This window comes from Capra hircus, chromosome 16, assembly GCF_001704415.2.
Source record: "Capra hircus breed San Clemente chromosome 16, ASM170441v1, whole genome shotgun sequence".
Taxonomy (NCBI): Eukaryota; Metazoa; Chordata; class Mammalia; order Artiodactyla; family Bovidae; genus Capra; species Capra hircus.
The window spans coordinates 40,412,842-40,481,914 of record NC_030823.1 but is presented as its reverse complement, the minus strand read 5'-3'; the positions used below and the strand labels follow the sequence as shown (position 1 = coordinate 40,481,914).

General features: G+C 51.5%; 2 protein-coding genes across 3 annotated transcripts; both read left to right on the top strand.

The window, feature by feature from the left end:
- Positions 19,112-31,276, top strand: DRAXIN (dorsal inhibitory axon guidance protein). Its single transcript, XM_005690675.3, has 6 exons — positions 19,112-19,557; positions 22,105-22,292; positions 23,943-24,054; positions 25,156-25,245; positions 26,735-26,824; positions 31,109-31,276. The coding sequence occupies exons 1-6, from the start codon at positions 19,137-19,139 to the stop codon at positions 31,219-31,221; spliced, it is 1,014 nt and encodes a 337-aa protein (XP_005690732.1). The 5' UTR covers positions 19,112-19,136; the 3' UTR covers positions 31,222-31,276.
- Positions 47,459-67,335, top strand: AGTRAP (angiotensin II receptor associated protein). Of its 2 annotated transcripts, none has more exons than XM_018060340.1 (5): positions 47,459-47,589; positions 60,384-60,418; positions 63,050-63,155; positions 64,003-64,177; positions 65,495-67,335. In XM_018060340.1, the coding sequence occupies exons 1-5, from the start codon at positions 47,563-47,565 to the stop codon at positions 65,596-65,598; spliced, it is 447 nt and encodes a 148-aa protein (XP_017915829.1). In that variant the 5' UTR covers positions 47,459-47,562; the 3' UTR covers positions 65,599-67,335. The 2 variants fall into 2 exon arrangements, with proteins under 2 accessions (XP_017915829.1, XP_017915828.1); XM_018060339.1 differs by having other exon boundaries at positions 64,003-64,198.

The window sequence follows — 69,073 nt, the reverse complement described above, 5'->3', positions numbered from 1 at the left end:
GCATGGGACCCTGAGAGAGTTCTGTGAGAAGTCATCTGTCACTTCTGTCCACGTGGCATCTGATTTTTCGTATCTTAATCACATCAGCATGATGGATGGTCATGGGACCTAGATTACATTATGGAGTTAATGTATTACATTTTTGAATACCCATTTGCTGGGAGTCTGTTTTTCAAAGTTATTTCCATATTCTTCACCATAACGACAAGATGTAGGAGGGCACCTGGGAAGGAAGGGTAGATATTTAGGAGGAGAAAGAGCTTATTTGCCAACTGCAGCAGGTTCCTGAGGGTCTTCAATGGGAACAGAAAGAAACTCACTCCCTAGAGACATTTAAATTGAAACTGAGAGAAGATGAGATGTAAGAATTTTGCCAAGACTGCACAGACAAAGGAAGATTCCTGGGGTTCACTGAACAACATACAATGAACGAACAGGGTATAACAACAAGCAATGAAGTGTCCAGACCCCTAAGATGTTTCCTCTCATTCCCACCAGGATGATCACAGGACATATCATCCATCCCATCCCTGCCTAAGGTTCCCAGGACACCAGACACAGGAAGGCGGGAGGGGCCACAAGACAGTCAGCCAAGTTTAGCCTGGTGACAATCCCACTGTCACCAGTGGACAGTGCTGACAGTGGGATTCACCGCAATGTTCAGGAACCCAGCCAGCTGGGACGCCCCCTGAGCAGAGGCCCAGCCTCATTCATTCTCTGGGTTCAGCACCTCCCCAGTGCCTGGCCAGATCCAGGTTCTAAATGAACGTGTGTCCAGTGAGCGAATTAGAAGAATCTGAAGGAATGAAATGATGGTGGATAGTGACTTACTGGCACTTGCCTGACATGAGTCCTTATTGAGTCCAGATGAAGAGCAAAGGCCTCTGATTTCAGTGGATGGGCTCTAGGTGGTGGTATGCAGAGAAGAGCTGCTTTCACAAACAAGCAAGAGCTGCAGAATGCATTCCCTACAGTGCCCCTCACACCCTGCTGCAAGAGGCTGCTGCTTCTGTCCCTACCACTGCCCCTTAACCAGATGAATCTCGATGTCTTCATCTGTAAAATGGGATCGTGGTAGCACCAATTCCATAGAGTTGAGCAAGGAATACATGTGATAATGTTTGTAAAGACACAAAGTGTACAACGTCTGGCACATAAATACCCAATTAATGGCTGTGATGACAATGATATTAAGGTTGACACACACACACCACCTAAGCCCCTAGAGCAAACACTCTGGACCAGCCATCACGCCTTTCAAAACCCCATCCAAAGCATCCATAGCTGTGACCCTCTTGCTATTTCCATTTCCCCAGGCAGCAGGCAACCCCCCAAATGCCCTGAAGGGGGACGCGCATCTTCATGGCCCAAGATGTCTAAAGATAAGGAGCTACAGCTGAAATCAGCGCCTCTCCCTACTCATCTGGCCTTCTGGTGTGAGGCCGGACTATGCAGCTGCCCCAGATCCTGGGGTCCACTGCTGACCTCAGACTCAGGTCAAAGCCCTGGCCTTAGCCCAGTAGCACTGGACGGCTTCCAATACATCACCAACCAGGGCAGCCCTCATGCCATTTCCTCCCCAAGGTTCTGCTGACTTTCTAGTGTCATTGATCCCCTTGTTGGTCACGGGACCTTACAGATAATTTCTTCTTGAACTTTGAAACTTTATTCACAGAAGTGCACAGAGACACTAACTGTTATTCACATTTTAGGGGTTGCTGGGCCCTCTGAAGTCATCCTGGACCACAGGGTAAGAGATCTTGATCCAGCTCAACTGCAACTTTTTAAAAATAACTGCTTTACTGAGATATAATTAAATAAATAATAAATATAATTCAATAAAGAATCCTTTTTAAAGCATGCAGTTTGGTGGGTTTTAATATAGTCACAAAATTGTGCATCCATTGCCAATATCCAATTCTAGAACATTTTCTTTGCTCCAAATAGAAAAACCCACACACATATTGGCAGCCACTTTCCTACTCCCGCCTTCTCCCAACTCCTGGCAACCAACCCCTAGTCTACTTTCTGTCTCTATGGATTTGCCTATTCTGAACATTTCATGTAAATCACACAATACACAGCCTTTTATGTCTGGTCTGTTTCACACAGCATACTGTATTCAAGGTTCATCCAGACTGTGGCATGTATTGGTATTTCATTCCTTTCTGTGGTCAAATAATATTCTACCACATGAATATACCACATTTTGTTTATTCACTCATCAGGCTATGGGTATTTGAGTTGTTTCCACTTTGGCCATTCAAACATGGAGAAACTGAGGCCCAGAGTCACAAAACCTGGATGGGACAGGATTCCAGACTTCTCCTAACATCTACCTTTCCCCACAGCATCACTCTGGGAGGGCCCAGAGAACAGAATCCAAAAGACCACCCTACCAATGAATATCCATCACAACAGCATGGGAACCAGAGGAGCCAATAATTCACTTCTGGTTCAGTTAATGCTGAGCCACAGCTTCATCCTGGACAGGGGGAATCATGCCCACTGTCCTCCTCCCAGGCCCAAGCTACCACTGCCTCTTTTCTGCGGCAGTTTCCAGCTGGTCTCCCTGCTTTTGTCCTTGCCAAATGCAGTCTATTCTTAACTTTGGGAATCAGAGCCAATTAGTTAAAACCTAAATCAAATCATGCAGGGTTTCCTTGGTGGCTCAGCGGTAAAGAATCCGCCTACCAATGCAGATTGAATTCGGGTTCAATCCCAGGGTCAGGAAGATTCCTCTGGAGAAGGAAATGGCAACCCGCTCCAGTATTCTTGCCTGGGAAATCCCATGGACAGAGGAGTCTGGCAGGCTATACAGTCCATGGGGTCACAAAAGAGTAGAATATGACTTACCAACTAAACAACAAGTCAGATCATGTCTCTGCTCAGTTCATAACCCAGTCCATACTGGAGCCCAACAGGCTGATAATATTCCTATTACAATAACAACAGTCGATAATTTTTCTAGATCATATCCTGTGGGGCCAGGACCTTAGGAACATTATCTCCTTACACAGCCACTGCACTTAATCCTTGATTCTTGAGAGTTAGGGCTAACGGTGAGCTCAGAGAGGTTAGGCCACTTGAAGGAGAGGGGGAATGGCATCAGAAAAGGAGCCCAGGCATCTACCTGACTATAGAGTGGAGCTCTTAAACCTCTGAGCCATAATTTGCCACCCTCCGGAGAAAGAAGACGGTCGAAATAGAGGCCGCAGGGACAGCTCTGGGGGCCAGGCAAGACTGATGGTTCGCGCAAACCCGGCCCGCCCCACCGCTCTTTGATCTTTGCTGTGCTGGTGGCGCCACTGACCCCGCCGTGAGTTATGGGGGCCGCGGGACCCATACATAGCATTCCTGGACTCCCAGGGTCAGCACTCTGTGAGTGATGAATGAGCCGGCCCCGAGCGCTGGCTTTGTCCTGCCTGGACCGGGTTTTGGAGCGTCAGACCTATTTTGGACCGGGCGTGGCAAGAGGCGCAGTGTGTGTGTGTGTGTGTGTGTGTGTGTGTGTGTGTGTGTGTGTGTGTGTGGTAGTGGGACTGTCTTTTTGTGTGTGAGGTAGGGGGACTGTCTTTTTCCCCCTTCCCTCGCACTGTTTGTGTGTGTGTGTGTGTGTGTGTGTGTGTGTGTGTGAGGTAGGGGTACTGTCTTTTTCCCCTTCCCTCCCAGGGTGTGAGAGTGGGAAGGGGGCTCTAGTCCAGCCGTCAGTGCGCCCGAGTCTCATCTGATAACGCTTTTAAGACCCCCTAGAATCCCACATGGAAGAGCGACCCCTCCCAGAACCTCGCCCCCAACTCCGTTCACTTTCCGAGGCTGCAAAGGCCCGGCGGTGCCTGGTTCCGCCTTCCTCGTACCGGGCGTTTCTTCCGTCCCATTTGACAGCCTAGGCGGAATAATCCTTTTGGAGAACCGCCGGCCCCTGCTCGGCCAGACTCGCCTCAACTAAGCGCTCAGCCCCAATTCATTGTTGGGGTCCGCCAGGGACCCCCTGCCGGGGCCCTTTGTCGCCCGCTCCCGGACGGGCCGCTCCAGAGGCGCCACCGCTGCCCGCGCCCCGCCCGTCCCACGCGCCCCGGGCCGCGCCGAGGCGGCTCTTACGCACCGGGAGGAGTGGGCCCGCCTCTCCCGGTGCCCGCAAGGCCGCCCGGCTGCGCCCGCCTTTGTCTACCTTCTTTGTCTGCCCCGCGCCCTCGCGGCGGCGGCGGCGGCTAGGGCTCTGGGGAGCCGGACCGGAACGCCGAGCGCAGCTGGCAAGGGCGCGCTGGCCGGGAGCGTGCTGGGCCCGGCTCGGCCCAGGGCTGCCCCTCGGCTGGGGGCAGCAGAGCCCTCTCCCCGCCACCCCTCCCTCTCCCCTCCCCGTGTTCCCGCCCCCTTCCCTCCCGCCCGCCCCCCTCCCCCTTCCCTCCAGCCCGGCTCAGCCTCGGCACATCCTCCTGCCGCCCGCGCACCTCTCCTCGAGGTCCTGGCTTCGCGGCTCTGCCCTCTGCTGCGCTCGGCTTCCGCGGGCGCTCGGCCGCGAGCCCCTCGGCCCCCGCCCCGCGGGTCAGACAGGTAAGGCATGGCCTTGGCCCGCCCCCGGCCCCGCCCTCCCGCCTCACCTAGTTGCGCGCCCGGACAAAGGTGGGCTACCTGGAGCGCTCAGGAGCCAGGCGCGCTGGGGACTGAGGCTGGAAGTGAGGATGCTGCTTTCTTCCCTGTCCTCCCGACCCTCGGACACGTCGGTCGGTGGGTCCGCCGCCTCCTCTCCTCGACGCGTCTCCCCTCAGCTCCTGGCTCTGCTCCTGAGCTCCTCGTCTGCCCACCTTCCTCCGGTCACCGACTTTTCCACGTTGTGACACTGCCTCGCGTGAGCCCTCGCCTCGCTCTCCCGGACTCATTTTTCGCCCACTCTCCTCCTCCGCACTAGCCTTCTCGCTGTGGGATCCGGTCTCTCTTTGTCTCTCTGTCTCTGAGTCTCCGGGTGGTCTCTCGGCTAAGGATCCCAGTCTGACGTTGTTTGAAGAAGCTCGAAAGACTCCCCGAGCCCCGGGCAGAGCTGGCAGGAGTGTCCTCGGCTTTTAGCAAGGCTACCTACGGGGCTGGAGTGTGCGCAGGGAGAGGGAGGCTCTAGGTGCGCCCCGGCCCGGGCCCTCCCATCCCGACCCGGGTCAATTCCACGCCCTAGTGATCCCGACGGCGCTGGGCTAGGTCTTCTGGCCCCGGTTCAGGCCCTCTCCCTGCCCACTGCCTGCTTTTCTCCAACCGCGCACCGGGGGCTCAGGCGCCTTGAGGGAACCAGGTTTGAGACGTGAGGCCTCTCGGGTTCCCGCGAAGTCCTCCCTTGCTCCACCGGGTGCTCCCTCGGCCCTCGCCTCGGTCTGCTCTCTCTTGCTCAGAGCACTCTTCCATGCTGCCCACCTCCCAGCCTGGTGGCATGGAAGAAGTGCCCTAGTGTTGGTTCAGTACCCCTCCGAAGTCAGGCAGACGGAGCCCGAGGGACAGATCCTGGACAAAGGAACGTACTTCTCTGAGCCTCAGTGTCCCCTTGATAACTCGGGGATAATAGCACCGACCTACAGGGATGTGTGTGGAAACGGTGAAAAACCATATGGAATGTCAGCGCAGCACGCACTCGGTGGCCATGGGTGATTCTACAGTCTCTGGGTGGGTGGGGACGAGGCTCCACAGAAAGGGGGAAACGGATCCAAAATTCAAGGCTTAGAGACCCTGAAAAGAAACCTGACTATGGCCCCTCCACTATCACAATCACCTCCCCCTACACACTCTTCCAGGCACTCTTCTCTCTTTCTCTCCCTCCTCTTCTCTCCTTGTCCTAAAATCAGAGCTTAAAAATCAGAATAAAAAGGGCCTCTGCTTTCAAAATGAGATCAGTGTGGCTATTGATGTTGCCAACAGCTGGTCATTGATTGAGAGACATCCGTGTGCCTCATTGCCAATTCCGAATCTCCATCTTGCACCCATTTCTTTTTTATTGTTTTTTAAAAATATGTATTTATTTGGCTGCACCGGGTTGTAGTTGCCGCATGTGGGATCGAGTTCCCTGATGAGGGATGGAACCTGAACCCCCTGCATTGGGAGTGCAGAGTCTTAGCCACTGGACCACCAGGGAAGTCCCTCTATTTCTTTTTCAGTGTCTCTCACTTACAAGACCACTTCCTTTCTGCGGGGTGGGGGGGTGGGTGGGGAGGATTGTCTTTTGGATGCTGAACCTGCTGGGGAATCACTCAAACCCTCTGACCATCTGTGTCATCATGACAGGTGGCACACGACTCCAGGAGTCAGGCAGTGATGTGGACTTAGTGGCATAATGCGGGCAACTTTATAACATCTCCTGACTGGCAGGTTCTAGATTCTCCTAGCTGAGTTTTTCAGCCCCAGCCAGGACTGGCAACCAGAGCCTTTCTCTTTAGAGAGGGAAGAATGGGACTGAGAACACACACACCCACACATATACCATCCAGACTCCTGTTCACCCATCCTTCCTGCCACTTTCACTGCCTTCCTCTATCCCTAACCCCCTCAATGGCTCCTTGTTTCCACTAAATTAACGACCTTGCCTGCCTCCCACCACGCCCCCATCAGCATCAGAGTTTTCGGCCATGATAGAAGGCTGACCGTCTCCATGCCCTGATGGACTCTGAACTCTTCCCTCTATCTGAAATGTCTCCCCTTGCAGGCCAAGGTCAGATGGCCCGGCCTGTGGGAAGCCCTCCTGCTCCCCCTTTGCCTCCCTGTCTCTCCTGGGCTGCACTTCCCTGGACGGCATGGGTCTTGTTCCACTTATGGTCCCAGTGCCTGAGACACAGCAGGTGCTCTGTCCATATTTGTTCTGATGAATGGAATCCTTGGCTAAGGGGACAGGGATGAAAATTGCAAACTGCAGGTTATCCCTGGGTTCCACTGGGTCCTGCTGGCCAGGCCAGGGGCAGAGTGGGCTCTAGAGCAAAGGACCAGAGCTGGGGCAGTTGGAGAGGGAGCAATTCTCCTGGAAAGTCCCTGAGGCACCAGGGCCTCTGCATGTCTCCAGAAGTTGAGGATGACTTTTGTGCCTGATTGTAGCAGAGGTAATAGACCAGACAGGGAAGCAGCTGCCTGAATTCAGCAGACTAGCTTAGCAGCTCTGTGGCCTGCACCGTCACTTGTTTCAGCCAGAAACGTGACAGAGCAGAGATTTTGCATCCTGGCCTCCCTGATTCCGCATTCTGAGGTGAGCAAGAGCTGGGCATGTTCCTGGGGTGGGGAGGAGTCATCGGGCATCACTCCACTCGCTCCTTCAGGTGAGATTCCCTTCTCTTGCTGCTCCATGCCCTCTGCTTGTCCAACCCCAGCTCTTCCTCTCAAGGGGGCCAGTGGAGCACACGTCTTCCCAGGAAAGACCCTGCCCCCACGCCAGGTCCCAGCTTTGGCAGCCACCCACCCCCCAACTACAACACCATGGCCTGGCATTGACTGTCTGAGACACTTCCCTGAGTGGGTATGGGGGCACAAGTACTAGAATCCAGAGCAGCTGGGATGATATAATTGCAGAACCTCAAGTTTTTAGGAGCCCCCTCTGTGCCAGCCACTGGGGTAAGGCCCCATTTTGTCATATCTAAAAGTCAGAGCTTCAGCACTGGTATTAGTTACTGAGTAAGCAGGAGACATCAAGGTCAAAATGTGGCCTTTGAAGTCAGGTGGCCACAAGTTCAAATCCCCACTCTCCCATTCACTCTACTGTGTAACCTTGAGCAAATCCTTCAAATCTTTGTCCTGATGTTGATCCACTGTTACTGTCATTATTACCTGAAAAATATTGTCCACTTCAAGGGGCTAAATTAGATAATACACATAAAGCCCTAGGTCTTAAGAATAGTCGATGCCCTGTAAATAATACCCAAACACACACTGACTTTTCAGATGTGGGACTGAAGCCCAGAAAGGTTAGTTGGCTTGCCCAGGGTCACACAGCTATTAAATGCTGGAGCCAGGATGCACAGCCAGGCTTGCCTGACTCCAGCTGTCTTCCTACCCGACACTGGCCTCTTCCAGAACTGACAGCAGGCATTCTATCACTTGATGATTAAGTGATGGGTCCAACAAAATTGTCTGGGAACCAAGATAATGACATTTGGGGGATGAGGGCACCAAGGGGATGGCTTAGGAGAGGAGGAAGAGGGCTGGCCAGTACCTGTAATGTACCAGGAGATGATAGGACTCCACCCAACTTCCCCCCTCCAAATAATACCCTTACATAGAATTTTTTGAGGTGTGAGGCCTTGGGAGGGTGGGAATTCCCAAGGCTGCTGATGGAAAAAATAAAAGCAGATGGAGCTGCCCCTGTGGAGAAGCCAAACCTCATTTGCCAAGACAATGGTCCCCTCCAGGCGGGCCTGGGCCTGTGCTGACCTGCCCCACCGAAGCCATCAATCACCCCACTGAGGACTGAGGATGGGGCTACCTGTGTCCACCCCCCGCACATGCAGGCGCAGATGCATGAACACTTCAGGAACCCACCCCCACGCCCCACGCCCGCTCTTCCCCCTCCTCATAATTACAGCAGCTACTGTTTATTGCACCCTTACTGGGTACCACTCACTGTATACCTTTACCTCCCTTCATTCTCAAAACCTCCAGCATTTTACAGGAGAGGAAACTGAGGCTCAGAGGGGTTAAATGATTTGACCAGGGTCACACATTTTCACTCTGTTCAGGGGGCTCTCCCATGGCTCAGATAATGGGTTTGGATTGACATGTGTGTGTTTGAATCAGTAATAATTATGTCTGTGCCTCCCTCTGTCACTGGGCGTGTGGCCTCCCTGCTGGGTCACAGTGGGGACCTCTAGATGGCAAAGAATGTGTTTTTACCCACAGATTAGAAGCTCCGTCCAGCAGAGTTTTCCCCAGGTCCTGGGAATATCCGAGGCCAGAGTTGTGGGTCCCCTTGCAGACTGGGAAATCCCTAAGGGAAGCAGTCAGGTCTCCCCCATTAGACTGGAGGCTTCCTGGGGCAGAGGCTGCTTTTGTTACTCAAACCAGAGCTCCCTGAGGACAGCAGCTGTGTCTCATCAGTCTTAGAGTCCTCCAAGGTGAGACCTAGATCTTCCTTGTTAACCATGAGAGCTCCCCAAGGCAGGGCTTCTGTCCCAGTCAGAGTTTACTGGCAGTTTCCAGAAGCAGGGACCAGGTGTTCAGACTGGAGCATCTTCTCTTGCATGGCACTCAGGCCCTGCACCCAGAGGGGATCAGCAAGTGTTGACTACCTGATGTTACTCTCCATCCTGGTGCTGCATGGTCAAGAAGCAGAATTCTCTGTGTGAAACCGGGTTGGCAGATCTGTGAGGGATGGGTGGGGCTCTGGCTGTTCTGAGGCCTGGGGAGGGGCTGAGAGGCTCCTTCCTGTTGAACAGGTGTCACTTTAAGGGTGCAGAGCCTCAGAGAGGCAGGGTAGATGGGTAGGGACTAGCTCAGGACTGTCAGGGTCAACCTGCCAACAAGCACCCTCCACCTAGGGCAGCTGTTTCAAGTCTCACCCCCAACACCCCCCAGTAAGCTCATCTTTGCTACCTTCCCACCCACCTGCACTGCCGGAGTTCCTTCCATACCTAGAAATGTCCCCTCCCCCAAACACACAGAAGTTCGAATTTCCTAAATAGTCAAATCTCATGCCAGGTTAATAATCCCATTTCACAGACAGAGAAATTATGACTCATGATGAGGTGTGATGGTGGGAGGAATTGTGGGAGGCACTAGAGAGGCAAACTCTGGTCCCAAATTGCCTTAGGAGGAGCCCAGCTGGTGAAATTAAGATCCATCTCCCCCTCCTCCACCCTCACTGAGGACAGAACTATTTTGTGACTATTTATTTATTTGTTTATTTTTGGCTGTGCTGGTTCTTTGTTGCTGCACAAGCTTTTCTCTAGTTGCAGCAAGCAGGGGCTACTCTCCAGCTGAGTTGTGTGGGCTTTTCATTGCTGTGACTTCTCTTCCTACAGAGCATGAACTCTAGGGCAAGTGGGCTTCAGTAGTTGTGGCTCTGGGCATTAGAGCACAGGCTCAATAGCTGTGACACACAGGCTTAGTTGCCCCAAGGCATGTGGGATCTTCCTGGACCAGGGATCGAACCCATGTCTCCTGCACTGGCAGGCAGATTCTTTACCACTGAGCCACCAAGGAAGCCTAACACAACTATTTTGATTGAACAATTACAACTTCTCATTTTCCAGCCCTGGGGGAATCAGCTCCCCTTAAAGAAGATAGGAATCTGCTCCTAGGGAACCAGGACCTCTAAGACCCCCACCCCCAACTGGAATTCCAGATTTGTGGAGCTGACTGCCCAGTGGCCCCACTGTTCTAAGAGCAGAAGGGGGGACTTGAGGATGGCCATCTCCACTGTTCAATTCCAACCATTTCAGGAAGTGTATGACGAAATCATGAGGAGGCGTCAGAGGGAAGAGTCTGGCCGATTAGTCCCAAGTTAGAGCATTCCTTCTAACAAAGTCTGTCCTGAGCACTACTGAGTTGGGGTTCTGGGCTTGCAAACACTGCCCCTGGGGCTCCCAGGTGTGAGAGTGAGGCGAAAGTTCTTCGTGTATAAAAGAGCTGATCTCTGCTCTATGTGTTGTGGAAATGTCCCCTGAAGAGTTTTAAGCTGGAAAGCTAGTGATTGGATTTGTCCTTCTGATCACAAAGCTGAAAATGTTTTGGTGATAAGCCAGGGCCAGGGCAGACAGCAGCACCGGAAGTTGTCTGGGTTATCGGAAACACGGCAGGGAACGTGGCATGGCAGGGAACGCGGCACCCACTTGGAGCCCAGTGTGACCTGAGGCTGCTGCTCTGAAGGACAGAATTCAGCCCCTTAGGGTCAGGATCCCCAGAGGGGAATGGTGAGATGCCCGGAAGGCCACAAAACCCCAGACCCATTTCTCCCATGAGCTGGGAGGGCTCAACACCTGAGCCCAAGAATACTGACTCCCAGACTACCCCAGAGTAAGGCTGGGTTCTCTCAAGGGAACAAGATCCCCATGGAGATGTTTCTTGACTTCTTAAGGGTAGAGGTCTCTTCTAGTCCAGGTTTAGCAGAAGGCAGCTACCTTCCAGTTTCTTTCTTTCTTCTGTTTATTTTATTTAATCTTGGCTGCACTGGGTCTTTGTTGCTGCGTGCAAGCTTTTTCTAGTTGCGGTGAGCTGGGGCTTTTCCCTAGTAGCAATGCTCGGGCTTCTCATTGCAAGGGCTTCTCTTGTTGCAGAGCTTGGGCTCTAGGGTAGGCGGGCTTCAATAGTTGCACCTCGTGGGCTCTGTAGTTGTGGCACACAGGCTTAGTTGCCCTGCGGTGTGTTGGAACTTTGTTCCCCGACCAGGGATCAAACCTGTGTCCCCTGCCTTGGCAGGTGGATTCCTAACTTGACCACCAGGGAAGCCCCGACCTTCCAATCTCTTATGAGTTAAAGAGGGTTAGAATGTTTCTGTGTGGAGCATCATTTTAAGACCTGAGCTGTGGCCAGGGATGTGGCAGGAATTAGAACCCTTCTCTCTCCATTTCCCTGACCCCCCAGCACTGTGCACCCCTTTCTGAGGAGCCCTTGAAAGATAGGTGCCCCAGTCATCCCAGAGACCCCAGTGCTGGTCTCAGGATGTCCATCCCAGCAGCTCGGTGGGTTAGGATCTCACCTGTGCTGGAGGTTAGGCATGATTGGAGAGGTGGCCAGAGCAAGGCAGAGCTCCTCCAAAATCAAGTGAGAGGGAGGGCTGGCCCAGGAGTGAGCTTCTTATCATCACACATAATTGTGTTTTATTTTGTCTCTCTTTCTCTCTCTCTCTCTCTCTTTTTTTTTTTTTTTTGGCAAGGAGCTTGTGGGAGCTTAGTCCCAGCCAAAGATTGGACTCATGCTCTCCAAAATGAAAGTGCAGAGTCCTAACCACTGGACCATCAGGGAAGTCCCACATATTGTCTTTGAACATTCACAGATATATCCTGTGAATTCATGCTGCTTTGACACTTGTCCCTGGCCCCTGGGGGCTCACTCCAGAACCAGGAGAATATGAGATGTCATCCCTCCCCACAGGGGGCTGTCAGTTGGACGGGCAAACAGATGGAGGATCTTATCACCATGGATCATAAGTTCCCAGGCTCCATTGGCAGAGGGCCCTGGAGACCACTTAATCTAACTAATCTACTAATCCAGTAGTCTGCTTCCACTATGCTTCCCATCTGTTTTATTTATTTATTTATTTATTGAGCAGTGCCGATCATTTCCCATGAAATCTTATCCATAATCCCAGATGTTCAGTTGCTGAGTTGTGCCCAACTCTTTGTGACCCCATGGACTGCAGCATGCAAGACTTCCTTGTCCTTCACGATCTCCCAGAGTTTGCTCAAACTCACGTTCACTGAGTCGGTGGTGCCATTCAAGCATCTCTTCCCCTGTTGCCCCCTTCTTCTGCTGCTCTCAATCTTTCCCAGCATCAGAGTCTTTTCTCGTGGGTCGGCTCTTCATATCAGGTATCCAAAGTATTGGAGCTTCAGCATCAGTCCTTCCAATGAATATTCAGGGTTGATTACCTTTAGGATTGACTGGTTTGATCTCTTTGCAGTCCAAAGGACTCTCAAGAGTCTTTTCTAGCACCACAGTTCATAAACATCAATTCTTCTGTGCTCAGCCTTCTTTATGGTCCAGCTCTCACATCCATACACGACTTTTAGAAAACCATAGCTTTGACTATATGGACTTTTGTCAGCAAAGTGATGTCCCTGCTTTTTAACATGCTGTCTAGTTTTGTCATAGCTTTTCTTTGTCTTTTAATTTCATGGCTACAGTCACCATCCAAAGTGATTTTGGAGCACAAGAAAATAAAGTCTGTCACTGTTTCCATTTTTTCCCCATATTTGCCATGAAGTGATGGGACCAGATGCCATGATCTTAGTTTTTTGAATGTTGAGTTTTAAGTCAGATTTTTCCCTCTCCTCTTTTACCTTCAACAAGAGGCTCTTTAATCTCAGTACTAAGACCAAAAAAGGCATGATTTTAAGAGCAATGTGGCACCCCACCACCACCACTAATTTCTTCCCCAAATCAAAATTTTTTTCCATCTCATGAAGATACAACTTCAAGCCCTACTTTCACGACTGTCTTCAGCCTCTCCTCCTTGGAGGTGCTGTGCAACCTCTGTTACGCCCAATGTTCCATACTGCCTACTTCAAAGTAAATCAGTGAGAAAAAGAGAAGCTATCCTCAATGGCATAAAAGAAGACAGTGGATGTCAGTTGCATTTGTCAGTATGAAGTGGAGCCTCTAACTGGCTTTGGTTGTTGGTGCCCAGAAAATCCTGGAGAGTGTAAATAAGTCGTAGCAAATGTCAACAGTTCTTTTAAATTGCTCACATTTCATCCCTGGAACACTCTTCACTGACCCAGGAGAAGCCCAAGTTATGGTGGGGCTGTGCCCGAGTTAAAATTGGGTAGAGAACGCATTAGAGAGTGGCTGTTGCTTCCCAGGTGGTGCTAGTGGTAAAGAACCTGCCTGCCAATGCAGGAGACATAAGAGACGTGGGTTGAATCCCTGGGTTGGGATGATCCCCTAGAAGAGGCATGGCAACCCACTCCAGTATTCTTGCCTGGAGAATCCCATGGTCAGAGGAGCCTGGCAGGCTACAGACCACAGGGTCACAAAGAGATGGACATGATTGAAGTTTACCTACAGTATGGGCTTCCCTAATAGTTCAGTTGGTAAAGAATCTGCCTACAATGCAGGAGATCCTGGTTTGATTCCTGGGTTGGGAAGATGCCCTGGAGAAGGAGTAGGCTACCCACTCCAATATTCTTGAGCTTCCCTTGTGGCTCAGCTGGTAAAGAATCCTGCAATGTGGGAGACCTGGGTTGGGAAGATCCTCTAGAGAAGGTAAAGGGTACCCACTCCAGTATTCTGGCCTAGAAAATTCCATGGACTGTATAGTCCATGGGGTCACAAAGAGTCAGACACGACTGAGCGACTTGCAGCTTGCAAAATAGTTTTAAAACATTTAAAAATTAAGGCTAGAATCAAATGCTTAGAGAATCCCTGAAACATGTCTATGAAATATGGTGGCTCAAATGTATCACTTTCGCACTCAAGATGGAGATCCAGGGTGAAAGGGTGGGGGTTGATAGCTAAGATTTCTCAGTGGGTGGTTGTCTGGCTCACAGCCTGGACGGAGTGTCATAACCCCTCAGCTCCATCAGAGCCTCACTGATATCCCTGGCTTGGGATTCCCATCTAACCCTCTTCAGCCAGCCCTGCTCCCACCTCCCACCCCCATCCTGCCGCCCTCTCCCCTCCAACCCATCAAACATTGGGTGAGCTAATCAGTAAAGGAGGAATTCAGGCCCCACAGTTGTCTGCCAGGCGGGTAGGCAGGAGGCTCCGCCTAGTCTCCTGGCCCCTAAATGCAAGGCTGTTGTGGGGAGAGGGGGTGGGGGCTCAGGAGTCAAAGCAGGCTCCAGACTCCATTAACTGCCTTCATTTGCATGTGACACTGCATCCCTGCGGGCTTCTGGATGGAGACCTGGCTGGCAGTTTAACTCCACACAGTATGGGGACAGGATGAGGGCTTGAAACAAACCCCTTCCTCCTCCTTTGTCAGTTTCCTCTTCTCAGCTGCCAGAGCCTGGCCTGGCTCCTGGGCCCTGACTGCACTCACAGCAATGGCAGGAGATTACATGGGAGAGGCAAGCAACCCCCCACTGAAGCTCAGAGGAGGGGTGAGGGGGTGCAAGGACTGACTGTCCGTGTGTGCTGGGTGCAGACCCTGAGGTGGAGCTTTATCACTCACCAGCGGTGTCACCTTGTGCTTGTGGCTCACTCTCCCAGAGCCCGTGTTTTCTCGTTTTAAAAATATGGAGAACGACCTGCCATATGCAGGGCAGTTGAGAGGATGCAATAAAAAATGGATGAAATAAGCTTGTAAGAGCCTGGCTTCCCAGCCGCTCAGGGAACGGCAGCTCCTATGGTGACAATTGCTCTAGCTTCGTTTCGTTTTTAAGGAGCCACTATTAGATCTCTGTTGTGAGAGAGCTATCTCTGGGTGTGGATGGTCCTTCTGTCCCTCAAGTGCTGCCGAGTGTCCCTAGTCCTAAGTAAACCAGACCCAGGCAAAGAAGAGTAGGTTTTGTGTGCAAACCACAGGCAGAACCATTCAGGGCTGATGGGGACCCCGGGGAGACGGGACACCTGCTGCCGCTTCTCTCCTGGCTGCTTGGTGCCTTGGGAGGCAGCCTCCAAATGGCTTCCCGAGCAGCAGAAATGGATTGGAGCCCTCATCACTGTGGATCCTTGGCACGACTTCTGTAGCAGCCCGCGTTTCCTAAGCGGCTCTTTGCCAGATTGGCATCTTGGCTGCTGCACTGTGCCAAGATTCAAGTACAAATCCTATGGGCTTGGAAAGAGGACTCCATGCTGTCTTCAGGGCAAAGAGGCTCCGGGATCCCCAGCTCTCAGTCCAGCATGCTCTCTCTCTCTCATTCTCTGAGATCATTTCCTGCTGGACCAATCCTGCTGTCACACACACACACACACACTCAGATACACACACACTCAGACACACACACTCAGACACACTCAGACACACACATTCAGACACAAACACTCAGACACACACAGACACAGACACACACACTCAGACTCACACACACACTCAGACACACACATTCACACAAACACACACTCAGACACACACACACACTCAGACACATACACACACACTCAGACACACACACTCAGACACACACACTCAGACACACACATGCACTCAGACACACACATTCACACACCCTCCCTGGGAATTTATGTATGATCTTGGGCTCAGGTATCAGTTTGATTCCATTCTGATCCTTAGCTGTTGTTTAGTCTCTTACCATGTCCAGCTCTTTGAGTCTCCATAGCTCGCCAGGCTTCTCTGTCCATGGGATTTCCCGGGCAGGAATATTGGAGTGGGTTGCCATTTCCTACTCCAGGGGATCTTCCTGACCTGAGGATCAAACCCGCATCTCCTGCATTGGCAGGTGGGTTCTTTACCACTGAGCCACCAGGGAAGCCCAAAGTTATAAGTGCCTATTATTTGCAGAGCCTTGTAAATGTGACAGAAACAGAGGGAAAAGGGGGACAGAACTTCCTGTCTAGTTGGGGGTCTGATTGGTCCAGCAGGAAATGATCTGGGCAGAGCTGTGTGGCATCCCTGAGGAGGGAACTGTATCTCAGTGGGGAACTAGAGAAGGCTTTCTGTCAGAGGGGACATTTGGGACAAGTCCCAGAGGACAGGAAGGATTTCCATAGAGTAGCATGAGCGAGAGTAGAGAGACAAGAAAGATTCGGGGTGGCGGTGTTCGAGGCCCAGGAAATAATCTCTATTGGCTGTGATGGGAAGGAAATAGAAGGCAGGGCTGCACAATTAGGCTGGGGTCATGTTACACAAGATCTTGAGTGCCAGGGTGAGGAGTCTATGGTTAAATGGGAAGGGAACTGGGAGCCAGGGGAACTGGGAGCCAGGGGACAGTTGTAAGCAAGATCAGAGTAGCTTGGCAGCAGTATGGACTGGGGCCAGGGGCAGGATGGTACTGATAAAAGTCTGAGGAAGGGGATGGCCCGCATGCTGAAATCCTCCCTTTCCTGCTTCAGGTTGGCCCCATACATGATTTGTGGGGTGCAAAGCGGCAGGGAACAAAGATGGCACTGAAGTTGGGGTTCCTGGGTACAGTGAACAGGCCCATGGTCACCAGCAAGGGCTTGGTATCAGGACTTCATTGGGAGAGATGGCAAGTGCAGATAGGGTCGTGATGCAGGGGGTTGTCTAAGGTTGGGGTAGGGCTGGGCTTCAGCTCCTGGCTCTGCGGGGGAGATGCTGTCCTCTGGAACTAGTGCCAGGGCTGGTCACTGAGCTCAGAGGCCAGTTCTGAGTCATTGATTGGCCTCATGTGTGTCCACAAGGACAGCAAGCTGCCCCTACACGACATGGGGCTGCTCACTCCTCACCCCTCTGCCAAGACTCATCTGATCTCTTGCCTGCACTGTTTGGGTAACTCACCTTGCTCCTCTCTACCCTCAAGATGGAGGGATTCTACTCCCTCCCCAATGTCCCAAAGGTTCCCTGTCGATGGAGGCGCTCTGTGGGTTTCTCCCAGGCTGTCCATGTGATGTCCTCGCAGGACAGAAGTGGGGGCTGGGTGGTGGACAGCATCCAACACAGACTCCACCTCCTTCAGTCACAGGGAGAGGAAGGTGGAGTCTGGTAAATGCAGCCTGGCATCTGCCTGAGGCTTGGAAATAGGGTTTGAAGGGTCCCCCAGAGCAGAACAATGCTTGACTGACAAGCTCCTCAAAGGGCCCCTCCTCCTCCCACCTGGCTGCCTCTGGAGTGCAGGCCCGCCTGAGCACCGGCCTCCAGGGCTCTCATTATGGAAAGGCTAGGGGTGAGGCTGGTGGGGCAGAGCCTAGGGCGGTGGAGGCCAGGGCTCAAGCCTCCCCGGGGACTAGGACATGCCAGGCGGGAACGAAGGGAAGGAAGGGAGGCCAGTGACCAGGCAAGGTTGGGGAGGAGCTGTTTCTCTCCCTGTGCTTCCCCCCGACTCCTCCCCAAGCAGGTCAGCCTGCCCTCCCCGCCCGCTTCAAGGGCCCCTCACTTGGGGTTAGCTAACGGTGAACCTGGGACAGGATGGCCATGGCAGAGGCTGCAGGAACTAAGGGGGCTGGAGGGAGAGCTGCTGGCCGAGGTTCCCAGGCCACCAACCTTTCCTCAGCTCTGGGCAATTACAAGGCCACAAATCACAAGGAAACGGTTGTGTAAGCACCTTTGCGAGCTTAATGGAATATGCAGGCAACCCGAGGAGGCCGTAAAAATTCAATCAGCCCAGTTAACCTGGTGCCCAACTCACCTGGGATGTGGTGAGGCTGGTGGGGTCGAGGGGAGACGGGAAGACTGTTGGGGAGGGGAAGGGACATCCCCACTGTCCCCCAGCCACACTTCTCCTGAGCCTTAGCTCCAAGTTCTTCTGGAACATTCGGGAATTTTGACTCTTCCCCCAGTGCAAAAAGGGGAGCAGTGAGGTCCCATGAGATGCCCCCACTTCCAGTGCAGAAGAACAGGCTGTCCCCAGGGGAGGTCAGAGGTAGTTCACCCCACCCTGCAGGGTCAGAGTCCAGCCTCCAAAGCGCCTCCTGGCCCCCCGGCTCAGGGAAGGACAGTTCCGGCCCTGTCAGAACCTGCCTGGAACTTGGAGGAAGAGAGAAGGCAAGGCTGGGCTGTCTGGGAACAGTACATGGGGGCTCAGGGCACAGGCTTAGCAATGACTAAATGTCACTTACTCCATGTGACTCACCCTCTCTGAGCCTTAATTTCCACTTCAGAAAATAATAGGCGCCACTTCAGAGAGTCGACAAAAGGACCAAGTGATAGAAATGCACGCCAAGCGCAGAACACGATTCTCTCTTACAGCATGTGCTCAAATGCTTTTATTCATTTGTTTAATTTTAGGCTTTGAGTCAAGTCTCTGGGACTATAAGCCTATTTCTGAGCTTGGAGGGACTCAGCTCATTCCTGGAATCTTAGCCCAAGGCAGAGGTTTGCACAGAAGAAAGGAATCTAGACTGGAACCTAGGTGTTTCTTAAAACTACTGAAACTCAGGGATTCTCAGCTTCAGCACTGTGGTCTTTCTGGGCCAGGACAGTCCTGTGCATTGCAGGGTGTTTAGCAGCATCCCTGGCCTCCACCCAGTAAAGTCGGTAGTGCTGCCTAGTTTGGGCTACCTAAAATGCTTCCAGATATTGCCAAATGTACCCTGGGTGGGGGGAAGGTCAAAGCCCCCTCCATCCCTGTTGAAACAGACTGCACTATAACAGTGTGAGTTAGGGGGGGACGGCCCTGGTGGTCCAGAGGTTAAGACTGCATGCTTCCATTGCAGGGGGCATGGGTTCGATCCCTGGTTGGGAAACTAAGATCCCGTATGCCTTGCGGCATGGCTAACAGGTAAATAAATAAAAATAAATGTAAGTAAGCAACTTATAAAAGAAGAGTGTGAATGAGAGGACTGTGGATGTGGAGGAGGAGGGCTGCAGAGCTGCCCCCTCATGGTCCTACTTTTCTTGCAGGAAGAAGCCCTCAGCTGGGCCCACCACCCACGCTGCCCCCATGCTGCTCCTCACCCTCCTCCTGCTCTTGGAGCTGAGCCTGGCAGGTTCCCTGGGACCCGGAAGCTCTGCTCAGATCCTGCCGGAGAATCACATCGACCTCTCGGGACCAGCACTGTGGATGCCTCAGGCCAGCCACCACCGTCGGCGGGGCCTCGGCAAGAAAGAGCAGGGCCCAGGCACACCTGGCTGGACCCAGGATGGGGCTGTGGTCACTGCCACCAGGCAGGCCTCCAGGCTCCCAAGGGCAGAGGGGCTGCTGCATGGGCCAAGTCCTGCAGGCCTGCTGCAGGACAAAGGTCTGCTCCGGGGGCTGACTCGGCCCTACCCCGAGAAGGAGAGCCGGACTCCAGGGTCAGAGAGGATGAAGAAACGAGGCAGGGAGCACAAGAGACGGAAGGAGAGGTTGAGGCTGCACAGAGGTAGCTGGAGGTCTGCGAGGGGGTGGGGCCCTACAATGGGGGGAGGGGGGCAGTAGGGGAAGGGGATCAGACCCAAATGACCAAGGGGATGGACTTCAGGTGACAGACATGGAGGCTGGAGGTGGTGTCAATGGCAGGAGCTTCCTGGGAGGACAACTGGATGCCCCAAAGAGGGCAGGTAGTGGACCCTCAGAGGAAGAGAGGGGTCTCACTAGATTCAGAGGGATCTGGTGAGAAGAGGTGCTGGGAAAGGCTGGGGTCAGGGTGGAGCAGGGGAGGAAGAGAAGAATATGTGGCCATAGAAGCTCAGTCTTATCCATAGATCATCCTCCTGATTCAGGAAGTTCTACCTTGTGTCTGACCTAAATCCATCCTATTGTAAGTCCTAAGCAGAGATGGGACAATTCGGTGCCCCCCAAGCGCATCACTTAATTAGCGCTGAAACACAGAGCAGAGCCTAAGAGCTTAGACTCTGAAGAGCTTAGACTCTGAATTGCCCCAATTCATATCCTGGCTCCACGACTTCCTGGCACGTCACCTTCCTGTGCCTTGGTTTCTGCAAAGTGAAGGCAAGGCCCCCTGTATCCTCATGGTAGACTCAGAGAAATTTTGCTATCTGGAGTACCTAGAACAGTGTCTGCCATTTGGCAGGGGCCGCAGCAGTGGTTGTTTCTATTCAATAGTTAATTCTCAACTTTCTCTCAGATGCTGAATCCATCCATGTCCTCTGACCTGGACATGGCTTACCCAAGGAGAGCAGTCACATCCTTATTTCTCCTGCCTCTGCCCTGTTTGTTGATGGAGTTTCCTCCCCATCCTTCTTTGTTGTTGTTGCTCAGTCACTCAGTCATGTGACTCTTTGTGACCCCATGGACTGTAGCATGCCAGGCTTCCTGTCCTTCACTATCTCCCAGAGCCTGCTCAAACTCATGTCCATTGAGCTAGTGATGCCATCCAACCATCTCATCCTCTATCATCCCCTTCTCCTCTTGCCCTCAATTTTTCCCAGTATCAGGGTCTTTTCCACTGTGTTGGCTCTTTGCATCAGGTGGCCAAAGAATCGGAGCTTCAGCTTCAGCATCAGTCCTTCCAATGAATATTCAGGGTTGATTTCCTTTAGGATTGACTGGGTTTGATCTCCTTGCTGTCCAAGAGACTCTCAATAGTCTAACCTCCTTACCTTCCTTCATGTTCCTTTCATGTTCCCAAATCCCCTGTGAGCTCCAGACTCCCTGAAACATGTTTCAGCATCTCCACCCAGCTGACCCCTCCCCAGTCTCCCCTGGCGAGAGCCCAGGCAGGCAGCCTCAGCTTCAAGTCTCTTTGTGTGACAAGACTGCCTCTAGGGGCGGGCCAAGAGCTGCAGGCATAGATGGGAGCGGGCTTCTGCAGGAAGTGGGTGATGGAGCCTCCAGCCCCCTTTTCTCCTGCAAACAACTGAGGCTTGTTTCCCTGCCAGGCCCACTGAAACCCCTCAGGTGGACAGAACACAGTCAGAAGAGGGGGCCGAGCTTAGATTCTCAGCCTCCCACCCCTGGGGATCATGTGTCAGGTTGGTGTGAGGGTGGTAACATCCTTGATGCCAAACTGGAAGGCATACACCCTGCATGGACTCAACCCAGCCCAGCTCCAGTCCTGGCTCCAGTGGAGCAACGGGGCCCTCCCACAAGAGTGAGTGAGTGGAGGAGGGGACAGTGGCCATCTAGAGCTCAGGCTGGATTCATCTCAGGAGGGTGGGGTGGCCCCAATGGACCCAACCAACCTTAAAGTCAGCTCTTGTCTGAGAAAAAGAGGCAAGCATAAGCGTGGGCCCTCTAGCTTTTCTTGACGCCTCCTGGCTCCTGTGTGCGTGTATGTGTTAGTCACTCAGTCATGTCCTAGTCTTTGTGACCCCATGGACTGTAGCCCAACAGGCCTCTCTGTCCATGGAATTTTCCAGGCAAGAATCCTGGAATGGATTGCCTTTTTCTTCTCCAGGGAAACCTCCTGACCCAGGGGTTGAACCCAGGTCTCCCGCATTGCAGGCAGACTCTACCGACTGAATCACCAGGGAAGCTGGTTCCTGACCACCCCTCAACCCTCCACACTTTCCCCCTCACACTCATCCTACCCCATGCCCGTGTAACTTGGAAGGCGGCATCAGTGGTTAAAAGTATTGATTCTGCATTAGATGGACCTGGATTTAAATTCAGATTTCAATACTTACTGGCTGTGCACCCTCAGACAAGTCACCTAACCTCCTTGTGCTTTACATCCCTGGCTGCACTCCATCAAGCTGAACTTGGAGTTGCTGGAATGTTGTTTTAGAGGGAGAATCCCCAGCAACACTGCAAGTTCATCCTAGACATTCCCCCTTATCATGCCCCCAGCCTCCTGTTTCCAGCCCCCTCCCCAGGAGGGTGGGCAGCAGTGATGCTGGTTGAGCCAATAACTTGTTCTATGATTCCTGCTGCCCCCTAGCTTGCAGCAAAAACTGCGGGTCCTGCTGTGGGCTGATAGGGGGTGATGAGCAGATAAAGTCGCTGTGTTCCCTGCTCCTTGTCTCAGGCCGAGCTTTGGTCAGAGGCCCCAGCTCCCTGATGAAGAAGGTGGAGCTCTCAGAAGACCAGTCCCCGGATGCTTCGATGGAGGAATCCTCCACCAGCCTGGCCCCCACCATACTTTATCTCACCACCTTTGAGGCACCTGCCACTGAAGAGTCCCTGATCCTTCCCGTCACATCCCTGTGGCCCCAGGTAAGGGGCTGGAAGGGTCCTTGGGGTGACCTCATGCAAACCCCTCCTAGTACCTTTAGGGAGACTGAGGCACAGGGGCGGGAGGGAGTTGGTCCAGGCCCATGAGGCTGGATGGAAGCTAGTTCTCCTGATGCCCATCCAGCCCAGCTGTGGCCAGCCAGCCCACTGTCCAGGGAGTGCTGCCACTGTCCAGGCAGTGGTCCAGGGGCTCATTCTATGGAATTGACAAGGAATCAAGTGCCAGCTCAGCACACTGGTCTCTGAACCTAGAAAAGTCAGGCTTTGGGGGAAGAATTTTGTACACCTCGCAAAGGACAGAGAACAACAATGTCTAAAACCATGTCCCCAAAATCCAGAATTAACAAGCTTTAGTTAACACTTTGATGCATCTGCTTCAGACCTTTAAAAAGAGAGGGAGCAAGCAAGCAAATGTGGCAAAAACACCAACCATTGGTGAGTCTATGGTAGTTTAGTCGCTAAGTCGTATCTGACTCTTTGCCACCTCACAGACTGTAGCCCACCAGACTCCTATGTCCATGGGATTTTCCAGGCAAGACTACTGGAGTGGGTTGCCATTTCTTTCTCCAAGGGATCATCTTAACCCAGGGATCGAACCTAGGTCTCCTGGATTGCAGGTGAATTCTTTACCAACTCAGCCACCAGGGAAAACCCCTTGGTGAGTCTAGACAAAGGGTATTTATTCTTGCAATTAACATGAAGTGCGTCATTGCACCTCTTCAGTGGCTTTGAACATTTTTTCAAAATAAAATCATTAAACATGACCAATAAAATAATTCATGTAGAAGAAGTAAAACTTTTTTAGCAGGAGATCTTCCTTATTCTCTTTTTGGGTCTTGCACTCCCTTGAGATCCTGATAAGCCATCTCCAACAAATCCCACGGTTATCCATGCCATCGAAGGGCTCCCGAAGCCCATCTGTTGAGAATCCAGCCCTATGGCATGCTTGCATGCTCAATCACTTCAATCATGTCCCACTTTTTGTGACCCTATGGGCTGTAGCCTGCCAGGCTCCTCTGTCCATGGTGTTCTCCAGGCAAGAATACTGGAGTGGGTTGCCATGCCCTCCTCCAGGGGATCTTCCTGACCCAAGGATCGAACCCAGGTCTCCTGTGGCTCTTGCCTGGCAGGCAGATTCTTTACCGCTGAGCCGTTAATGCCCATGTTCACAGATCCAGCCCGGAAACCACAAAGGGTGCGTCCGGGGGGTCTAGAGTAGAACTGAGCTATGGGCGTGGCCTCAACAGTGCCATGCCATGGCAAGTGCCATGCCATGCTATGCCATGACATCTGTAGGGGAGAGAAGGGACAGGGGAGCGAGCAGCTGGGTTTCCTCCTGAGCGGACACGCTGCCTCCCGAGCCCCCTCCGCACAGAGCCTGGGGACTGCAGCCGCTGCCTGTAGGTGCTGTCCTGCCTGGGGGCGGCTGCTCCGGGAAGACACTGCTCAGGTAGCTGCTGGAGCCCGAGGCCTGGTGGCCATCTCGAATTCCCCAGGCTGAGATTGCCGGCTGTTCAACACGCCATGAGCTGGCCCAGGAGCCCCTCCTTTGCCCTCTGATCCTGGGGCTCCACATTTCTTCTTCCACCTTTTGGGATCTTCAGGCTCCCTCTTCTCCACCCTCCTCTGCAGGCTCACCCCAGGCCTGATGGGGAGGTGATGCCCACACTGGACATGGCCTTGTTCGACTGGACTGACTATGAAGACTTAAAGCCTGAGGTCTGGCCATCCACAAAGAAGAAAGGTACGTCTGCCCACACCTCCATGCCCCTGCTGGGCTCCTCCCCTCCCCCACCATGCCCTGGGATAGGAGCCTGGTGACCCCAGCCTGACTTACAGATGTCCAAGTTGGGGAGAGGGGCATGGAGTCTATAAGGGAACAGATACCTGAAATAGACATGTTGCTCTTAAGTGCTCATCACACACTGGACGGATTCCAACTAGCTACTCCTTTAACATGAAGAAAATAAAAACAGGTCTGTTCTGCTGTTGATCCCCTCTGCCTTTTTAAAAGTATTTTAAAATTTTGTTTGTATTTATTTATTTTGGCTGAGTCTTTGTTGCTGCCTGGGTTTTTCTCTAATTGCAGAGAGTGGGGGCTACTCTCTAGTTGAGAGGCGGGGACTGCTCACTGTGGTGGCTTCCCTTGTTGGGGAGCACCGGCCCTAGGGCAGGCGGGCTCAGTAGGTGTGGCTCCCCAGGCTCTAGAGCACAGGCTCAGGAGTTGTAGCACACCCGTTTAGTTGCTCCAAGGCATGTGGGGTCTTCCTCACCCAGGGATTGAATCCGTGTCTCCTACTTTGGCAGGTGGATTCTTTACCCCTGAACCACCAGGGAGTGTGTGTTAGTAGCTTAGTCGTGTCTGACTCTTTGGGACCCCATGACCCTCCAGACTCCTCGGTCCAAGGAATTCTCTAGGCAAGAGTACTGGAGTTTATTGCCGTTCTCTTCTCCAAGGTATCGAACTTCCCGATCCAGGTATCGAACCCAGGCCTCCTTCATTGTAGGCAGAATCTTTACCATCTGAGCTACCGGAGAAGCACTAGGGAAGCCCCTCCACACACACTCTTTTTGTCCACTCTCTGTGGCATATGGGATCCTAGTTCCTCAACCAGGGATAGAACCCGTGCCCCTTGCATCAGGAGCACAGAGTCTTAACCACTGGACTGCCAGGGAAGTCCCCTGATCCCATTTTAGAGAAGAGAAAACTAAGGCAGAAAGGCTTCATGTCTTACTCAAGCCACACTGTGGAAGTGGTGGTGTGAGCACTCTGACCCTGGCATCCAGTGCTTCCTCTCTGCTCTGATGAGCCTCAGCCTCTGACCACACGTCCTGTTTTCCCCAGAGAAACACCGCGGCAAACTCTCCAGTGATGGGAATGAAACATCACCAGCTAAAGGGGAGCCCTGTGACCATCACCAGGACTGTCTGCCAGGTACCAAACCAGCATCATGTTCCAGGCAGTAGACAGGGCACTGGGGGAACCGTTGTGGGGGTGGGAGCGGGTGGGTCTTCCCAGACACATGAGTAGGATCCTTTAGGGGTAGTAAATAATAACAACCACTTTGATGAGAGTTGCTGCCATACTTTATTCTATTTCATTCTCACAGCAACCCAGACAGAGAGGGACCCTGTCATTCCCAATTTTCAGGCAAGGAAATTGAGGCTCAGAGAGGCCAAGTGTTTCAGCTGTGATCACAGAGCTCGGAAGTGGCTCAAACTTGGGTCTGCTGGTTCTGAACCACTGCCCCACACTGCCTTAAGTCAGGATGACCCTTCTCCCGACTTCTCCCAAACGTCTTGTCGGGCTTCATTCTGTCTTCATCCTGTCGTGACACTGCTGGGCTCCTGTGGGTGCTTTGATAACATCCTGACCTGTTCAGCAGCTGAGCCCATCAATACAGTCTGAGAACAGGGGCCTGGGGTTTGGATGGATGGTCTAAATCACTGGCCCTCGACTGGGTCACTCGGGACTTCTGGGAAGCCGAAACCGAGATAGAGTTAAAAGGGCAGGAGGTTTCTGGGGATGGTGGGGGATAAGGTCTGTGAACAATGAAAGCAGGAGGAGGGAGGAATGGACAGGAGTCTGATACAATCTCAGCCAGCCCAATGGGCAGCTCCAGAACAAAGACTCCCTGTTAGAAGAGGCCCCCACTGGGCAGAAATAGCCAGGCCCTGGCAGCTAGTCACTGCCTGGGCTGTTCTGCTCAGGCCCAGTGTGACATCATCAGCCCAGGAGGCTCCTGCAGGTGTTAACAGTGGGGGCTGGCGGCTAAGTGCTCTCCTGCCCAGTGGACTGCAAGGGCAGAGACTTGAGTGGCACACCTCGGCTCTTGTTAATTCAGTAACCAGAATATTCTACAAAACAGCAACCAAACCATTTGGCATTGTGTAAGCCAGACCACCAGCTCCCTGACAAGCTGTTTCCCTTCCGAACGGTTTTTCCACCCAGAGCAGGAAGAAAAGGCTCAAGTTTGGGCCAACTGAGTGGCTCTGAGAGTTGGCTCTGTGGTGGGCGAGGTCGTGCCTGGGGCTGTGTCTCAGGGGCTTCTGTTTCCCCATCTGTCAAAAGAGGATGTTGGCGTCCATGATCCCTGCAGCCCCTCCCAGCCTCACACTGACTCCACACCTGGCGGCCCTCTAGCCTTTCCACCCAGTGGGGAATCAACAGCGCCGTTCCTCCTCCCATGATCAATCAATTGCCCATCTGGGGCGTCTAGGGTCTCAGCTGCCCGCCCTCTGGGGACCTCGGCCAGGACATCCGTTGGTGGTTCCGGCTGGGAGGCTTGTGCACCAGATGGTCCACCCGGCCAGGGGCAGCCCCGCCACGGAGATGATGGATCTCCTGTCCAGCGGGAGCATGTATGGGGTGGCAGGGGGGTCTGCTCGGCACGGCTGACCGCGTGTGCTTGCCATGTGGGCAGGGACCTGCTGCGACCTCCGGGAGCATCTCTGCACGCCCCACAACCGAGGCCTGAACAACAAATGCTTTGACGACTGCATGTGCATGGAAGGTGAGGCCAGATGCCGGGGGCTCCCTCGGCACCGAGAACCTTGCCACCTCCCATTCTCCTCGAGGCAGGGGTGGGCAGAGAAGGGGGTGAGAGAATCCCTGGGGGGCTGAAGACACTAGCAGGCACAGCTTTGCTCAGGGCTTTCCCAGTCTGTGAATTCATTTAGCCTCCATTCCTGGCATCGTTGCTCAGAGTTGCTTTTCTCACCTCTACAAGCTGGTATGATCTCCCATAATCTGGAGACGGGAGAAGGGAGAACAGAGAAGTGTATCTTTTAAAAGAAGATCAAACTTGAGAAGGCTGGTGCTTTCACACCAGAATTCTATTGCAGGGGAGACATTCCAAGTGTGATAACAAGGGGTGGGGAGTGAATTTCCCAGCGCTTTCCCAAGGAAGGAGGCTCTTATCCAGCTGGCCCCCTCTTTACTTCCTCTGAGCTCCCACCTGGAGCAGTGTGTGCCCTTCTGCCCAGGTGTGCCTCGATGTACCCAGCTCTGTGCTAAGCACTCTACCTGTTAGCTCCTTAGTCTTCACAACCATCTCAGAAGGGAGCTATCATTCTCCCCATTTCACACAAAAGTAAACTGAGGCACAGAAAGGTTAAATCACTTGCGCAAACCTCTGTAGCTAGAAAAGTGGGGGAAATATTTTAAATTGTATATTCTGAAAATTTTCAAATACATATTAAAGTCGTCGGAATAGTATAAAGAACCCCCATTTCCTATCATCCAGTTTCAGTAATTCTCACTCACGGCCAATCTGTGCTGTCCCCACCCCATCCAGTCCCCTCACTGCAATAGGATTTTTTTTTTTTTTTGGCAATAGGATTTTGAAGCAAGTCCTAAGAATTTAGATATTTTACCTGTGAATATTTCCATATATACATCTAAGAGACAAGTACTCTTTTACAAACAAAATACCGAAAATGCACAATAATTATTGGATGTCATCCCACCTCCAAGGTTCACTTCTCTAGGGTGAGGGGTTTGACCTTTGTCCCTTTGTGAACCGTCCTGAGGTACACACCCTATTTTTGCTCACAGTAGCCTCAAAAGTTATCTGCTGTGAAAGCAATAAAGCGGCTTCAGTCCAATTATTCATTTGTCCAGTTGGTCAAGACATATTTCCTGAGTGCCTACTATGCGCCAAGTTCTGATTAAGACATTGGGGATTCAGGGGTGAAGAGAACCAACAAGTTCTCCACCCATGGATTCCATTCTAATAAGATGAGCGACAGCAAATAACTGGGCTTCCCTAATAGCTCAGATGGTAAAGCATACGCCTGCAATGCAGGAGACCCGGGTTCAATGCCTGGCTTGGAAAGATCCCCTGGAGAAGGAAATAGGAACCCCCTCCAGTATCCTTGCCTAGAAAATTCTCTGGGCAGAGGAGCCTGGCAGTCTACAGTCCATGGGGTCACAAAGAGTTGGACACAACTGAGCAACTAACACACACACACACACACACACACACACACACACACACACACACACACACACACAAGCAAATAACTAGATGTCTATAAAAAGGAGTAGAACTGCAAAGACAGTAATTCAGGCTGGCCTGGGAGTTATTTTAGAAAGGATGGACAGGAGTGGACAGCAGAACTAGCCACCTGAAGATGAGAAGTTGGGCAGGAAGGGAGAGTCCCAGACAAGCAGCAGAGCAAAGGCAAGGACCTCGGACAGGAGCAAGGCTGGCATGTCCGAGTGTGCCTGGCACACAGCAGCCACACGGTGGCACAAGAGGAGGTGGGAGAAGCTGGGGGGTAGGATCAGAACTTCATTTACATTATCATGTCTGCAGGGTTTTTTTTTTTTTTCTTTTTTTTTTAGTATTTATTATTTGGCTGCATCAGGTCTTAGGTGCTTCGCCACGTGTGGGATCCTTGTTTGCCCACCAGGGATCAAACCCATGTCTCCTGTTTTGCAAGGCGGATTCTTAACCCCTGGACCATCAGGGAAGTCTCTCAGCAGGTTTTAAGAAAGTGAAAGACCTGGTCTGACTTTTGAGTATACCATCTCACTCTGGCTGCAGGACTGTGCGGGGCAGGACTGGAGACGCAGGGACGAGCTAGGAGGTGAGGGGATAGAGGCAGGCAGGGGTGGAGATGCTGAGAAGCCACCTTCTGTTGCCTGTGTGCAAGGTGGGGGCCCATTTGGTGGAGGAGGAGACTGAGGTGCATAGCAGGCTGGAGGGCACTCCAGTCCAGGAAGCCTGGAATTAGCACCAGGGCCTCCAGGTCCAGCCTGCCCAGGTGAGGGGGATGTGGCCCTTCTGCTGCACATGCCCAGGTGGTGCCCTGCTGGATGCTCAGTGGGCAGCCCTCTGCCAGGGAAGCCATGCTTCCTTCTTCCCCTGGGCCTCAGTTAGGAGGGGGAAGCTTTCCAGGCCTTCAAAAGATAACCATGCAGCCAAAGCCCCATCTGCTCATTTCCCTGGTCCCTCCCATCCTGGTCAGTCCTGCCAAAACTCTCATTTCCTCCCTGCAGACTCAGACTCTGGGGAAAAAAAGAAATTGAGTGGAAATGACAGCTCCTTAAAGATGGTCCAGGAAGAGACTGTCACCCAGATGCTACAGCAGAGGGATCCAAGTGATGCCAGGAACCCTCGTGAGGACCAAGAGTCCTGAGGACTTCTGAGGAATTCTGAAATGTTGGATGCAGGTCCCAGAGCTGAAGTCCAGCAGTCTGGGCCAGCCTGGAGGGTTCCAGAAGGGCTTCTAGGGCTACCATCCACTCCTATTCATGGTCCCCTGCCCCTCCCAAGTCTCACTCGTCTGGCCACACATCTGAAGGCTCAGTGATCCACGTGTTGGTTCTAGACCCCTAAGCACAAACTTCACAGCAATTTCTGTATTCTCTTGACAGTGACATAAGCAGATCTTAAACTGGTGATGGCCCCTCTCCCTGTGGCCACTCCTAACCAGAAATGACGAGATTGCTCTGACCACACTGACATCTCCTTCCCTAACCCCCGACCCTGAATCAGGAGGATATGGCCCTTTTTTTTTTTTTGGCTGCATTGCTGTCTTAGTTGCAGCACACATGATCTTCATTGTGGCATATGGACTCTAATTGTGGCTCTTAGACTCAGCTGCAGCGAGAGCTTAGTTGCTCCATGGCATGTGGAATCTTAGTTCCCCGATCAGGGATCAAACCCACATCCCTTGAACTGCAAGGTGACTTCTTAACCACTGGACCACCAGGGAAGTCCCGGGAGGATGTGGCCTGAAATGAAAACCATGCCTACCCATGTATGCCAGGGGATGTCTATCATGGGCCATAATTTAGCCCAAGCAGGAACTCCTCCCACTGGTGGGCCAAGAGGGCCACGCCTGCTCTAATTAAGGTGGTCAGGGAGGGTTCCTCTGAGAAGGGACTGTGAAGGAGCAGCTATGCCAAGAGCTTCAGGAAGGGATTTCTGGCTGTGAGAACAGCAAAGGCGCTGAGGCTGGAAGTGGTGGGGTGTATGAGGAAAAGTGCGAAGACTAGGCGTGGCTGGAGTTAGAGTGAGGAGGGGTGGGAGGTAAAAAGAGCAGACAGGGGGCAGGGCAGGCCCCAGAGAGTCTTGCAGCCAGGGGAAGCAGTTTAGATCTCCTCTGGAGTGCAGTGAAGAGCCACGGGAGGTTTTATAGGGAAGGACAGAATCGAAATCTCTTTTATTTATTAGTAGTATTTGCTGTGCTGCATGGCATGTGGGGTCTTAGTTCCCTGACCAGGGATCAAACTCAAGCTCCCTGCATTAGAAACACAGAATCTTTACCATTGCACGGTAGGGAAGTCCTGCATCCCTTTTAAAAATAATTTTAATAGACTATTTTTAGAGTCGTTTTAGGTTTACAGGAAGATTAGACAGAAAATATAGCAGTCTCATACGCCTTTCCCAGTTTCCCCTGTTATCTTACAGTAGTGTGGTACACGTTCTAAGACTGGTGAACCAATAGTGGTACATTCTTAAGTCCATAATTTACATTAGTGTACACTCTTTGTGTTGCACATTCCTTGGGTTTTGACAAAGACTAGACATGTACCCACCATTATAGATAGTATCGTACAAAATAGTTTCGTGGTCCTAAATATCTCCTGTGCTCCATCTGTTCACTCTTCTCCGTCTGTGATTCTCTTTTTTAAACCCATTCAGGCTGCTGTGCGGGGGATGGATTGGTTGTAGGGCAGAAAAAAAGAAGGCAGTGATAGTGAAACGGTGCGAGGCCGGGCGTGGGTGGGGGGAAGAGCGAGGGGGGACTGGCTGGTCTCACCCACCTTGCCTCTCTTCGCTCAGGGCTGCGCTGCTACGCCAAATTCCACCGGAACCGCAGGGTCACCCGGAGAAAGGGGCGCTGCGTGGAGCCCGAAACGGCCAACGGCGACCAGGGGTCTTTCATCAACGTCTAGCGGCCCGCGCGAGGCGCCTCTGCACCGGCCTGGGGACTAGGCCCCGGAGATTTGGAGAAGCCGGGCAGTTTTTTTATAACTAGCGGTGGCAGATCAAATGCGGGACCAGCTGACTGAGGCTGCAGGCTCAGATCCAGGACGCTCCGTCCCGAGCCCTGGACGAACTGCCCCTGCCCAGGAGCCGAGCAGCAGCACACCTGCACCCACCCCTGGGCGGACGGGACACCGACACCGCCTGCGCATCCCGGTGTCCGTGTTCTCCGCGATGGCAATGTCGAGAGTGCCCTCTATCGTCCAACAGCAGCACTGCAACGGTTTCAAGTTTCAAAAGGAAGAGGTTTTTGAGCTGGAAAAGAATGGAAACTTCTGGAGAGATGGTGGTGAAGTCGCCCAGTCGTGTCCGACTCTTTGCGACCCCGTGGACTGTGGAACCAAAAGGCGGGAGATGAATACTGAAGCACCTTCTATGTACCAGGCACTGTGCTAAACGTGGGCCATACGTTATCTCGTTTGTCATATGACCTTTTAAAGTAGGCATAATCACCATTTTACAAGTGAGGAAACTGAGGCAGGCTTAAATGATCTTGTCCAGGATCCCAGGTCAATGCTCCTCAAACCTTCACCTTGTGTAAGAATCCCCAGGGATCTGGTTTAAAATGCAGATTCCAATTCAGTCGATTCTGCATTTCTAACAAGGTTCGGGGCTTGCTGATGGCTCCTGGCGACCGGGGACCCCACTGAAAGCACCAGGTCCCAGGGAGTCAGGAGTGGAGCCGGCGTCTGAACCTGGGTTGCCCTACTCCAAGGCTCACATCCTTGCTCTTCCACAACCAAGGACTCATTCCAAGTTCTCCACGGCTTTCGGTGAGAGATGTGTGTTCCCTGGTGGTTCCTTTTGCTGTGGTGAAGGTCAGAATAACACAGTTCTCTTCCTTCCCTGGACAAAGGTGTATCGTTTGAAAGAAAGAAGAAAACGTGCATTACGCACCTGCCTGCTTACAAGGCAGGATTTGGGCAGACTGGAGAACTGGTGTTCTGAGACTGGAAGTGTTTAAAGGAAGCAGTAAAGCTGTTCCTTCTGTCTCTGGCCCTGCTCACCCCGTCCTGGGATGTGCACTTTGGAGGGGCCTGAAAGCTGCCACCCCAGGGGTTCTTTAGCTTTTGGAGTTCATGACCTTTGAGAATCTAATGTAAGCAGGGGCTCAAAAACACACATTGCCAGTTGGCACCCACTTTGTATACTCTTTAGTGGTTCTAGGTCCCCCAGAGACCCTCCCAGGTCTACACTTCTTCAACAGAGTGTACTGAGGGGTTTGGGGGTATCTCTTCTAACTGCATCCACCACAGGCCAGACCCATGAGCCCACCCGAACACCTTCCTGAGCTGATGTGACTCTAGCGGCCAACTCAGGAGAGTCACTTAAATCCTTTCACCTGGCATCTCACTCCTGACCAACCCTCGGGTCCAAGGCAAACAAGGTTGCAAACCTTCGCTCTCCAGATGCCTTGCTGGCCTGGACCCCAGCCAGAGGGACCACGCCCACAGGATGCCGGGGCTGTTTACTCCATTGGGAAAATCAGCTGGAGTCAAGGGTATGGCACCGAGGAAGACAAACAGATCTAGAAGAAACCAAATACACCGGCTCTTTTCTCCTTATTCAGGTTCAAAGGGCATGGGAATCTTAGGGAGGGGAGGACCACAAGAGATCAAAGCCGGCTATTTGAACATTGAATCTGCCTGCAGTTTTGTCTGAGACCAGACAAGGCCTGTGCTGTGTGCCTCATATGGGGTGGCCGATTTGAGGTCATGATAGAACCCTAGCGGGGGTGGCTGCAGGCATAGAACCCAGAATTGCTTTTGTTTGGTGGGGCGGGGGGGTGCGGTGGGCAGTGGTAAGGGTGTCCCTGGCCATCAGTGATGGAAACAGAAAAAATTAGGACAAAGCTGGAAGGCTTAATGCAGCTATCAGTGCCTACCAAGGGAGCTCCACGGCTAGAAATTCAGGGCCTATCTCTTTGCCCTAGCTACTTCCATTTTGCATTTGCAAAGGCAAAGTGGGTAGAATTCTCTTAACTCCAGAGTTAGGGGTCTCAAAGCCCCCTCTGTGTTTAACAAACCTCTCTGCCAGAAGTTCTTCCTTAGGTCTGCCTTAAATTTCTTTTGCTGGTGCATAGGCCAATATTCTCGAATCCAGGGTTCAACAAACTTATCATAAAGGACCAGATAAATATTAATATTATAGGCTGTGTTCCAATGAAGCTATTTATGAACACAGAATTTCAGATAATATCACTTGTCACAGATGATTATTCTTTTGATTTTCTAAAACACATTTTAAAATGTGAAAACCTCTTAACTTGCAGACTACACAGAAATAGGCAGTGGGCTGGACTTGGACCCCTGGCCATGGTTTACCAATCTCTGCTTTAATCTGCTGGTCTCAGCCTTGGCTACACATTAGGACAGTCTGGGGAACTTTCAAAGTTTCCTGAGCCCACCCGCAAAGATTCTGGTTTAATCGCTCTGGGTTGTGTCTGGGCATTGTACTTTTGCAAGGCATCCGGGTGGCTCTAACATGTCACCTGGGCCTGGGCCTGGGACTCCTGCCTTCATCCTCATGCTGGAGTGCAGCTGCTGACAAACGGCCTGCTCCACCACTCACTACCTTGGTGACCCTTGGAGACTTCATTAAGGTCTCTGTGCCTGGATTTCTTTATCTGTAAAATGGGGCTAATCACTCTTCCTTCATAGGGGTGTAGTGAGATGTAAATACAAAATCCTAGCAACATGCTTGCTACAGTGCCTGGCACATAATAAGCCCTTAGTGTTAGCTAATTTATTTTCTAGGATGATTTTAGCAGGTGTTCTGTTTTTTGACAATGATCCATCACATACTCAGAAATCAGTTCAAAGTCACCATTCAGGATGCTTCCTCAAAGCATGTTCCCTGGAACATGGGGCTGTGAGATGCTCCCTTAGGAAAGAGGGGATGTGGTTCTGTGGTCAAAGAGGTTTGGAAAACTGTTCTGGACTCAGCCCGAAGCAGCATGTACAGATTCTATCCACTAAGGCAGAGCTGTGGATGTCAGTGGCTATGCAACAACAGGATCCGGAGTTTCTAAGTATATCCCCCCTCCTCACCCTGAGGCTGGAAAGAACTGAGCAGGAGGCCAAGTGGAAACCAATAGCTACTGGGACGATCACCTGTGCCCCCTACATTCCTCCTGAGGGAGCTTTCCAGCCATTCCCCAGAGATACTCACTGTTCCCACGGGGCTGCCTTTCCGTGACTTGTCTGGTGATGCCAAGAGTGGCTCCTGAGCCTGCCAGAGATGGGCGAAGCGTCAGAGGACACGAGAACCATGCCACATGGGAATGTGACAGCTTCACCTGCTTCTTGAGGAGTCACCGAGCCATATGTCGTGTCCCGAAGCCAAGACCCCTTCCACCACCTAGAAGCTACAGGTGGAGCCTTTGTTGTTAAGTCACTCAATTGTGTCTGACTCTTTGGCACCCTATGGACTGAAGCACGCCAGGCTTCCCTGTCTTTCACCATCTCCTGGAGTTTGCTCAGATTCATGTCCATTGAGTTGGTGATGCCATCCAACCATCTCTTCCCCTTCTCCTCCTGCCTTCAATCTTTCCCAGCATTAGGGTCTGCCTTACTTCAAGCCATATTCAACACATCCAATATGATCTAATGTCGAGATGACGGGCATCAGCTTCCTGGAAGGGATCCGCTTTGCAGCTGGAGAGACATCTATGCAACCTGCAAGGAACATGTTTATAAAACAACAGAACAGCAGCAAGGAAAAATGGGTGCTGGGAGAGACAGCAGGAGAGGCCAACTATTTGGGCTCCTCATTGGGGGTTGCATGCGGTTGACAGGGACACCATGACCTTCATGATGATCATCACTCCTGTGGGAGATGGGAGGGCATGTGCTGGGGAGGGCATGGTAGGACTTGCCAATCTGAAGAACCAGGGGCTTCCATCACAGGGAGTATATTTACTGAATCCTAAATCAGGATGGTGGTCTGGTGGAGGATAAGCAGCCTCTTCTGGATGCAAAAGACTTTCTGGTCCCTCCGTCCTTTTTTTGTTATTGTTGGGACAAGGAATAGTGACTTTATTCGGAAACCCAGCCAACCCCATCTTGCCTGAGTTAGAATTCAGGCTCCTTTTATATTTAAAGGGGAAACTCAAACACTTTTTGGTTTCCATCAGCCTTCGTCTCTTCCTCCCTGCAGTCAGTCGTTCACAGGTGGACCTGATCAGGATGTTCCTTTTGTGCTAAACAAAGATATTTTAGCTTAATGCTCATTATCTGGGAAGCAGGGTTCCCAGTAATGGGCCATTATGTGTAATTTAAGTTTATAGGCAATGTCCCTGTAGTGATTAATTTGTAATAGGTACAAAAGGTCTTCCCTATCACAGTTCCCATTGTCAATGTCCGTTCCACAGTCTTGTGGGGGAAAGACCTAGGAACTTGGCAGAAATGTGGGATCCCCACTGGGACCTACTGAATCAGTATCTCTAGGGGTGGGTTTTCACAAGTTCTCCAGGTGCACAGTAAAAGTTCAGAGACACAGTAGATGCAGAGAGGGAGACAGTATCTCTAGGGGTGGGTTTTCACAAGTTCTCCTAGTGCACAGTAAAAGTTCAGAGACACAGTAGATGCAGAGAGGGAGACAGGATGGTCAGACAGCCACGGACATTTGGATGATTCAGGGGCGTTTGCATATGAGTGTGAGGTTGACCAATCTGAGATCCACTTTGCCTGGTTAACAACCAGCAGTGACCAACTTGCAGGCTCCAAGGCCCTGCCTGCTGGGCTGGAACTGGCCTTTATTTTTAGAGGAAATGAAGTGGAGCATCTGGGCCTGGGGCCTCAGTCTTTGGCTTTTCTGGCCCTTGGGCACTTCCCTGGAGGACTGTGGTTCCTATTTATAAAGTATGGGGGCAACAGGGAAGTGGGGAGTTGCTACGTCCTTGAGTCCCATGATGGCGTGTTGCATGTGCTCTCTTGAGCTGTAAATAAAGAGATGGTGGTTAATAAGCTTTCCTGTTGTCTCTCTCTGCCCCTCCAGATGGTCTGTCTTGCAGACAGGGAGCACTGTCAGGGTGTTTCGGGGGAACTCAGCCTGGTATTTCTCCAGCTACTTATTCATTCACTCTGCACCTTGGATTAAGCATTTGCTCTGAGCTAAGCAGAAGAGAGTGACAGAGGATGAGATGGTTGGATAGCAGCACCTCTTCAATGGACATGAACTTGGGCGAACTCCGGGAGGTAGTGAGGGACAGGGAGGCCTGGCGTGCTGCATCCATGGGGTCACAAAGAGTCTGACGTGGCTCAGCGACTGGACAGCAAAGCGGTACACAGGCAGGTAGGGTCTCACCCCCACCTGGCCTGCGTCCTGGTCCTTTAACCAGACCTTTGTGGGGGAATTTCATATTTTCATCTTCTCTCACTTTAGGGTGGGGGCAGCTAAGGTCCCAAAGAGATTACAAGGCTGGCCATATACAAGGCTGGCAAGCACATTGCAGGCAGAGAGTGCTGAGAAAAACAGGTGCCCTCTTGGGCAGAATGAGGAAAGCAAAGCACCACCACCTAAGGCCAGGCCTGGGCAGGCTCAGATGCTGTCTTGAGAAAGGGCGTGAACTGGCTGGCGGTGGACTGTCTTAGCACCAGGAAGGACATCTGTTATCTCAGTGGCAGCTCCAGCCAGCACCACCCAGCTGTGCAGACCAGACCCCCTCCAAGCCTAGCTGGTCAGAGCAAGGCTATGTTATGGCTCTCAGTGGCTCTGTGTCCTAAAGCCGAGGGAGGGTCCAAACCCTCCTGGGAGCCAGAGTAACCACAGATGTGGGAAGCCCCTAAAGGCCAAGGGTCCTTGTGGAGATTTCCCTGCCCAGGCACCACTGAGGGACTGGCTCCTGCAGCCTGGACAGGGAAACCCCCCTAATCCAGGGTTTCTATAACACAGGCCTGGGGTGCCAGTGTTAGGATCCTCTGAGGGGCAGACCCACGGTTCTGAGGCTACCCAGGCCCCTGACTCAATCTCTAGGGGTGGGCTTGGGAATCTGCATGTTGATAAGTACCCCCTCACCCCACCCCCAGTCCTGAGAACTACTGCACCAAACCTTCCTGATAACTCACATTCTTCCCTGCTAAGGCCCCAGGTAGCTGGCAAACCTCCCACTGAGGGTGGATCCCAGGAATCAAGCCCAGGAGGTCCCCTTTCATATAAACAACTGCTCAACTCAGCCATTGTAGTGCAAAAGGCTCCAGAGACAACACAGAAATAGATGAGCACAAATGCATGAACGTGGTTGTGTTCCAATAAAACTTTATTGACACCAAAGGGCAGCAAGCTGGATCTGCCCTTGGTCTGTAGTTTGCCAGGCTCTACTTGTTACTGCTGACCCTGGGATCAATGGTTATAGAAAGGCATGCTGGGCTTCTAAAATCTCCCTTTGTTGTGGAATGTCAACTCAAACCCATTTCTGCTAAGGAGGGTCTGAGCAGTCTGAAGTGAAGGGTCAAGACCAGTTGAACCTGAGGCCATGGGGACTTCGATGGTCTGTGCTAGCAACGTGCATGAGGCCCTCAGGGGATCAGGTGGCTGGATTGGCAGTGTCTCGGGGTTCTCCAGAGAAACAGAACCAACTGAGCATTTGTATTTATGTATCTTTAAGTGTCTATGTGTTTACTTTTTCTTTATATATGTATTTATATAAAGAGATTTATTTTAAGGAATTGGCCTACGCTACTGTAGGAGCCATCAAGTCTGAAATTTGCAGGGCCAGCCAGCAGATGGGAAACTCAGGCAGGGCTCAATGTTGCAGGCTTGAGGCCATGTTTCTTATTCCCCAAGACCTCAGTTTTTGCTCTCAAGGCCTTCACCTGATCGGGTGAGGCCCACCCACATTCCTGCAGGTCATCTCCTTTACATGAAGTCAGCTGCTTGTTGATGTTGACCACATCTGCAAAATGCCTTCACAGCAGCACCTGGAGCAGTCCAAAAATATAATCACGGGGGCGGGGGCAGGGGGAGCTCCTGGAGTTGGGCTTCCGAACTATAGATCCAGATCACAACAGTTGGGTGTGTGATAGCATTGTCTGTGATGTATCGTGAAGCTCTAGGCCTCCTTGCTCCGTTTGCCAGCTTTAGCATCAGGTGGCAGCAGCTGCGGTTACCATCTGTTATGTATGTGGGCATGGGTGCTTTGGTGTGCCCAGAGGAGTGTCTGGACCTGAAATTCCACTTGGGGTGGATAGGATGCAAGGGTGCTGTGAGTTGACCCATGTAGGCAAGTGGCTAACAGGGGCGCCCCTTCCTTTCATTGCACCCCCACCCCCAATGCTGTATCCTGAAACCCACTTGTTTGTGCTGGGAGGCCAGCCTCAGGACAACTGGGCTCCTTCCACAATGGTGATTGGTCAGTGCAGTAGGGCTGGGTAGTCAATTGTGCACATTGTGGTCCCAAAATGTCCCACTGTGTTCCCACCCTTGACCTTGAGTCAGCTCCTTGCACATAGTGAAATCCAGGGTTAGCGGAGAAACGCATTCATCTGAACACTACCCTGACCTCTGTTTACTGAGCTGACTCCAGTGCACGAGGCACACACCCTCTGGTGTAGCTGGAAGTTGTTAGAGCCCATTTTGCAGAACAGGAGAACTAAGGCACTAAGAAACAAAGGCCACTTGTCCAAAGTAATGTAGTTACTTAGTCGCAGAGCTAGGGACAACTACCCAAGTGTCTCTGAGTCAAACCTAACTGCGGGTAATAACTCCCTGGCATTCTAGTCATTAAGACTCCACACTCCCCTGCTATACGGCACAGGGAGCCTAATCTGGTGCTACGTGACCACCAAGAAGGGTGGGATAGGGTGGGTGGGAGGCAGGCTCAGGAGGGAGGAGATAGATATGCTGCTGCTGCTCAGTCGCTTCAGTCATGTCCAACTCTGTGCGACCCCATAGACGGCAGCCCATTAGGCTCCCCTGTCCCTGGGATTCTCCAGGCAAGAATACTGGAGTGGGTTACCATTTCCTTCTCCAATGCATGAAAGTGAAAAGTGAAAGTGAAATTGCTCAGTAGTGCCGAACTCTTAGTGACCCCATGGACTGCAGCCCACCAGACTCTTCCGTCCATGGGATTCTCCAGGCAAGAGTATTGGAGTGGAGGATATATATATATAGCTGATTCGAATTGTACAGGAGAAACCAACACAACATTGTAAAGCAGTTATCCTCCAATCAAAGGAAAAAAAGAAAGAAAGATTCTATGCTTCCAATGCAGAGGGTGTGAGTTTGGTCCCTGGTCAGGGAACTAAGATCCCACATGCTGTGCAGTGCGACCAAAAATTAAAATAAAACCTGATTATGTCCACCAGCCTCATGTTCCTCTCAAAGGCCACAAGTTCACTGAGCACCTACTAGGAGTCAGTCACCGATCCTCACCCTCGGGCCTATCCACTTGGCAGATCACAGGACTGTGAGCTCACCCGGGGCTATCAAGGCTGCTGTCCAGGCCAGCGGGGGTGGGAGGTGGGACAAGAGCTCTGGCCGCAGGTCCCAGCCCTGGGCTGCCTGAGCCAAAGGTCACCCACTCACCTTCAGGCAGCCTCCTGGAGGGCTCCTCAGAGAGAAAAGGGGTCGAGATTCCTCCCAGGGGCTTTCCAACTGGTGGAATCCGAGGAGGCACCCTGCTCTGTCCCACCACTGCTTCCTCATTCTTCTCTTATCTCTCCGCCAGCTCCTTAGTGACCCCCAGCATGTGAGCTGAGACCTCACGGAGCCTGCAGCAGAGACTGAGAGCCGGTGAGCAGGCAGCAATGGGTGAAAGCAAACATCAAGATAAACCCCGCCTCAGATAGGCATCCAGGGAGCCACAGCGCTCAGCAGCATAACCGATCTTGTTTGTGTTTCTGAGCGATCACTGAGGAGCAGCCAGAGCTCTCACGTGCCTCCTTGGACTCCAACCCCATCCACGTGGAGAGAAGGGAGGCCACACAGAGAAAAGGAGGCAGCAGCCTGAACTCAGGACAGAAATGGGACAGGCAGTGGAGGCGAGAGGCAGTCAGCATGTTTAGTGAGGGGCCTATGAAATCAATCTGCTGCCAGTGCAGGGGACATAGGTTCGATCCCTGGGTCAGAAAGATCTCCCGGAGAAGGAAATGGCAACCCACTCCAGTATTCTTACCTGGAGAATTCCATGGACAGAAGAGCCTGGTGGGCTACAGTCCATGAGGTCACAAAAGAGATGGACAACAACAATAATAATCTCAAACTCCCAATCCAGCAATCCTCTTTATGTCACCAGGTGTATGCATGCATGTGTGTGTGTGTGAGCACATGTGATCTCACAGTTGTTGTTCAGTTGCTAAGTTGTGTCCAACTCTTTGCAACCCCATGGACTGTAGCATGCTCGGCTTCCCTGTCCTTCACCATCTCCCGGAGTTTGCTCAGATTCATGTCCATTGAGTCAGTGATGCTATCTAACCATCTCATCCTCTGCTGCCTCTTTCTCCTTTTGCCTTCAGTCTCTGGGATTAGCAGATACAAATCACTACACACACACACACACACACACACACACACACACACACACACACACACACAATGGATAAACATCAAGGTCCTACTGTATAGCACAGGGAACTTTTTTCAATACCTGGTAATAAACCATAATGGAAAAGAATATGATAAAGAATGTATAGATACATATTGTTGGTGTTTAGTTGCTAAATCATGTCTGTCTCTTTTGCAACCACATGGCCCATGTAGGCAACCATGCTCTTCTGTCCATGGGATTCTCTAGGCGAGAATATTGGAGTGGGTTGCCATTTCCTTCTCCAAGGGATCTTCCTGACTCAGGGATCAAACCCATGTCTCCTGCATTGGTGGGCGGATTCTTTACAACTGAGCCAATGGGGAAGTCCACAAATATTATATACATACAATTGAATCACCTTGCTGTTCAGCAGAAATTAATACAATGTTGTAAATCAACTATACTTCAATAAAAATAAAGAGGATTGCTGGAGAATAGATGAGGGGAATGAAGAAAATGCCATAAGACTGAGAGTCAGAGTGCAGCTGAGGGGCTGGACTTGTCTTGGGCAACGGCCGGTTACATTGCTTTCTTTCTGGCTGGCATCTCACACGACCACCGGGACACAGCAAAGCACAGGCAGTTTCCTTTCTGCCGTCTCCACCCTCACCATGGGGTCCATAGTGCGTTGTGATGAGTTCTCTGATAGCTGACTTGAGCATGCGGGTGTCTGGAGGCATGGGGAAATATTGCAGAGTTCAGTGAGGCTGTCCCAGGATGGGGCCCACCCAGCAGTGATTTTCACAGGGCCCCGAGGAGCTGGCAAAGCAACTGGAACATTAGAAATTATTGGCTGCATTTTAGGGCTCAAGAAGGAGTATTTAAGGAGACTGACTGGGGCCTATAAAAGTTAGTGATGGATGCTGCTGTAAGTCTCAATTCTGTGCCATTGGGATAATTGTTTCAGAATCAGTCTCCCAAAATGAAGGGCATTATTATAATAAAACTCCTCGTATTTGCACCTACCTTTATATATATATAGGAATAAAATTGATAAATTGTCTCTATTAATGATAAATGTTCATCTATGTATATATGAACTAATTTAATAATTAAAGAAAAAAAAGAATCAGTCTCCCTTTCTTATGACTAGTGATACAAACAGATGCCTCCCTGGAGAGGAGGCTCTCACACCTCCTGGCAATGTCCAGGCTCCTTCAGAAAACCCAGGAAGAGAAGAGCAGAGTTACCCACCCTATCATGCCCCCCCAACCCCTGGGGCACATGCTTCCCCAGGAACCATCCCTTGCCTGGCTCTGAGTGAGTGATGCCAGGAACACAGATGATCTTATTGACAAGTCACAATGACCTTTGATACTTTCAGAAACTTAGTATCAACCAGAGACCAGGCCAGAGGATCTGGGAGCTCAAGAAAGCCATACTGACTCCAACCCTACAGGATTCTACTCAAGTTTCATCACTTCTCCTGCCCGTCTCCCACTGTCTTTGCTCAGAAAGAAAGAGGTCATGTCCTCATATACAAAGAACCACCCTGACTGATCCTGAGTGGCCCCAGCCTGCAGCAGCTTGAAGCAGGACTTTGGTTCCCGGCCAGAGATTGAGGTAAGGTCTCAGCAGTGAGAGCACCAAATCCTAACCACTAAAAAAGAACCTTGATGCTGGGAAAGATTGAGGGCAGGAGGAGAAGGGGCAAACAGAGGATAAGATGGTTGGATGGCATCATCAACTCAATGGACATAATCTGAGCAAACTCTAGGAGATAGTGAAGGATAGGCATGCTGCAGTCCAGGGGTGGCAAAGAGTTGGACTGAACAACAACAAGACCAGTGGTCAATGACAAGGCCCTGGCCCCTCAGCTTTGCAGAAAAAAATTCCCACAAAGACAGAAAATATTGAAGCAAAGTATTTATTAGGAGGAAAAACAGAGTACAGTAAGTGTGGATGTACACAAGGGCGGGCTCAGAGGGAGAGTGTCCCTGTGGTAGTTTGAATCACTTTTATGGGGCATTTCTTCCAGGTTTCCTTTGCCTGGTTCTGAGGCTGCACTGGTTTAGTTCAGGGTCCTCCCACATGTGCATGCCCATCTCTTAGCCAAGATGGGTTTTAGTGCAGATGACAGTAGGTAGGTAGACATCACTTACTATGAGGGGATGCCCTCTCCTTTTTTGACCTCCAAGGAGCCTTTCTGCACATGTGTAGTTGGGGAGGTCTCCTTAACTTCGAGTATGAGGACGATGTGGTCTTTTATCTCTTATCTGGCAGGGCCCAGCTTCTTCCATTATCTTCCTTGTAGGGAGTTTCTGCTATTATAACTGCGTCCCCTGTGGCTCAGAGTAAAGAATCCATCTGAAAGTCAGGAGGCACAGGAGACGTGGGTTTGATCCCTGGATCAGGAAGATCTCCTGGGGAAGGGCATGGCAACCCACTCCAGTATTCTTGCCTGGAGAGTCCTATGAACAGAGGAGCCTGGTGATCTACAGTTCATAGGGTTGCAGAAAGTCGGACACAACTGAAGCAACTTAGCACACATGCACAAACTGTTATGAAGTTTCCGTCCACAGGGGAGAAACTGTTCCTAACCCTAACCCTACCCTACCCCCTCAACAGGGGGCCCATCTATCTCCTGCCTCATGACCAACGAAACACCTCGGCCTTCCCCTACCCTTAGGCCAAGAAACACAGAGCTGGTGTGTTTCTCAGCTTTTCACAAGCTGAGAAGAAGCACTGGGGCAGAGGTCTCCAGATCGAATCCGGATCCAGCATGAATCCTGGTAGCACCCAGGGGCCACAGCTCTGCCTTTCAGGCCCTTCCCTGATGAGCTTCCTGGGTAGGGCCTGCTCTCTCACAGGTGCCTGTGACTTTCGGACAATATTTTGGTTACTTTCTCTGTTTTGTTTCTTTCTGTTGATGTCACCCACTTGCAGAAGGAAGTGGCCAGATCACAGCAGAACTGTTGAGTGTCCGGTACATTGTGGCCCAGAGGACAGTTAAAAATAATTTCAAAGCCTTATTCAGTGCCTCCCACAGCCTGGGGCCTGTTTATCGCTCTCTCCACTTTTGAGATTCAGAAAGAAATTCAGAGATTAAGCAACAAACCCAAGGTCACACAGATATAGACTGGCAGCACTGGGTGGGGATGGGTGAAGCAGGGGTACAGTAAAGGCTGGGGAGGCAACAGCATGCTGAAACACTGAGGTCCATCTCCAAGGCTTAGCTAGTGGGAAAGAGGTATAAGCGTCTCCCAGTCCAAGGGGCCTTTCCCTGCTGCTTCAATTCAACAGACATGTATCAGGGGCCAGGAGCTGCTGAGAGATGCCAGAATATGCTATGGTTTTTTCATAGCAGTACAGCAGTGATTTGCTTATTGAGCACCTACAAAGTGCCAGAAGTTATGTCAAGCATGCATCACCCTGAGGTTTAAGATCACTGCTAGGAGGCAGGGCAGGGATCCAAATAATATCATTGAAGAACACAGGTGAGCATGGGGAAGAAATGGCTGTGACTGCTTCATTGGGCATTTGTATAACCAGCAGCACTGAGTGGCTTCCTGACAGAATCTGGATTATTCCGAGGACAAGTGGGTGGCAGGTTTTCCCCCGTGCCCATGATGGAAGTCGTGCCAACACACTGGTTTAGCTGGTGTATTCCCTGAACACTATGTGCCAGGCAAGTGTGGAGATGGCAAGACCGTCCCAGGGCTTGCAGCCTAGATTGGGGAGGGTGAAGGGGGGCAGACAATAACATGTCAACAAGTAAATGGAGAGGTCAATACCTTCAAGAACTGATAACTGCTACAAAGGAAAAAAACTGGATGGTTACTACCATCTTTGAAAACAGTTTGACAGTTTCTTAACAGCTTAAGTATACACACGTCATGCGGTCCAGCCATTCCATTCTAAGACAGTCACCCAAGTAGGTCTTCAATAACTATTCCCTTAATGAATAAATTAATGCATCTATTCTGCATGACAGTTTTTTGGGTTTTGTTTTGTTTTCAATTGTGGTAAAAAGAAATAAAGTTTACCATCCTAACCATTTTTAAGTGTACAGTTCCAGTAATGTTAAGTACTGGCTCCCCTGATGACTCACACAGTAAAGAATGCCTGCAATGCAGGAGACCCAAGTTTGATCCCTGAGTCAGGAAGATCCTCTGGAGAAGGGAATGGCAACCCAACTCCAGTATTCCTGCCTAGAGAATCCCATAGAGGCTACAATCAGAGGTCGCAATGAGTCAGACATGACTGAGCAACCAACACACACACACAATGTCAAGTACATTCGCCTTGTTGCGCCATGTCATTTACTTTTCATCCTGAAGGTACTGAGGATAAAACTCAGCTGAGACAGACAGAATTGGTGAGGGACATGAAAAATTTAAACTTGACTTCCAGAAGTGTACTCCCTAAAAAATATGGCCCCAAAGCCTGTGCTTTGTGAAGGTCCACTTGTCCTTCCATAGTCAGAGTGGGTCCTGGCAGGAACTCTAGCTCCTTGGAGGACAATTTCACTTTCTTTTGTCCCTTTGGGCTCCCTCCCCACCCCTGTTGGGTCTGCCCCACCTCCACCTTGCCCCAGAGTGCCTCTGGCCCCCGCTGGTCAGATGAAGGCAATGTCACTGCAGGGACATTCCACAGATACAGTCTTGTATTTCATCTGGCTCCAATCTGTCTTCCCCTCCTTGCCTCACTCCATCTTTGCATCTCAGCCCAGGCTGTATTTTCCTGTGAAAATACAGTGGAGCTGAGTGGCTACATGTCACAGTCCTGAAACCAGACCTCTTTGGTCTCTAGCCCAGTTTCATACCTACTAAGGATATGCCTTTGGGCAAGCCCCTTAACTCCTCTTAACCTCAGTGATCTTATGGTAAATCAGGATAAGAATGGCACCCACACCACAGTGGTTGTTATGAATATTTATTATGAGCACTTTTCACATTGTCTGCCACAAAATTGTACTTAATAAACGCCAGCTCTAATTCCAGGTATTGTTTGTTTTGTATTTTCTCCTTACAAGGTGATCAGTTTTATTACATACCTACATCCTTGGATTAAACACCTCTACGACTGAGTGACTTCACTTTCACTTTTCACTTTCTTGCATTGGAGAAGGAAATGGCAACCCACTCCAGTGTTCTTGCCTGGAGAATCCCAGTGACGAGGGAGCCTAGTGGGCTGCCGTCTACGGGGTCGCACAGAGTTGGACATGACTGAAGTGACTTAGCAGCAGCAGCAGGATCCAAGGTTTATAGGAGACATCTCTTAGAAGGAAACAATAATGTTATAATATCCACTAGTTATTGAGGAATTCCTCTTTTCTAGGTACTATGCCAGTAACAATAATTTATGATAATTGACTAATAATGAATATCAAAACAGTAGCAAGTCCTGATCAAGGGCTGTCTGCCAGGCAATGTTCTAAACATTTTTACATATTAACAAATCCTTATTAACAAATTCAAGATAACCATCCTTCAAGGAAGATACTATTATTTTTCTCATTTTACAGATCAGAAGACTGAAGCACAGAGAGGCAAAGTGATTGCTCAAGTAGAACCAGTAAGTGGACAAAGTTAGAACTGAAACTCTTTTCTCTGGTCCAGCTAGTCCTCTGGGCTCTGAATCCCAACAATCGTGCCCAGTGTAGCTATCTGTCCGGTCTCTGAAGCTTACCAGCTCTCTGTTACTCTGGCAGATGTGCTATTCTGCTCAGGGGGCTGGACAGCTGTGTCTCCAAAAGGGACATTCAAATAGGCCAGCGGACTCCGCGACCTTGCAGAAGACCCCACTGCTGCTGCTGCTAAGGCGCCTCAGTCGTGTCCGACTCTCTGCAACCCCATAGACGGCAGCCCGCCAGGCTCCCCCGTCCCTGCGATTCTCCAGGCAAGAACACTGCAGTGGGTTGCCATTTCCTTCTCCAATGCATAAAAGTGAAAAGTGAAAGTGAAGTCGCTCAGTCGTGTCCGACTCCACACCCACCTGGAAAACTCTGCTCTTTGTATCTAGAGAGAGTCTGTATCTTGATAGGATCTTAGGACCCACCCAGCCAGTCTTTCAGGTTTCCACGTGGTCTCTCCCCTCCTGGAAAAAAGAATAAGCACTCAGAGGGACGGACCCAAGGGGATCCCAACAGTCCTGAATAAGTCTTCCTTACCTTTAAAGTAAGTGTCAGTATCATTTTTTCTTCAAACATGAATTAGTTCATTCATCCTCAGAAGGATTCTATGAGGTAGGTAACCGTCTTCACTTTCACTGGGGAAGGAGGGAGGAGAGACTGTGCCCTCAGGGATGAGACACCATCTATTACCACATCTGCAGGTTGTACTTGGAGGTTCCCCCAAGTTCTCCTGGCTGCAGGTGGTCCCGTCGGCCCACCTGCTGGGATTTTAACTCGGCGAGATATTGCGCCCTTTGCGACACAAATCTGGATATTCTCCAGCCGCCCGCCCCCCCGCCCCCACCCCATCCCCATCCCCATCCCCATCCCCATCCCATCCCCATCCCCGACCCCGACCCCGACCCCGACCCCGACCCCGCCCCGTAACTACCTGGGCAGTGGCGCGGTGAAGGCTCAAGCAGCACGACGCCGTCTCCTAGATACCGGGCCGTCGTCACATGACCTACTCACGTGGCCCCACGAGCCCAGCTGGGGTTGGAGCTCTGGCAGAGGGCAGCCGGCGGGGCGGGGCTGGGCAAGTTTGTTTCCCGAGTTCGGAGACCAGGAGCCCCCGCGGTTGTGGCGCAGGTGCTGTCCGGTTGGGTCGCGATGGAGCTGCCAGCCGTGAACCTGAAGGTGGCGATGGGCGGGGCGGGGGTGGCGCGGGGCGGGTCTCCCGGAGCGTGTTGGGTATTTGCGCTTTTAGTAGGTGATTTTAGAGGTGAGGATTTTAGAGGTAGAGGACCGAGAATCTGGGGAAAGTGGAGTGGTGGGGAGAAAGAGAACGAACAGAGCCCAGGTGTAAGGAGGTGGGCGGATAGACCATACCAGGGAGACAGATCCAGAAGGCCAGCAGGAAAGACCGAGAGGGAGCTGGAGGAGGGAAGCGGCCGTCTCTTCCCTAAGTCAGACCGGTTCAGCTGGGAGCGCTGAGCCCCTGAGGCTCGCTTTGGCCTGCGCGCCCAGAATTTCTCTGGAGAAGGAGGAAAGCGTGGTGGGGAGGGACCCAAGGAGAGCCCGAGGCTGGACTTGGAGGCAGGACACCTGCCCTCCACCGAGAGAGGGGTAAAGCTTTCACCTGGACCCCCAACACTGCCCTTACCGCCTCTCTTGTTGGGAAGATCAAGTTAAGGAAATCAAATGATCCCAGACAGATGGTTTTTCAGAGTTGATAGATTCAACGTCTTTATTTCTTAAGCAACACAGACACCAATAGAATTTACTCAAAAGCAGAACCCCCCAACTTTGCACATTTAGGAAAACACTGTAGGTCGCTGGGGTGTCTTCATTTCCTGAGCTGTAAGAATGCCGAAGGCTGTTCTTCTTTTTCTCCCCGCCCTCCTCCAGCCCAGTGTTTCTTGGCTGGGTTTGCCACTGAGAGGCTGAAGCCTTTAGCTTTGGTCAGAAAGGTTTTAACCTTGGACCAGACCTGCCATCTGCGGCCTGGATACAGTTTCCTTTGAGATTGTATGCAGGAGTACCCTCTTACTCACCCTTGACAAAGCATTATGCACCCGTGGTGTCTGGTCCTAAAGTAAGAGATAGATGACTACAGAACAATACATCATCCATATTTGGATTATTAGACATGGTCTGTGTTGTGACTTCACGTGGGCACATTTCCTTAATATTGAACACTTGCTTCAGCAGACCTCTCCGAGGCTTCCAGTCAGCTGCTGCAGGAGGAGAGATGGCTGTGACAAGGGAATGGGCTTGGATTGAAGGTTTAGCAGGGAAGAAATTTACACGAGGGCAACTGAGGTTCGTTGGTATCAACATTCACTCTGTTCCAGGCTGTGTGCAGTTAATGCCGACCACCTTTTCTCTGATTAGAGACTTGCCTAAAATAATTATTAAGGGGGAAGGAGGAAAGGGACAGAGGAGCAGGAACTGACGAGGGAGTGAGCCCTCATTCTTGGGGCGTCTGTGGTGTGCCGGGTTATTTATTTAGTCGCATCAACTTCTGAGATTTTTGTAGCTGAGCCAACTTCAGCTCAGACCAGATAGGTAACTTGTCAAGGCCCCACAGAGATTAAGTGGCAGAGTCAGAATTTGAACCCATCAGGGTCAGACTTCAAAGCTGTGTCTTTTCCTGGCCACCATTAGTTAGGGCCAACTTCTGCTTTGACAGTTAGTGCCCAGTGGGAGGGCTTAGTCTGTTTGTGGCCTTTTTTTTTTTTTTTTGGAGAAACTTTGTGGGCCTCACAGGCCACATGTGACCACAGATGTGAGCTTTGCTGGCTTTCAGTGCCCACAGTGAAATAGCTGGTCCTTTCTTTGACTTGGGAAATAAAACACCATATCTCTAAGGGTCTTAGCTGCTACCAATCAGAGACAAGTAAGTGCTGAGAGGTCGTGAACAGCTAGGGTTGCCAGGTGACATTGAGGACATCCAGTTGAGTTTGAATTTCATATCAACAATGAATAACTTTTTAATCTAAGTATGAAAAGTGAAAGTCATTCAGTCGTGTCCAACTCTTTGTGACCCCAGGGACTGTACAGTCCATGGAATTCTCCAGGCCAGAATACTGGAGTGGGTAGCCTTTCCCTTCTGCAGGGGATCTTCCCAACCTAGGGATCGAACCCAGATCTCCCACATTGCAGGAGGATTCTTTACAGCTGAGCCACCAGGGAAGCCCCAGGATACTGGAGTGGGTTATCCTATCCCTTCTCCGGTGGACCTTATATCCCAGGCAATATTTGGAACAGTCTAGAAAATTATTCATTACCTGAAATTAAAGATTAACTGGGGGTTCTGTTTTTGTTGTTGTTTTTTCTGGCCTCCCACAGGAGTCTAAGTGGGCTATTCTGAGATCAGAACCCCTTGGGAGCTCAGAAAATGCCCAACCCCCCAACCCTGCACTACCCTTGCCCTCCTTTCACACATTCCTGGGGCATTGGCTCAGTGCCTGCTTGTGCCCAGCCCATCCACAGTAGGCAGTGGTGCCAGGTGAACAGAAGCAGCTGCCCCGGGCCCTCCAGGTAGTTCCTAACCCAGTGCCACACATGAGGCAAGTCCTGAGCTGAAGGAACGTCATTGTGAGAGTTTAGAAAGTTCTCGACTTGGGTTCATGAGGGCTTGTGAGAAAAGGCCCTTGGGAGGAGGGTGCAGGGGGTTAGTATAGCATGAGGGTTAAGAATTCCGGAACCTGACTGCACAATAGTCAGGAACTGCCTTGTCTCGGGGCTTCCCAGGTGGCTGAGTGGTAAAGAACGTACCTGCAATGCAGGAGACATGGGTTTAGTCCCTGGGTGGGAAGATCCCCTGGAGTGGGAAACAGCAACCCAACCTGGCAGATTACAGTCCATGGGGTCACAAAGAGTTGGACACGACTGAAGCAACTGAGCACGTGCACAGCCATGTCCCAGAGGCTGACTACCTAGCAGGCAGGGTGTTGAATGTTTCACACACCCTTCCACCTCTCCATAGCCACACAACATCCCCATGGAGCATTATTATCCCCACTTTAGAAGAGCAAGCGGCAGTTGGAGAGCTCAGGTGATGGCGCGGAGTCACACAGCTCTAAGTCATGGAGCTGGGGTCTGACCCACAGACTTGGCTCCAGCAGCCACACGGCCAACTACTGCCTGCCTCTGCCTCCCCTGTCTGGCAGCCCTGACTGCTGCCCCCTGGGCTCAGCCCTTGGGGATCCTTGGGGATCTTGCTGCCTCATTCAATAGGCCACTGAGTGTTTGCACAGGACTAAGAAATATATTCTGGGTTTTTTGTTTGTTTATTTTTTGTTTTGGCCCCACCACACTGCTAGTGAGATCTTAGTTCCTTGACCACGGATTGAACCTGCACCCTTGGCAGTCCTTACCACTGCCCTGCCAGGAAATTCCCAGGAAAAATATATTCTGTATATTAATCTGTATGGAGGGGGATTCCCTGGTGGTCCAGGGGTTTGAACTCCATGGTTTCACAGCTTGGGGCCCAGGTACAATCCCTGGTCAGGGAACTAAGATCCTGCAAGCTATATGGTGTGGCCAAAGAAAAAAACCAAATTCTTTATGGTAACCTCAAGTCTGTCGACCACCTGGCTAGGCAGTCCCAGCCCCACGGCCATGGGCCCTCCAGTGATAAATGAAGGGTCTGAATCCTGGTCCGAGGACCCCCTCGGTTTCCCCTTAGCCTTCCTTCCTCCTGGTCAAACATACTCATTTCCATCCACCCTTCCCTTGCTCTTCCAGATCCTAGCACTGTAGTACAGTGGGTAGAGCACAGGCTTTGGGGCCAATCAGATCTCCCTCTAAGGCCAGGCTTTGCTGCTTACCAGCTGTGTGACCTGAAGCAGGTTTCTTAACCTCTCTGAATATCAGTTTCTTCACAATAAAAAGAGAATAAAAATAGACCCTACCTTCTAGGATGATAAGAGGAGGATCCAGTGGTCCAGGAGGTGATGTAGCTTCACAGTTTTGTTGTTCTTTTATTTTAATCTTTATTTTATGTGTTTGTTTATTTTTGGCTGCACTGTGTCTTTGTTGCTGTGCAGGTTTTCTCTAGTTGCAACGAACGGGGCCCAGTCAGTCTCTAGTTGCGGAGCATGGGCTTCTCACGGCAGTGGCTTCTCTTGCTGCAGAGCATGGGCTCTAGGGTACACGGGCTCCAGTAGTTGTAGCACATGGGCTCAGTAGTTGTGGCCCATGAGCTCGGTTGCCCTGCAGCATGTGGGATCTTCCTGGATCAAGGATCAAACCAGTGTCTCCTACATGGGCAGGTGGATTCTTTACCACTGAGCCACCAGGGAAGCCCACATCACGTTTTTATTAGCAGAAAAACTCAGACCCAAGCGACTGATTCTGCGATTTGCATCTAGGCTCTCTTCTCATACGTAACTGTTTGGGCCAATGAATCTCTCACAGCCTCAGTGTCTTCATAAGTGAAACATAAGGGTTAAAACTCTGCCCCAGACAGTCACAAGGATGACATGGGCCAGGTGTTCAGGGCAGTGTAGATATGTGGCAGGCACATCTGCATCAGTAGCAGGGGTTGCTGTAGGTGACATGATTTCAGGATGACTGTCTGCAGAGGTTGTGGTTGTTGTTCAGTCGCTCAGTCATGTCCAACTCTTTGTGACCCCATGGACTGTAGCCCACCAGGCTCCTCTCTCCATGGGATTCTCCAGGCAAGAATACTGGAGTGGGTTGCCACTTCCTTCTCCAGGGGATCTTCCTGACCCAGGAATCAAACTCGCATCTCCTGCATTGGCAGGTGGATTCTTTACCACTGAGCCCCCAGGGAGGTGCTTACAGCTATTTCGTGGAAACATCCAGTGACTATCAGATGCCTGTCTCTTTCTGGTTGAGGCGCCCCTGTGGGACACGAGGGTGATAGATGCTGCCTCTGCATTACCGGGGAGGAACCCAGGGCTCCAACACAAAAGGAGGTGGCCCCTGGACCAGAACTCAAGTCTCCTACCCCTAGTCCAGCATCTTACAAGCCCCTGCTGCCATGGCCGGTCTCTCTCCCCTGGTCTTCTGACGTGTTGAACACGCTGGGAAAGGGCCAGGCAGCCCTGCGGGCCAGGCACTATACAAAGAGTCCAGGAGCTCAAGCCTCTCTCCTCTTGCCCAGCCGGGAGCAGTCAGGCCGCCAGGGCACAAGGTGGACACATGCGCCCCTCTCTCCCCCATCTCTGTGGCTGTACCTGAGACTCCCCAGCATTCTCTTGGTGACCAGAAACCTCCCCCAGAGCCAGCATACAGTTCTTTTGTGCTGAGATAAAGGCTGTGGGAGAGGGCAGGGCTGGTTTGGCTGGGTTTCTTTTTCTTTTTTAATTTCTACTGAAATGTGTTGTTGTTTAATGGCTAAGTCATGTCTCTTTGTGACCCCATAGACTGCAGCACACCAGGCTCCCCTGTCCTTCGCTGTCTCCTGGAATTTGCTAAGATTCATGCCCATTGAGTCGGTGATGCTATTTAGCCATCTCATCCTCTGCCACCCTCTTCTCCTTTTGCCTTCAATCTTTCCCAGCATCAGGGCCTTTTCCAATGAGTCAGCTCTTCGCCTGGCCAAAGTATTATAACTTCAGCTGCAGCATCAGTCCTCCCAATGAATATTCAGGGTTGATTTCCTTTAGGATTGACTGATATGATCTCCTTGCAGTCCAAGGGACTCTCAAGAGTCTTCTCTAACACCACAATTCAAAAGCCTCAACTCTTCAGCACTCAGCCTTCTTTATGGTCCAACTCACATCTGTACCTGACTACTAGAAAAACCATAGCTTTGACTATATGGACCTTTGGTGGCAAAATGATGTCTCTGCTTTTTAATACACTGTCTAGGTTGGTCATAGCTTTCCTTCCAAGGAACAAGCGTCTTTTAGTTTCATGGCTGCAGTTATTGAGTATAGTTGATTTCCAGTGTTGTGTTAGGTGTGCAGCAGAGTGAGTCAGTTAAACATATACTTATATTCACTCTTTGTTGGAGCTTTCCTGCACATTCGACCCCTCTGGGCCTGAGTGGGTGTGCCGTCCCATTACAAAGATGGGGAAAGTAGCCGATGAGGCTAGTCTTCATGGGTTTCTTTTCCCACAGCTGAAGAGACGTGCTCCACTGGTGCTAAGTTTCCTAAATATTGAGCAAACAAAAGTGATGTCGCACCGAGGGGAGGTGTGTCTGCTAAAGGCCTGCAGGATTTCCAGGTCATACTGTTTTCTTCCCCAAAGAGAGGGCCTAGTTTGGGGGCTTAGCCAGGTGCTCACTCCATATTACAGGCTTTTCTGGCTCCAGGAAGTACTTTATCCCACAGGTTACAGAGTGGTTTCCTCACAGGCTTTCCTGCATGTCGCTGCCTTTCCTTTTCTGAGCTCTGCAGGCCAGGCCTGGAAAATCCCATGGATGGAGGAGCCTGGTAGGCTGCAGTCCACAGGGTCACTAAGAGTATGAGCGACTTCACTTTCACGCCTTAGAGAAGGAAATGGCAACCCGCTCCAGTGTTCTTGCTTGAAGAATCCCAGGGACGGGGGAGCCTGGTGGGCTGCCATCTATGGGGTCGCACAGAGTCGGACACGACTGAAGTGACTCAGCAGCAGCAGGCCAGGAGCATCCCTTTATTAAAGACCTGCTGTGTGCACAGTCTAGAGGTGGGAACCAGAGCATTTGGGGATGAAGACTGTTTCTGAAATAGAAGTTGAGGGAGGGAAGGACTCAGTGTTGATGTTGGGGAGTGGAGAAGTGATGTGACTGTGACTCCTTCCTTGGTTTCTTGTCTTAGTTAAAAACCCAACACCAGGACCACCTGGCTGGCCACATGTGGCAGGTCCCTTCCCCTTTCTGGGCAGGACTTCCTGTCAGAGGGGACTGAGCTTTGCTCTCAAAATAAAGATCAGAGTTCTCTCCCACGCCTCCCAGGCTCAGCCCTGCCCCCACCCCCATCCCAGCTTCCTGTCCCTCCTCTGCTCTCCTCTTCCACTCCAGCCACATGGGCCTCTTTTCAGTCTCTAGAAGGTTCCATGCTCCCTTCCGTCACAGAGCCTTTGCAGGTGCTGTCCCTTCAGCTCGAGATGTTCTTCTTTCCCCTCTGTCCCTGGTTAACTCCTTGCTCACCCATTTCATCTCCCTGAAACATCATCCTTCAGAGAAGCCTCCAGTGCTCCCCTCCTCTGATCCAGAATGAGGGTCCTTGTCTTTGCCGTTACTTCCTTCGCAACAGACTGTCTGTTTGGACCCCACGCTCCTTAGGTAATTTTTTGGTTAGCAGATGTTCCCCCCAACCCCACTTGGACTGCCAGGTGTCAGTTCTGGAAGGGCAGCCTAGGACTGCATCTGCCCAACTTACCTTTGAATCTGCAGGGTGGAGGCCAAGCAGGTGTCAGTGATGCCAACTTAACCTGTAAATGATTAAGTAACCTGGCACAGTTTGATCACCCTTCTTCAGTCCCTGTAGCATCCTGGATGGCTCAAGTGGTAAGGAATCCACCTGCAATGCAGGAGTCATGGGAGGCATGGGTTTGATCCCTGGGTTGGGAAGACCCCCTGTTGGAGGACATGATAACCCACTCCAGTATTCTTGCCTAGACAATCCCATGGACAGAGGAGCCTGGCAGGCTACAGTTCATGGGGTCTCAAAGAGTCGGACATGACCGAGCACACTCATTCTTCTGTGTGCTTAGTCAGCCGTGTCTGACTCTTTGCAATCCCGTGGACTGTAGCCCACCAGGCTTCTCTGTCAGTGGGATTCTCCAGGTAAGAATACTGGAGTGGGTTGCCATGCTCTCCTCCAGGGGACCGTCCCAACCCAGGGATGGAACCCAGGTCTCCCGCATTGCAGGCAGATTCTTTACTATCTGAACCACAAGGGAAGCCCAAGAATACTGGAGTGGATATAGTTCAGTTGAGTCGCTCAGTCGTGTCCAGCTCTGTGTGACCCCATGGACTGCAGCACACCAGGCTTCCCTGTCCATCACCAACTCACAGAGCTTGCTCAAATTCACGTGCATTGAGTCAGTGATGCCATCCAACCATCTCATCCTCTGTCGTCCCCTTCTCCTCCTGCCCTCAATCTTTCCCAGCATCAGGGTCTTCTCTAATGAGTCAGCTCTTCACACAAGATGGCCAAAGTATTGGAGCTTCAGTTTCAGCTTGGGCTTCCCTGGTCACTCAGCTGGTAAAGAATCTGCCTGCAATGCGGGAGACCCGAGTTCCATCCGTGGATTTGGAAGATCACCGGGAAGGGAACGGCTACCCACTCCAGTATTCTGGCCTGGAGAATTCCTTGGATTGTATAGTCCATGCAGTCACAAAGAGTTGGAAACGACTGAGCAACTTTGATTTTCACTTTGTTTCAGTTTCAGCACCAATCGTTCCAATGAATATTCAGGACTGATTTCTTTTAGGATTGACTGGTTTGATCTTGCAGTCCAAGGGACTCTCAAAAGTCTTTTCCAACGCCACAATTCAAAAGCATCAGTTCTTTGGTGCTCAGCTTTCTTCATGGTGCAACTCTGACATCCATACATGACTACTGGAGAAGCCATAGCTTTGCCTATGTGGACCTTTGTCCAAAAAAGTAACGTCTCTGCTTTTTTACGTGCTGTCTATGTTTGTCATAGATTTTCTTCCAAGGAGCAAGTGTCTTTTAATTTCATGTCACCATCCGCAGTGATTTTGGAGCCCAAGAAAATAAAGTCTGTCACTGTTTCCATTGTTTCCCCATCTATTTGCTATGAAGTGATGGGACTGGATCCCATGATCTTTGTTTTTTGGATGTTGAGTTTTAAGCCAGATTTTTCACTCTCCTCTTTCACCTTAATTGCTTTCTGTCATAAGGGTGGTGTCATCTGCATATCTGAGGTTATTGATATTTCTTTCCACATTCTTGATTCTAGCTTGTGCTTCATCCAGCCTGGCATTTGGCATGATGTCCTCTGCATATAAGTTAAATAAGCAGGGTGACAATTTACAACCGGGGCATACTCCTTTCCCAATTTGGAACCAGTAAATTGTTCCATGTCTGGTTCTAACTGTTGCTTCTTGACCTGCATACAGATTTCTCAGGAGGCAGATAAGGTTGTCTGGTATGCCCATCTTTAAGAATTTTCCAGTTTGTTGTGGTCCACACAGTCAAAGGCTTTAGTGTAGTCAATGAAGCAGAAGTAGATGTTTTTCTGGAATTCTCTTGCTTTTTTTATGATGCAACAGATGTTGGCAACTTGATCTCTGGTTCTTCTCCCTTTTCTAAATCCATTTTGAACATCTGGAAGTTCTCAGTTCACATACTGTTGAAGCCTGGCTTGGAGAATTTTGAGCATCACTTTGCTAGTGTGTGAGATGAGTGCAATTGGGCAACAGTTTGAACATTCTTTGGCACTGTCTTTCTTTGGGATTGGAATGAAAACTGACCTTTTCCAGTCCTGTGGCCATTGCTGAGTTTTCCCACATTTGCTGGCATATTGAGTGCAGCACTTTCACAGCATCATCTTTTAGGATTTGAAATAGCTCAGCTGGAATTCCATCACCTCCAGTAGCTTTGTTTATAGTGATGCTTCCTCAGGCCCACTTGACTGCTCACTCCAGGATGTCTGGCTCTAGGTGAATGATCACACCGTCATGGTTTTCTGGGTCATGAAAATCTTTTTTGTGTAGTTCTTCTGTGTATTCTTGTCACCTCTTCTTACTATCTTCTGCTTCTATTAGATCCATACCATTTCTGTCCTTTATTATGCCTGTCTTTGCATAAAATGTTTCCTTGGTATCTCTAGTTTTCTTGAAGAGATCTCTAGTCTTTCCCATTCTATTGTACTCCTCTATTTCTTTGCACTGGAGTGGGTAGCTTATCCCTTTTCCTGGAGATCTTCCCAACCCAGGAATCGAACTGGGGTCTCCTGCATTGCAGGCAGATTCTTTACCAACTGAACCACCAGGGGAATCCACTCACTCCTCAGTCCCTGGGGAAAACCTCAGAAGACTAGTTCTACTCTGCCTCAGTTTCCACATCTTCATAATAGGAGGGCACATCCACTCAGGCCCTGGGTGGAACAACACCTGGCTAAGTTGGGATTGAATCCTGGCTCTGCTCTGTGACCTGGAGCAGATTACTTACCGTTGAGCCTTGGTTTTCTCAACTGTAAAACGGGGGGAACGGTGCTTCAGAGGATTGTAAGGATGAAACACATTCACAGGCAGAAAAATCTTATCTTGGTGCCTGACACATAGGAAGCACTCATTAATAAAGGTAGGTGGTGACCAAGATTCCTTCCAGAGCTAGCCTTCTGTCATATTGTTCTTGTTTGGTCTCTCAGTTGTGTCCAACTCTTTGCAACCCCCTGGACTGCAGCACGCCAGGTTTCCCTGTCCTTCACCAACTCCTGGAGTTTGCTCAAACTCATGTCCATTAAGTTGGTGATGCCATCCAACCATCTCACCCTTTGTCTTCTCCTCCTGACTTCAGTCTTTCCCAGCATCAGGGCCTTTTCTAAGGAGCTCTTCACATCATGTAGCCAAAGTATTGGAGCTTCAGCTTCAGCATCAATCCTTCCAGTGAATGTTCAGGATTAATTTCCTTTAAGATTGACTGATTTGATCTCCTTGCAGTTCAGAGGACTCGCAAGAGTCTTCTGCAACACCACAGTTCAAAAGCGTCAATTCTTCAGCATTCAGCCTTATTTATGGTCCAACTCTCAGTCATGTAGGCTCAGCTTTTTTGGTGTCTTGAGACCTCTGTAAAGTCAGGTGTGTTGGTCCTTAAAGAGCCATTCTCCTAGTCTTTGCAGCTGGAAGAGGAGTTCTTTAGGGGTTGGGGACCACAGTCTGGACTTGGTTCACTTAACCTGAGCACTGGGGGCAAGGTGGGGTATCTTGGCCATCTGCCCTGGATGTCATCTGCCCCCCACCCCGTGTGGAAAACATCCATGTGTGTCCAAGCCCAAAGAGCTTCTCTCTCTAGCACAAAGGTTAGGAGCCCTAGTTGTGGAGTCAGAGTTACCATTTAATTACAGTTTTGCCATCAGTGGAGTCATGATCAACTTAATTTACCTCTGAGCCTAGTTTTCTTGACTGTAAAATGGGAATGATTCTAGTATCTGTTTCAGAAGCTCAGAGAAGGTCATGTGAGACATTGGGCCCAGGGCCTGTCACATTGTAGATGTGCAATGAATAATAACACTCTCTCAAAAAAAAAAAAAAAACACTCTCTCTCTCTCTTTTTTTTTTTTGCTGTACTGGGTCTTCATTGCTGCGTGCAGGCTTTCTCTACTTGCGGTGAGCTGGGGATTCTCTAGTTGCCACACTCAGGCTTCTTGTTGCCGTGGCTTCTCTTGTTGCACGGGCTCTAGGTTTGTAGGCTCAGTAGTTGTAGCACACAGCACCTAGTTGCCTCGAGGCATGTGGGATCTTCCCAGACCAGGGATCGAACCCGTGTCCACTACATTGGCAGGTGGATTCTTAACCACTGGACCACCAAGGAAGTCCAATAGTAATTCTTCTAGAAATGCAGCCAGAGTTCCTTGCTGCAGGTGGCATCCTCTCCTTAACACCCCCACCCCCCTGAGCACAAGACTAGAAACCTGGGCCTTTCACTGCAGTCCTTGCTGTATCCGCCCCTGCTCTCTGGGTCCAGCATACCGACGCTGCCTCAGGCTCTTGGCATCTTTGGACCCTTGGTGCCTGGAGCAAACTCCCTTAAAGGTCCTTGTCCACCGCTGGACCCTACTCCTGCCATCTTGCCACCACCCCCGACCTCAACCCCATCCTGGCCCTACCCCTCCTCAGGGCTCTGGGTGTTGTGTCCTTGCCTATGCTTCTGGGAGTCCACCCTGGAACACCCCACTCTCCCTCCCCTGTGCCTCGCTGGTCCCCAAGTCCCCTTTAGCACCAGCTCCGAATTCCCCGTTTCTTCCCCCTGCCTTCCCCATAGCATCCATGTGCTCCTTCCTTCCTTCTTTTTTTTTTTTTAATATTTATTTGGGACTTCCCTGGTGGTCCAGTGGTTTAAGAATCCACCTGGCAATGCAAGGGACGTGTGTTCGATCCCTGATCCAGGAACTAAGACCCCACATGGCGAGTGAGCCACTAAGCCCTCGCGCTGCAGCTAGAGAGCCTGCATAACACAGTGAAGATCCCACGTGCTGCAGGTAAGACCTGACATAGCTAAACAAATAAATGAATAAATATTTACTAACAGAGATCTTTAGTTGCAGCATATGGGATCTAGCTCCCCCCCATCAGGGATGAAACCCTGGACCCCCTGCATTGGGAGCACTAAGTTTTAGCCACTGGACCACCAGGAAAGTCTAGTACTATCTTCTTTATTTGCTTTGCAATCAGGACTCTCTTGATTTCCAGGAATAGAGACCAGTTCCAGTAAAGAGGGCTGTCTCTGAGGACATATGTGACAATAAAAAGAGTGGGGCAGTGCATGGACCTAACATGTTACCTTCCTGCGGAAAAGCTCCTGGTGACTTCTTCGGTGCCCTTGAGATGAAGTCCATGCTCCTTGCCGAGGTCCTCCAGGCCCACCTTTCCCCTCTGGTCTCCTGCCCTCGGGCTGCTCTCCCATTCCTTGGATGCACTGGGCATCTGCTCAGCCCCACACGGCTCCCCAGCTCCAGTGTACTGAAATCAGCCTCATTTGAGCCCCTCCCAGCCATCAAGGCCTCTGGTTTCAGAACAGATTTCCAGGTTCCCCAAAGGAGCCTCCAGCTTTGGAAGCAGGGAGGGGTGTGGGTGTCAGCTACCCCGAGGGACTGGGGAGGGGTGACCTGGCAGTGTCCTCTGGCCTGACCTGTGCTCTTCCTCCGCCTCTGCCACTGTTGGGGGCCACTCTCTTGCTGGTGTTTGAGCAGACATCCCTGAAGCCCTCTTAGGTCCTAGGCAGGGGCTTCTGGTGTTTTTTGGTTCCAGAAGCTTTGCTGCCCACTCATCCTACCACCATGGTGGTCACAGTCGCAGTTCTCTTCTTTACCCCACCCCCTCTTTTTTTGTGCCACAGGCGATCCTCCTGGTTCACTGGCTGCTGACGACCTGGTGAGTGAATGTGGGTGTCCAGTTCTGTGTCCCCCTGGTCTCCCAAGATCTGGGTCCACATGCCTCTCTGGGGTCTTGTGCACGTGTATCCTGGGTCCTGTCCACATGTATTCCTGGGGTCTTGTCCATGTCTCCCGACCAAGACTAAACAGCTCATCTGTCAAGATCATCATCAGCAAGCTCCTGTGTCCCAAGGATGTTGGAGGGGCAGGTGGTACCTAGAGGCCTTTGCCATCACTGACCCTAGGAGCCTCTGGCCCTCATCCTCAAGAAGACAGCAGCCCGAGGGGCAGTACCGACAGCTCAGACCTTTCTCCAGACACTGCCCAAGCCCTTTGGGGCTTGGCATCCCTCTGGTTCCGCCCCTAGGGCCTTTGCATCTGGGGCTGTGAGGTGCTGAAGCTTAGAGGCTGGCCTCTCATACCTTGCTGGGGTGGATGTCCGGTGGAGCTCTGTGTGTCTGTGACCTTGGGTGAGCCACTTAAACCCCCTGAGTCATTTTCTCACCTATAATGTGAGAGTATTACTGACCCTCCCACTTATCCTATTAAGTCATCTGAAGGTGCAAACACGATTTCTGAAACCATAATAATTGCTGACATTTATTGAGGGTGCCTTCTGGAGGTTAACTCAGCAGCTCAGCAAGTAGACACATGATGAACCTGAGTACAAGGGTGAGGTCACTCACTCAGAGGTGGACCCTCACTCTCATTTCATACCCCCTGCCCAGAGACAGTAGACTCAGGATTTAGACTGACCCTGGTCATGTCCTTAGCCCTGCCATGTTCCAGCCGGGTCTCCTTGATCAAGTGACTCCACTTCTCAGTACCTTGGTTTCCATCTATGAAATGGGTGCAAGGATGCCTGGCCCTCAGGAGCTGTGAGGGAGAAGCATGGCCTTGCTCTGCTCACCAGACACTGCCCAGGCCTACGCAGGGGATGCCCGGGGACCGCAGGGTGATTTTCATCAGTACCTTCTGCTTTATCTGTTGAGTTTCTGGGGAGATTTTTCTGCCCAACCAAGACTGGAAACCACTGAGCTCATGTGTGCATTTTGCAGACGTGGAAGTGCAGTGTACGTGTTCATGGGTATGAATAATGGGAGCAGTGATCATCATGGTTAATGGCCTTGGGGAGCAGAGTGAAAATCCAGATTTCTCAGGCACACTCCCTGAGACTGAGTTAATGAGTCCAGGCCGGGCCCCCAGCACCTGCTTTCTCAAAACCAAAAAATGAGATGACTGATTTCCAAGTAAGCCCCACAGTGCTCTGTACTTAACTGCTTTGTACATGTTTTCCATATGGTATACTTCAGGGAATGTCATTTACATTTGTGAAACACCCCACTCTGTGCTTGGGCTGTCCAGGTGGGTAAGAGCATGGCCTCTTGAGCCAGACTGCTGCTGCTACTGCTGCTAAGTCACTTCAGTCGTGTCCGACTCTGTGCAACCCCATAGACGGCAGCCCACTAGTCTCCCCCATCCCTGGGATTCTCCAGGCAAGAACACTGGAGTGGGTTGCCATTGAGCCAGACTACCTGGGTTTAAATCCCAGCTCTGCCACTTAGCAGCTGTGTGACCTCAGGCAAGTTCCTTGACCTCTCTGGGCCTCAGTCTTTTCATCTGTAAAATGAAGATGACCGTAGTGCCTCTTTACAAGGGTTGTTAATGCATATGCATATAAATGAACCCATTTAAAGCACTTGTAACTGTGCCAGGTACTAGTAAGGGGTCTGGGTTAACTATTCTTTCCTTTGAATTGATAAACAGTTTAGTTAGTAGCGATGCATTACAAAATAAAGAGAGTAGGCATTGTGTTAGAAGGTGGTCCTTACAGTGGGGCAGTCAGGGAAAGAGTCTCAGAGTTAACATATGAGCTGAGGCTAAAATGACAAGAAGGGACCAAGTGTTCAGGCAGAGGGAACAGCAAGGCGATGGATGGGAGGTATAGGCTGGGCTGTGTCATCAGACCCCACAGGGCCCTGTAGACCATGATCAAGAGTCTGAATTTTCTTCCAAGAAAGTGTTGGAGGACTTTCAGCAGAGAAATGACATCCCCTGATTTACCTTACTGGTTGCTGTTTATGGAGGAGTTAATAAGTGTCTCTAGTGGTGAAGAATTTGCCTGCCAATGTAGGAGACGTAAGAGACACAGGTTCGATCCCTGGGTCTGGAAGATCCCCTGGAGGAGGGCATGGCAACCCGCTCCACTATTCTTGCCTGGAGAATCCCATGGACAGAGGACCCTGGCAGGCTACAGTCCATGGGGTCACAAAGAGTTGGAAATGACAGAAGTGACTTAGTATGCATGCAAGCACATTTATGGAATGACCAGGATGGGGCAAGAGTGGAAGTTAGGGGAACAATGGGGAGAGGCTACAGCGAAACGATCAATCCCAGTAGGAGAGGATAGTGGTTCTGACAGGGAGGGATATGGCCAGATTCCGGATCCGTTTGGGAAACAGCCGATGGGATGTGCTGACATTTTTGGTGCATGGGTGGGAAGTAGGGGAATGGAGAGGGAACGAAGCCAAATTGTGGCCTCTACTCGTGGGGGCCCTGAGACCTAGCGCCCAAGGGGTGGGCACCTAGGGGGCACCTCTTGACTTGACTCAGGTGCCTCCTCCCGCAGGGGCTGCATCGTGTTCCAGGGCCCCTATGCCTGGACCAACTTCCCCATCCTGGCCTTGGGCGTGTGGGCCGTGGCGCAGCGGGACTCTGTTGATGCCATAAGTATGGTAAGCTGGGGGAGCTGCCAGGGAACCGGCTTCAGGGTGGTCGTGGGCCCAGCTCCATCTTCCGCTTTGCCTGTCCTGTCTTCTCTGCCTTCTTTTTTCCCCATTTTCCATTTTCTAGGGTCCAGGCTCCCAGCCCACATGTATCTTCACTAGCCTGGCCTGCTGCTCTGCCTGCCTGGCTCAGAGAGTCTCCTCATTTTTTTCCCCAAAAAGGGCATAGGGTGGACTCCCACCAGTGCCCATGAGATTAGCCATCCCTGGAGGGCGGTAGGGCATGTGCCAGTAACCCCCCTGAGGGCCCCCCTAATAGGGAGGGCCCCTCATGAAGAGGGAGCTCCACCACTTTGTGAGGTCAGAGTGGGCACAGTCTGGCTAAACTGTCCTACCAGGAGCCCCTGGACACCTGCCCAGACCCCATGGCTGTGAGCGCCAGCACTGGCCTCTCAGGATGGTTAGAGACTGATTTCTTCGGTGGTGGAGATGGAACCAGTGAATTCCAAGGGACCTTCTATCTTAGATATTCTGAGCCCACGTCTTGTGCCTCATCATGGCCTCAAGGATGAGAAGAGTTGGGGGAGAGGACTCTGTCAGAGCCGGCAGGCTGGGTCCCGATAGGGACCCCATCCCTGCTCTCAGCCCTGCAGTACCCAGTTGGGCATCTAGTCTGCAGAGTCCCACCTGCTGTCTTGGTCTGTCTTCCAGCAAACCCCAAGGACACAGTAGGGCACAAATGGAGCTTCCGGTCTGGTATATTTGGTGGGGGGATGGGGTGACCGGGCAGCAGTGCGCTCATCAACCCTAATGACACCGTGGTCACCCCTCGGCCCTGTGCCTGGCTGTCTTGCAGTTTCTGGGTGGCTTGGTGGCTACCATCTTCCTGGACGTGATCTACATTGGCATCTTCTACCCGAGGTCCAACTTCTCGGACACAGTGCGCTTCAGCGCAGGCATGGCCATCCTCAACCTGATCCTCAAGCCGATCTCCTGCTTCTTCGTCTACCACATGTACCGGGAGCGTGGCGGTGAGCTCCTGGTCCACGTTGGTGAGGCCACCACCTCCAGCCAGCTCCCCAGTGCCCCTCCCACCAGCCCCGGTGCTGGTACTGCTGTCTCCTCTCCTCTCCTCAAGTCTCTGCCTTGCCCGCCCCCCAGCCCCTGCCCCAGGGAGCCAACCTTGCCCCCTGAGACAGGGATTCAAGGTGCAGGGTGGGGCCTGGTGTGGGCTCTGGGCACCAGGCTGAAAGGTGTGCAAGTTTCTGGTCTCCTAGAGGAACCCAGGGGTCCCCTGGCCATCCGTGCCTGGCTACGGTGCCATGTCCTTCTCTCAGCTTAAACATGGGTGCAACTGGGGGCCTGACCCCATAGGCACCTGCAGGGCCAGCTTCCCCTCTCAGCTCCCTCTAGCCCCATCGCTGGAACCCCCTTTCCTGCCACCTATGGGGTCTGGGCGACCAGGGGAGAGCCAGTGCTGGCCTGGGTCCTGGGGGCCCCAGCCAAAGCCAGCCCTGAGCTGGAGCCCTGCTTGTTGCAGCCCTTCCCCAGCCCCCTGTGACACCCGTTCTCATGTCCTTTCTGAGAGAAGTGGGGAGAGCTGTGGTCTTCTGCCTTTCACTCTTGAGAAAAGTGGCCTGAGACCTGCTAGGGGAGCAGCTGGGTTGAGGATGGGAATGGCCCAGGGCAAACTGCCAGGCTGCCCGGACCTGCCCCAGGGTAGGGAGGAGCCAGCGCCAGGGCCGTCCCTCCATTAGACAGATGAGGAGACAGAGGCCTGGGGTGCTGGGGGCTTGTTCAGGAGCACAGGACAGATGTGGGGAGTGAGGATGGGAGTGAGGGGTACGACACCCAGAAGCCAACAGCCTGCCTGGCACCGTCTGGGCTCTGCAGCTGTGCCAGCCTGGGGGCCCTTCTGGAGGCTGTACAATGATGTCCACTGTCTGGGAGAGGAGCTGGAGGGGAGCCCGTGGGTCCGGGGCTGGGCATATCTCGGCCAGATTCCTGAGCGCGTGCTGCATCGGTTGGAATCCTAGTGTCCTCTGCTTCAAGCTTTATAATCTCAAGCAAGGCAGTTTATCTTTTTAACACTCGGTTTCCTCACCTGTAAAGTAGGGACAAAAAAATACCCTGCTCTATAGGGTTACAGGAAGATTGAATAAATGATACATGCTAAAGGCTTGGTGCCTGGGCTGCTGCCACTGTCTGTCCTGGGTGCCTGGATGCCCAGCTCTGGCTTTTCTTGTTGGGGTGGGATGGGTGGTGGGGGGTAGGGGGACCTTGGTTTGGCCTCGTGGAATGTCCTAAGTCTTGACCCTTCATTTTTTTCTTTCTCTCCAACCACCCAGGTTCCCTTGGGCCCTCAGAGGAGCGCAGTTCCTACCAGCCAATCGACTCCTCAGAGGTGCCTGCCGACCCTGAGAGCAAGGCTCACGTGACCCGAGGATACTGAAGCCCAGCCCAGGGGCCAGTCTGACAAACTGTGGAGCCGGCAGAGAGGAGGCCTCATCACCTTCTTTGTGCCTTGGACATCATCCTAGGGGGTGCTCCTGACTGCCCCCTGCTTTCTCAGAACTAACTTGTGTCCTCCAGTTCCCCATCTCAGGGATTGCCTGAGTCAAGTGCCCTAAGAGGCCCAGAGCCCTTATGCACAACTGTCCCCAATTCCTCGAGCCCTCTCCTCCCTTCCGGGTAGCCCACTGGTCCCAGGCTGGGAACTCTTGTTGCTTTTGTCCCCTCCACCCTTAGCTGCTCCGTGCAGGCCCCAGGCCGAGCCATGCCCGAGCCTGGCAGGATCAGGCCTCTAGGGGCCAGTGGTGCCCCCCACCTCCGCCTCTCCTGAGGTTGGCCATGCCCTCCCACAGGAGCTCTGAGCCTTGGGTCCTGCTCACTGCCAGGAGCACAGGGGTGAGGACCCCTGGCTTCTCACTACCTGGTCAGTTGGTGCCTGGGGACCCCAGGGCTGGAGGCAAGAGGGGTCTGCCGCCCCTCAGACTCCTATCAACCTCCAGCTGCAGGCCACAGCATTAAAGTTCAGGGAATTCTGCAGCCGAGTGTGTTTTGAGCCGTGTTTCCTCTCCTGTCAGAGCTGGGGCCTGAAATTGCCATTCCCAGGAAGATTTCTCCTGTGAATCTCCAGGGTGCCAGGGCTTAGGTGCTTGTTTTCTTGTGACAGGAGGAAATGGGGGCTCGTGACCAGCTGGGCCTGCCGGGTGCTCAGCTCTGGCCTAGCGGAGGCCCCAGGAGAGGAAGGCACTGTCCAGTGTGTCAAATAGGCATCCATGTCTCTGAATTAAGTGACAGGTATTGGTTTGAGTCCTGCTCTGCCACTGACTGTGTGCCCTTGGGCATCTCAACTTTTGGACCCCATATCTGCTGGAAGAGGGCTAATAACCTGCCCAGAGAGAAAGAGACGATGCAGGTGAAATGTACAGTGCCTGACCTTCAGGAGGGCTTCCTAAATGACAGCAAAATTTTTGGTGGGGCTGCTCCCTAAGCCCATGCTGATGTTGGTCAGTAGTCCAGGGGTGGCCTCCCCCGGCAGACCTGGTATCTTGGACTCAGAGCAAACTGGGACAACTGTCCAGAAGCTCCAGGGGTTTCGTGGCCAGGACCCTACCCCACCCCTACTGGGATGGGTATTGACCACTGGGCCCCAGGCACCTGGACTTTGTCAGGCCATCCTGGCTTGCTTGTCCCTGGCACAGAGAGGTTAAGGCTGGGTACACAGCCCCTACTGCTCCATTCTTCCGTATCCATCCATCCAAAGAGGCTGAGTGCCTGCCAGTGCTGGGCATGGGCCTGGGGCTACAGGGGTGAACTCAGGTCCTGCCCTCAGGGTAACAGACACTGGGAGTCCTCTGTCAGGAGGCCCAAACCCTGAAAAAAGGAACATGGGCCTCTGAGGAAGGGACCCAGGAATGCAGAGCAGCTGCGGAAAACCGGAAATAGTCTCATAGTCAGACGAAGGCAAACAAATAAGCCATGGTTCATTCATTCTAAGGAATACTGTTCAGCAGTTCAGATGAATAAACCAGACCTATTTCTATCAATGGTGGTCCCCCCAAACATCGGTTGCAGAGTGGCACATGCAATATGAGAGCGTTAGTGTGAATTTTAAAAGCTCATAGAAATACTTAGTATTATTCATGGGTGTGTATGTGGTAAGACATAAAAGCGTTGACTAGAAGGACCAGTCTCAAGTTCATGATTGTGGCCTTGGGTGGGAGAGAGGTTCCAATTCTCTCCCCCACCCCCTCCCCACCCCGCCCTTTAAAAGCTGCACTGGGTCTTCATTGCTGCACACAGATTTTCTCCAGTTGCAGAGCGGAGGTTACTCTCTGGCTGCAGTGCGTGAGCTTCTCACTGTGGTGGCTTCTCTAGTTGCAGAGCACAGGCTCTGGGTGCGTGAGCTTCAGTAGTTCTGACGTGGTGTACTAGGTATACTACTTCCAGTGGCGCATGGGCTTAGTTGCGGCATGTGGAATCTTCTGGGACCAGGGGTCAAACCTGTGTCTCCTCCACTGGTGGGCGGATTCCTACCCACTGCACCACCAGGGAGGTCCCCAGTTCTCTTGTTTATACCAGTTCCTGGCACGCAGGAGGCTGGCAGTGTATGTGCTCCTTGAACGTATCAGGAGGCCACCATGGCTGCAAATGAGGACAGGAAGAAGGAATGAGGTCAGGGAGGCAGCAGGGGCCAGATGATGCAGAGTCAGAAGGTCATTTCAAGAACTTTGAATGAGACAGGAGCTGCTGGAGGGCTTTGGGCAGAGTTGGACATGGTCTGATTTATGGTCTAGAAGGACAGTGTTGGACAGAGAGGTGGGGGTGGTGACAAGTGGTCAGGCCAAGCAGAGCACCAGGCACCGGCTATATCAATCTAGGGGAGTTCTTCAGGTACTTCTGCCTGAGAGGGATAGAACAGGTCAGGAATAGGTCGCAAAGATCCCTTAGGGAAATGGCAACCCATTCCAGTATTCTTGCCTGGGAAATCTCATGGACAGAGGAGCCTGGTGAGCTACAGTCCATGGGGTCACAAAATAGTCGGACATGACGGCATAACAACAGGTAGCTGTAGAAGTTCTAGTAGGGCACTATAGATAGGGAAACCTAGGAAACGTTGGGAGACCACTGTAAGTTGTTGATCACTCAAGAAAGCTATTGGAAGGTAGTGGAATTACAGCCTTGCTAAACTATAAAGTCATAAATAAAGGCACGAGATATGCCCCAGGCCATTGTGTGTGTGCGTATGTGGTAAGTTGCTTCCGTCGTGTCTGACTCTTTGCGACCCCGTGAACTGTAACCCACCAGGCTCCTCTGTCCATGGGATTCTCCAGGCAAGAATACTGGAGTGGGTTGCCGTGCCCTCCTCCAGGGATCTTCCCTGACCCAGGGATTGAACCCGCGTCTTATTTCTCCTGCATCGGCAGGCAGGTTCTTTACCACTAGCATCACCTGGGAAGCCCCAAGGGCATTGGGTGAAAGAAAAATGTCACCTCTTTTCTTTTGATATAATAATCCTAAGAGGTCAAGAAGAGATGGCAAGAATACACAGAAGAACTGTACAAAAAAGTCTTAATGACCTGGATAACCATGATGGTGTGGTCACTCGCCTAGAGCCAGACATTCTAGAGTATGAAGTCAAGTGGGCCTTATGAAGCATCACTACGAACAAAGCTATTGGAAGTGATGGGATTCCAGCTGAGCTATTTAAAATCCTAAAAGATGATGCTGTGAAAGTGCTGCACTAAATATGCCAGCAAATTTGGAAAACTCAGCAATGGCCACAGGACTGCAAAAGGTCAGTTTTCATTCCAATCCCAAAGAAGGGCAATGCTAAAGAATGTTCAAACTACCGCACAATTGCACTCATCTCACATGCTAGCAAGGCTCAAAATCCTTCAAGCTAGGCTTAACAGTATGTG

What these genes read in the sequence shown, in the direction of transcription:
- DRAXIN (XM_005690675.3), top strand. Translation starts at nt 19,137, where the DNA reads ATGCTGCTCCTCACCCTCCTCCTGCTCTTGGAGCTGAGCCTGGCAGGT. An exon ending in GAGGTTGAGGCTGCACAGAG is followed by an intron (nt 19,558 to 22,104) that starts GTAGCTGGAGGT and finishes TCCTTGTCTCAG; the next exon opens with GCCGAGCTTTGGTCAGAGGC. An exon ending in TCACCAGGACTGTCTGCCAG is followed by an intron (nt 25,246 to 26,734) that starts GTACCAAACCAG and finishes CCATGTGGGCAG; the next exon opens with GGACCTGCTGCGACCTCCGG.
- AGTRAP (XM_018060339.1), top strand. Translation starts at nt 47,563, where the DNA reads ATGGAGCTGCCAGCCGTGAACCTGAAG. An exon ending in TGCCAGCCGTGAACCTGAAG is followed by an intron (nt 47,590 to 60,383) that starts GTGGCGATGGGC and finishes TTTGTGCCACAG; the next exon opens with GCGATCCTCCTGGTTCACTG. An exon ending in TGAGCTCCTGGTCCACGTTG is followed by an intron (nt 64,199 to 65,494) that starts GTGAGGCCACCA and finishes CCAACCACCCAG; the next exon opens with GTTCCCTTGGGCCCTCAGAG.